This window comes from Folsomia candida, unplaced genomic scaffold (genome assembly GCF_002217175.1).
Source record: "Folsomia candida strain VU population unplaced genomic scaffold, ASM221717v1 Fcan01_Sc011, whole genome shotgun sequence".
In the NCBI taxonomy this organism is placed as follows: domain Eukaryota; kingdom Metazoa; phylum Arthropoda; class Collembola; order Entomobryomorpha; family Isotomidae; genus Folsomia; species Folsomia candida.
In genome coordinates, this window is record NW_019091203.1 from 2104781 (window position 1) to 2176869 (window position 72089).

Below are 72089 nucleotides of genomic sequence, written 5' to 3' on the forward strand. Positions count from 1 at the left end.
ATCGGTTTTCAATTTAACTGAAAACTGGTTTTACAATTTTCCAACAACCGGTTTTGTGAAAAACCGGTTTCACAATTTTCAGAAAAACTGGTTTTTATAAACTCCAACAACGGCTTTCGGTGTTTAATAAAATAAACTTTTTTAAGAGCTAATCTTTTCTGTTTCGAATTGTTGAGATCAGAATTAGTAGTGCTGTTATCCCGTATTAAGGTTACATTTTATTTTTATTTTTCATTCTTTGATTATTATATTTGTCAACTTTGTACAATTTGCAATAAAACCGATTTTTAAAATCGGTTTTAAGCCGGTTTGCGCAAAGAATCGAACACCGGTTTCCCACGATTTCCCAAACTTGAATTAATGGAAAACCGGTTTTACCCCAATATGAAAAATTCGAACAATCGGAAAACCGGTGTTTAAAAAACTTCAGATTTTAGACGCCCAATTTGCATGGGCTAGCAGATGATTTCTGGTTAATTGAACGGAATTTAGTTAGAGCTTAAACCTATTTAGTACCCAGGACGGGTTTTTGGCGAAACTTGGCCAATGCGTTACAGTTGCTTTGAAGAAACCCTCCTGTTTGGTTCACATTGCAATGTGAACCAAACAGGAGGGTTTCTACAATGCATTGTGAAATTCCGAATTCATGTGAGTAAGGAGTAATTTAATTGAAATCAAAGAATCTGCCCCTTCGCGTCAAAGATCCATCCTAAGTACTAAGCTTTAAATTCTTTGATTCGAGCGAAGACAATTGTATTTTGGAAAACATTTTAATTCTGTAGAATACTAGTCGCCCTGAAAAATTGTGGTCATTGTGCAAGACGAAGATAATTGTCGTTTCTCGAAGGACACTGATTTTCGCCACTATCTCTCCGCGACGTGTGTAAAATCTTTTGTGATTTTGAGGGATTCTCTTATGCAATTTAGTGCTAGATTTGAACACTTTCTCTCTGAAAATTTGGACATATCTAAATCTAATGCAATGTCAGACCCTGCATCTTGTTTCGACATTTACATATCTGAATCAATAAATTCTTCCTCACGCACTACGACCATAACATCTTACTTATATGTCATCTTATTGTGGTTAGCCATACGTACTCCTGTAAACGTTAAACTATGGATCTCCCTCGGTACCTTTTTTTCAAAGTTCCAGTACTGATCGTAAGGGACCCAGAGAGTGGAATTATCAATGAGCAATTATCAATATTAACTTAATGAGCTGCGTTACAAATTATAATTACAATCAGTGATAAAGAAATTAAAATGTGCCGAACATTTTTTTCATGTAAAACTTACTCCGCGGTTTGAAAGATGGATATATAGGGCTAGATGGCACTTAATTTTACGACACACTTTGAAGCAAGATATGTACATACAATGTCGTAATGACTAGATATTTTACACCATTTTTGAAAAGGCCGGACTCAATATGTGCTCCAGGCCGTCCCAATCCAAGGAACGCCTCTGACTTTGGCAACGTACATACATATTTATTTACATAAATAAGCCACCCTACATAATTTAGAATTTCCCTCCTGACGTTCTAAATTATGCAAGAAATCATTCATTAACAACGAAAATTAGAATTACGTTAAGGTTTCACATTTATTTGTATCGTCCCAAGTCTAACCCTATGTAAAATTGTTAGTTTATTGGAACTACACAATGTTATTGTATGTCGCATAATATTCGATCGCATTAGATTTTTTTTTGTTTTTAAACATGTGGCTTAAGTTAATACGGTAATATGGGATTCACGAATTTGTACTGCAAAAATATTAAGCTAATCATTACTACATACATACTTGTGTTAAGTTATGTATTCCAAATTAATTTAAATGCTGAAAAAATGCAACATTTAACACTAGACATGCTTCTAAGGTTTATTGAATTATTCACATAGAGAGCAGAGAAAACATATTGAGACACTTGGTTGTCTTAGTAGAAAAGTGGTCAAAAAGTGGTTATAGGAATCCGAAATTTGTATAGAATATGCTAAATATATCCCGCCACACGTGACAAAAATTTCATAAATTTTCCATGAACAATAAATTTCATATGCAACTTCAAAATGAGGAAGTCGAGAAACGATTTTTTTGTAAGTACCAAAATTTGAGTTACAAAGACTCGGAGAAGACCTGACCACATTTCAAGGAAGAAAGGTCTGGCCGTGCAAAAATTAAAACTCCAATAAAAAAAGTGTGAAGAATCCGAAAATGTCAACTTCAAAAAGCCACTATGAGAAAAAACCATCATATCGACCCCCCGAAAGTTAAAAGCGATTAAATTTATTTTTGGAAAATGTCGTTCCATGTCCGTGCATTGCATTGTTAGTACTTACAATGGAACCATTTTTCAAGCTACACCGGGATTGACTAACGAATTATATCAAAAAATCAAGCCAAAAATTAGGAATCACATGGCGCTTATCGTTCCGTTGAATGGCCCCTTTGAAGAAAATTATTAGGGGTCAAAGTTCGCACGAGCGCCTTGGTTTTCGCCCCGTGGAGGAAAAAGCAAGGGAAAATTTGCTCAAAAATTGAACTTAACCGCCAATATTTTTCTTCAAAGGGGCCATTCAACGGAAAGAGAAGTGTCACGTGACTTCTAATTTTTGGCTTGATTTTTTAACATAACTCGCTAGTCGATCCCGGTGTAGCTTGAAAAAAGGTTAAATTGTTAGTGAAGCGGTCATGCTGTTTTCACAACAGCATTAGGCAAACGCATTCCTTTCAGATTAGCGGCCCCTCCTCGTTGAATTGATAAGTATCAATGACATCGTTTGGCTGAAACTAAAGTTTTGAATTACCAATGGCGTTCCGCTGTCGATAAAGTTCGAACCGAACTTGATCTTCAGTACTGTGCTGGCCTTGACTTCTTTCATGATGGCAGATCGCCTGGTAGCATGACCCATGTGGATCATAGCTTTCTCATTTTCCTTCAAAACTTTGATCGATACATTGTTAACCCAGGAGGCTAAAGTGAAGACTAGAACGTTGTTGACAAACACGTTCATCCAAACTAGAATAAACATGAGGAAGGCGGGCTTGGGAATATCATTGTTCATCATGATGCAGACATATTGCAGGAGGACCTGCAATGTCGGCATGAATATCATAAACGATGGAAGTATCAAAAGCATAAGAAATCCATTGAATAATTTTTCGAGGATTTGAATGCTTCGGTAGATACAGGTACACGATTTGAACTGCGCGGCTTTCTCAGCGGCTCGAATATCTCTGAAAAACGAAATATACACATTTCTGGAGAAATATGTCTTTAAGGAACCAAATAAATTCGGTTTGATAAGCAGAATTATGCGAATTCACGTAGTGAATCGTCCCAATCAACTCATCTCATACCTTCTCAACACATCAAAGTAGTTCAGCAAGCATACAATTCCGGTGAGATAGACGTAGAGTATCTCGAACGACCCACCAATGAAGGCATGAATATTCATCCAAATGTCGAAGATAAGAATTAGATTTTGATATCCGAAAGACTTCGTCCATTTGACAGAAGAACAGTCTACCCACATCGAGAGGAGAAACGGTGGCGAGCAGGGGTCGAGCAAGATTAGTGCAAGTTTGGCAACTGGTACTGCAAAAATCGTATAGTACACTAACTGCAGCAAGAGCTTCATCAGTATGGTTTCCAGATTAACGTTCCAATCGGGTTTTCCTATGTATGTAAATAATATATATTTGGAGTGTTAACTCCAAACCCGCGGTTGAAATCATTTTAGAAACGATGGTAGAAAAGCTTATATGTTTGAAACTTTGGCCTCTTACAATGCGATGGTGTGAAGTGTAACCCACCGATTTGGTTGAAATTTTGAAATTATGTGGTCCATGTCAATACAATCAACGTTTCTTCAGGCAGTTTGCGCGATCGTCAGAATTTGGAAACATTTTTGAGGTCAAAGTTGAAAAACGGGAGATTTTTATCACGGGAAGAGAATGGAAGTTGAGTTTGCTTCCTCCGCGTGCGAAAAATCGCCCGTTTTTCAACTTTGACCTCAAAAATTTTGCTAAATTCTGACCATCGCACAAACTGCCTGAAGAAACGTTAGTTGTATTGACATGGACCACATAATTTCATAATTTCAACCAAATCGGAGGGTTACACTTCACACCATCGCATTGTCAGTACCATAATAATGGTTACATTTAAGATTGGTTGATTGATTGGTTAATTTATTGAAACTAATCTTCCCTCGAGCCATGACCCCATAGAAGATATAAACATTACAATTCATATTAAATTACAATTTGTAATTTAATATGAATGCTTTGTAATTTACAAAGCAGTTACATTTAAGAGAAACTGACACATACGAATAAATTTCTATGCTATGATTCGTCTCCAGTAATGCAATATCGATTTGCCTCATTTATTAAATAACGCTAATTCAACACAAAAATCCCTTAACATATTCTACATATTTACCTGCAACCACCTTCTTCTCAAATTCCATTGCCGAATTGATGACCTGTATCGGTGCCACATTCACATCATAGTTCCACCGACCGCATAAAACGACCGTGTACATGCAGAAGAAAACGAAACCTTGAAGCTTTCTGGCAACCGTTGAAGGACCGAAACAGAGGTGAATCAGCATGGCGATGCAGTACATTAGGTGTAGGACGATTTGTAGTCGAAATATCCAAATTCTTGTCTTGTCCTTGGTGATCACAAGTTTTCCAGATTTTTGGCTAAACTCATACGGAATGGATTTAAGTTTCTGTCCTATTTTGATATGTCGGAGTAGAAATGGAAGGAAATAAGTGGAATACATTTCAACGGACCTAAGTTGGGTTTGAGTCTGAAATGATTTTGAATTCAATGTGCCCGCAGAATTAACAGAATAACAATTTTATGTGAGTTGGGTTGCAACTTTAAGCATTCAACTGCATAAATTTATATCTTCAGTGAGACATATCTAATTCCGCATTCACAGGCATGTAATTTCACATTCCGCAAGTAAATTAGTTAGCAGCATATGGATATGTTCGATAATTAAAGTATGGTTTAATTTACGCACTAGATTTTAAAATCTATCAAACTTATGATTATTTTCGTGAAGCTTACACGAATGCCAGCATTATTTTGGATTAAAGGAGTTGTTATCCTGATTTATGTATAATACGCTCAAAAGATGGTTGACAATTAATCAAACATTTTCCACCATATATGTATGTATGTACGTATTTAGTTACCCTTTAAACAGTACAAAGAAATAATTTTAATTCTAGAAATACAAAATTAATTATTATATTTCAGCCCGGTTTGTTTGAATTATTGAGAGCTGTTAATATTTACAGGTTCATGCATATCCTTTAGCATGTTCAAGTATACCCGACCCGAAAAAACTCATTAGTAACCAAGACTATAATTACATGTTTCGAGGTTTCACATCTGCAACAATGCTTCGTCCCGAGATTAAGCTCATGTCCAGGAAATGTTTGTTTACCAGCCTTAATTTTATTAAGGAATGTTGGACCATGTTGGGCATGTTATCGTTGGACATGTTGGACCACCTTTCGGCACGAGGCATACATAATTTATACATAGCGCTTACCAAAAGACATTGTTGTTTTAAGACAAATACAAATTAATATTTAAGACAATATTTAGCATTTAATTCTCTTTTTCATTACAAATAAATTGTAAAACGAATTAATTGTTCTGATTGTTGTATCCAAAAGGTTTGTATTTTTGCCGAATGAATATTCATTCTTGAATGATTACGATGAATGTGGCCACGTGCGCTTAACTTGTTCTACCAATAGTTTGATTAAAATTGAGATATTATGTCGTTTTAGAATGATCCCCTAATCCATGAAAAATGTGAGCACAACTAAATCGAAAGTCATGATATTTACCGTATTTTATGTATGATGCCTGGAGATGAGGAATTACAAGGGACTAAAAATTCGTCCGCGAATATAATCCATACCGTTATAAATAAAATATGCCTACTTGATTAATGACCGGAACATGCAAGTATTTGCTTAAACTGATGAACAAATGCATGAGTATTTATCGCTCATAGCCACATGAAGGTGCACAAAGCTACTCATGTACAGTACAACAGACGTTTTACGTGTTTAGTTCACATGTACAAGTGACATGGACAATATGGCTCAGTTTTGTACCACAATAAATTTCTAATGCTAAATTCAGGGGCTAATTTAATCAACAATGAAGCTCGATTGAAATCCAATTTGAAAATGCAATAACCTTGGGTGAAATCAAGTTTAATATGCTTGATACAAGTTGAAAATATGTAAAACATGTAATCAAAACTCATATGTTATCCACATTAAATAAACACTTTGCTGAGCCGCAGTGTGTACATCTATATTATAAGCTGGAAATGTTTGTTGGCAACGGAAGTGAAAGTAATTTGTCCGCAACGGAAGTGAAAGTGAAGAAAGTGATTTGCATATCTACTGCGTTGGAAAGTCGATAACTCAGTTATTCAGGATTTGCTGGTTAGCTTATCAGGAAGGGAAGTTAACAAAAATTATTAAGTGCAGATATCGCTCTGGTGGGGGGAATGGGAGGATGTGCCCCCCTGAGACATGTTTATCGCTATGCTGGGGGGAATAGGAGGGTGTGCCCCCCTGGGATATAGTTATCGCTCTGCTGGGGGGAGTGGGGGGTGTGTGCCCCCCTGGGATATGGTTATCGCTCTGATGGGGGGAGTGGGGGGTGTGTGCCCCCCTGGGATATGGTTATCGCTCTGATGGGGGGTGGGTATGCCAGACATTATCATTTATATTTGCCTATTATCCCAATGCTAGGTGTGAAACGTTGGTGAAGTCACTTACCGAAGGGCCTTTAGTTCATTTGTTCCGGATATTTAAGGAACATTCTGTTCCGTTCAGGCCTATTCAGGCCCGTTCCGATACCAGTGACATAAATTTCGCTATGTGTGGATGACGGGAAGGAGAACGGATTCCGTTCCCTTCATGTGTAGACCATATTCATATCGGATTTAGAGATAGATTACTTAGGCTACACATAAGGGAATGGAATTCCCTTCCTCTTCCATTCCCCTTGGATATACTTCAGGCGCAGTAGGGAAATCTTCACATCAATGGAAGAGAAGGGGAATGGAGTTCCGTTCCCTTCGTGTGTGGACTATACGTTATCGTTATGCTGAAAAGAATATGGGATGCAAGATATTAGCTCAAGAGTTTGCCTATCGAAAATGGCTACACCCCCAGTGTTGGGTGTGATCTATTGGTGGGGTCAGGCACCTAAATGAAATCAGTCATTTCAATTTTTTTGAAGACTCCTGGTGGACCATATTACTATTGGATTGTTTAAATTGCAAGATATTTACTTAGCCGATACATAAGGGAATGGAATTCCCTTCCATTCCCCTTGGATACACTTCAGGGGAAGTAGTGAAATCTCAAACGAAAGGGAAGGGGAATGGATGCCGTTCCCTTCATGTGTGGATTATATGATGGGAGTGCCGAACATTAGCTGGGGAGTTTGCATATCGAAAGTGGCTGCACCCTCAGTTTCGGGTGTGATCTGTTTGTGGGGTCGCGCACCTAAATGGCCACTACCTCTGTCTGATCTTGCCGCGTTGGGATGTGGTTATCACTCTGTTGCACAGTGGTCTGGGTTGCTTGATTTGTTTGCCAAAACCTATAACTCTCGAACAATTGAATTTCTTCTAATTCTGTCTTCGGGAATCGAGATATGAAGTGCCACGGGATATAAGTTATGCAACTATAATTGAATGCCACACCCTTTGTGGGTGTGGTCAAAAGAATATAATTATTTTCTCGCGTTACCCCATCAAGTGGGGTATCGTTGGAAAGGTCTCATCAAGCTCTATGCAAGTCAGACTAACATTTAGACATTATCGTCACACCCACCGCCAGGGGGTGTGGTCAAAAAGTAAATTTAAAAGTTTTGTTTCGATACATTTGAGGATGTCTTTTTGGCAAATAACAATATTCTATAATTTTATTGAATATTTCTGCCCTCTGACTTCATTAACATAGAAAACTGGGCCAAAATTAAAAATTTCGTCGACCCTCCTCAGGGGGCCACCACGTCATAAAATTCCCCCTTTGGTAATAAATTTTTTCGAAGGGTTTGTTGTACCAAGTTCCCTTCCCCAAGGAATGGGCAAGGTATTTCGAAGCGATTGTGTTGTTTCGAACGCCCAAAAATTTCATACGTGGCAATAATTGGAGCACCTGAGATATTTTTTTTATTCGTTCTCCCTTAAAATAAATTCAAATTTCTATTGATATACGCGACGGTTGCAGCTGGTTGCAGCAGTTTTAGTAGGTGAGATGTGGGGGATTAATAAGGTATTTACAGTTCCTCGAAATACCACAGGACTAAACAGGATTTTCAACTTGAAGTTTTTCCCATTTAGCCCAATGCTATAAGGCAAATCTAGGCATATGCCACGCCATAACCGGTTGAACAATTCCAATGAAACTTTCCACAATTGAACATCTATGTCAAAGGTACCGAAGACGGTAGTTTGTTTTCGAATCGGTGAGAATAGGTTTTGGCCAAGAAATTTAATATTCCAGACCACTGTGTGTTGGGGGTGTGCGGGCTGGAGCCGCAGTGAAGTCGTCAAACGATGGTGAACGGGAAGGGTTCCGTTCCTCACCTCTTCACGTCGGATATACTTCAGACGAAGTAGTGGCATCTTTGTATGAAGGGAATGGAAAGGGAACGGATTCCCCTTCCCGCAATTTCGTATTTTGTCAAGACTCCTTTCCAGCTCTCACTGCAGCTTTACATAAGGAACATGCTCCCAACGAGACAAAAACACAGTAGCCGCGGAAGGGTGGGGACAGAGGGACGAGGGGAAATATCCCCTCGGTTATTCGAGGTTCCCATAGGCTGCCCATGTTATGCACATTCCATTCCCTTCATGTGTAGACTAGGTAGATTTAAGGAATGGAATCCGTTCCCTTTCTATTTCCTTCATGAGGGAATGAGGCCTCCGATGAGTTACTCAAATCTTATACTGGAACAGATTTTGAAATCTGAGCTCGAATATAATATCATACGCGCTTTGACATGCCACACACCAGCGACCGCGTGGACCAAGTCAAATGTCACATATGTCGAAAGCGTCAAACGTGTCTTTGTTAACACAATTTGAATCTGGTATAACAATATGATAATTTTCCATGGATCCATTCTTTGAGCACTGTTGAGATTTCATAAATATTTTAATTTTCTTACCATCCACTTCCATCATCAACTCAAACCATCAATTTCACGTTCTTTGCAAATTCCTTTGACTTCCGTTGGTGACAGAACTTGAGCTTATTATATAGATTAATGTATTTAATTGGTGGAGTTTTCCAAAATTCCACCCAATTTTCATGAAAATCAAATAAGCTCGCGCCCGCTGGAGACGGGCTTATACGCTAGTATCCAATACCTGCAATTAGTAATTAAAGATGGTACATTTATGCTTGCATAATTTTTAGACAGTGTTATATTGCATACTCAACCCATTTCTAGATATTAATAACCTCTGCAGACTTAGGCAAAAGTACAGGAATTCCATCCACAAGAAAATATGGTGTAGATAGGGAACTTCCGTACATTATGTCGTCTAACAGGCGGGTGGGTGGCTGTGAGTCGGTGCGTCGATTGAAGTCAAGTTGTGGGTAGGTGATCTATGCAAATTGGGTTTTCTATGCAAAATATATGGACGTTGCAATATGGGATGTCATGAGATGTTATGTGCATGTGCGTCATACATACATACATACATTTGTCTGTCCTAGATGTACATATGTACCAAAATGTTTGTTGTATTATACAAATTTTGGTGTGCATTATAATATAACAATCCAACCGCATCAGGCCCAATACGGTATATAAAGCGGCTAAGCAACATTCAATATACACAATCACAATTATCTGCCTGATCAGTAATTAAGTATGTAAAGATAACTCAATTCCGCCACAACTTCAACACCATAGGTACATACACAATTGACTTTATACTCTTTTGTTTTGAAGGTTACGTGGCATCACCAATATTTAAGCGAATTGTAGTTAATTGCGCAAGTATTTGACAATAAGATTGCCCTCTCTATATTAATGCGCGTTCAGTTCACGTCGAGCCGATGGAGGAATAATTTCTGTTGCATGAATTAGATTATTAAATTTCGTAGAATTAATTTACTGATGTGTTTGTTTAAAACCGCCAAAACTTTTGTTTCGCGTTGGCGGGCAACGTTACGTAATTAAAAAGCCGTGACAAAATGGAGTACTTGGACCTAAATCTTCGCCAAATTAATGTACCAGGTTTTAACGAGGTTTGCGACCGAGAGTTTGAAAATTGGATGAATAAATTGCTCAAATCAGATATTTCGGTGAGCATTTATAAAAATATCGGAGTATATTTATACATACCTGAAATGGTTTTCTTAACTTGTATGTACAGGAAGCCTCCAAAGAACAGTTCAGCATGTCTCAGTTTGTGGGTGATATTTCAAAAGTTGTGAATGTGGGTATTTATTTATTTGTTATTTTTTTTATTTTTTGGGGTTACAAATATTTGGGTCTTAATTAGAGCCCATAAACGGTAAACCTTAATAATTCATGTATGCACACTATCATAAAACCGTTTAGGGTTCCTTGCGGTCCTGGAAATTGATGAGCAACAAACATGGGTCAATGCGCCTCGCCGATTTTTTGGAGAGACACAATTTACCGGAAATTGCAGGTATGTACTTGTAAACGGAAAATAATTTGGTGTGAATATGCGGTGTAGAAAGATAGGCTACGTGAGGAGTACATTAAAACCGGTTTTACACCACGCTGAGTGCATGCACAAGCGACATGTTAGATGCACATTAAGTATACATTTTTTGATAATCATTAAAATCTCTATGGAGACTAAAAATCTATTCTTCATACACCGGTTTACATTACATGTAAACCTAAATTTGGGCAGTTTTTAATGTTTCGTAAAATATTTGTGTGGGAACGTCGATATATGTACCCAGAAGGTGGATACCTAAGTGGTTTTGGGTCGTTTATCTTAAAATGATTTGGATAGGGTATGCTAATACGGTAAAACTCGGAGTTTTTGGATGACGTAACGTACAGACATTCCCTCTATATTCTAATTGTAACTGATTCTTAAACGTATAAATCTACCAGAATACGTGAAAAAATGCACGATACAGGATGGAGATTGTGCGCACACCCTGGTGGAAAACCATCCACTGATGCCCTCAAAACCAAATCCATGCGCAGAAGAAGGTGTCACATTTCGATACTTAAGTTTTTGTACCTGCACAATTCGACTTGCTCGCATGTAATCCTAAAATTACGTATGTATTCTTGCAGAATCCAGGCAAGCCCGGAACCTCCATAATTTTAAGGACATCGTCAAGAATTTCATAGCAATGAATTCTTTTCCCATCATCGTAATTCTGTTACTGACACTACCCACCGGTTTTGTTACTGCATTTATGGCAGGGTATCATATGGCTCAATCCTCCACTGCTCCTCTTGCACTATTAACACTGCCAAACTACGAATTTTTTACAACTTTACCCATTCCGTCTAGCAGTCCAGCCACAGAAAGAGGTTATCCCATCGTATCTTCGTCGTATCCCTGCATCATAAAAGGCATACTTTCCTATGGCGGAGTACACCCTGACGTAAACCCTAAGCATTCCCACACCTTAGATTTCTCCCAAGATACCGCAAACTTTTGTGCACAAACAGATATTTTGGCAATCGTACGAATGGATGACGCCAAACATTCGAAGCATCCATCCATCGTTTTCCAATGCCCAGAAAACGTGGTTGGGCTAGAGGTCAGTGGTCAAATCCAGTGGAAATTTTTGCTTGACTTGGTGCGCAAATTTTGCAATTTGCGAAAAATATCTTTCGTTGGAAGCGATGTTTGCCAATCTAGCACTGAAGATATTGTAGATGGTGCGCTGGCGTACCCTATTACCCACTTAAGTTTTAAGGCTTTCACCGCATGCAGTAACTTATTTGACAAGGTGACCAAATATTTTATGTCACATGTCCTAAAAGTGATAACGTTTTCCTGCGTGCAATTCGAAAATAGTGGGATACAAAGTTTGCAAAACTTGATTGATACTTTTCCCACGGTTTCAACGGTGCAGTGTTCAAATAGCAATAATTGTATCGGTTTCAAAGCGAAGATTCCGAAACATACTATGCTGAGGATGAAGTATGAAAAATGCTAAGTACTCAGGCCATAGTGTTTACATGTTAAGCTACCCTTGCGCATATGATAATTGTAAGAACTTATGTAAAATAAATTTTGGTCAATAAAACTGTAAAGTTTTTAAAGTCTAGTCCTCGTCAGCGTTTAAAAATTATTTAAAAATTAATTTTAGTTCAGTTGTTGGACATTATTGGACATTATCATAGTTTTCCTAATTTACTTAATTTCCCTTCTTCTTCCCCATCAGAGGATCGCTAACGAACTTATTAGCAAATGGACTACCAGCTACTAACTATATACTTTCGGTTGGAACTTTAATTAAATAGTTTGACCAACAACTACATATGTTGTCGGTCAAAATTCTGGTCGTGAATAAATGGAAGATGTTTATGAGAGAAGGTGCACATGTATATTTTCCTTCTGAAATAAAATTTCATGTAGTTTTACTTTACTGATAATAAAAGCACAGTTTGAGTATTCTATATAATACGAAATTAATAAAATTTTGATTTCCTTTACGATTTGGACATACGCAGTAGCGGAACTATAAATTTGTGGCCGGTAAATTTGTCCAATCTGTTTATTTACATACACATCTAAAATCGAACACTATTCGATACACATGTATCAATAGAGATATTCAACATCTTTATGTTTTTATGACTTAGGATTGTGCAAGTTGTTATTGTTTTCATAGCGCTGTTTAATCAATGACGATATCTATTGTATCCACATACCCTTGTGTCACGCTTTTAAGTGATGTGTAAACAACTGGATCGAGATGAGTTATTCCATTTCGTTCGCATTGTTCATTGTGAGTTATAGCTGAAGTGGGTTGAACGAAGGTACACAACATTGTGCAGAGCCCAAGCCTATTCCCAATTTTTGACAAAAAGAAGTAGTTTGGTAACGAACCGGAGGACAAAAACTAATTTTCGCCTTAGCCAAGGACAAGTTAACTTCTGCTAACTCGAATCACCGAGGAAGTGTTATTATATTGTATTTTTTTAAATGTATAAATTCTATGGATAACTGCTAAATGCATAGTTTTTTCCTTGTAAATGATCGCAATGGAGCCTCCTCATTTCCCCATAAACCAACAAATATCATCGGCCATGGACATATTTTCACATTGCATTATAACGCTGATTCTTGAAAATCTGGACATCAATTTGATTCCAACGCATCCCATATTACTCGTGTTCGAACCAACCCAAAATTTCACCATCAAACATGATGAATCCTACATATATCCCGGATTTAAATTTGAACAGGTTGCCTTTGTGAGGAGAAAACATCCTGAAAGGTTTTGCTGGGCAAATATTTTCTCTGAAATTGGAAGGGTATTTTACTCTGGAACTTTCTTACATTCTCCCTTATTTCCAAGAATCTCTGGATCCATTGGGCCAGTGTATTTCGTTTGGATAGAAAATCAGAAACTAAGCATACAGGATGAGTTGGACACAATCTACAGGCGGATGTTACACACCGATCTTAAGAAAATGGGAAATCGAGAGTTCTGTCTTTTTGACGGTCATCAAAATATTTATCACTTTAATCGTTATCACCGACAGGACAAAAGTCTTAATCCTAACCCTATCCCACTCCATCTCATTCGCAGCTCTCTAAAGTACACTGAACTTATTTGTTCTAAAGAAAACTGGACCGATTGCATCGTCAGAATTGATAAAACTGCTGACCTCGTGGCGACCACGTTTAACAAATGCTTTTGGATTTTTGCCGACTGGATGGACGTGATTTGGGGTGAACTCGAATACGACGTTACGGTTCGTAAAATGCAAATGAAATACTTCTTCCAAAAGCCTCAGATAGACTGGCTATCTGTTGCAAATGAGTCACAGTCCCTTGATGACTTCATTGCATACGCAATTTTAGCCCATACTCTGCAAAATATTACAATCCCTCAAGAAATCGGGTACAATGAAAAACATTTTTACTTTGGATCCTCTTCTTTACGTAACATTGCAGGCAACCACCAAACTATACTGGTAGAGATGAAGTCGTGTAGTTTTATTTCCTGCTATGGAATTCAACACAAACTGTCGTATGAAGTGTTTACCAAACCATTTGATCTTTACACGTGGGCTGGTATTTTCTCGGTGGTAGTTATGTTTGTTGCAATGTGTAAGCTGGCGTCTTGGATGGCAAAGGACGAAGTGCAGGACTTCAAGGGAGCTCCAAAAGATTACGGGCGCCCAGAAGATATTGTGATCGTTTCGTTCTCTGTACTTTTGGAAATCTCACTTCCAGAATATATTCATAGGGTTATTCCAGCTAAAGTTATTCCCATTTTCTGGTTTTGGATTCTATGTTGCGGAGCAATTACGTCCATGTACAAAGATGTATTCACGGCTGAAGTAATACTACCTTATCGAAGAAACCCATCATGGTCTCATATCTATGATCTTGAAGAACTTGGATTTAAATTTCTTCTACCACTTAGCCAGGTTCCCCTCTACGAACAATGGTATTCCAACCCAACCCCTGTCGATTCGCTTGCGTCTGTCGACTTTTCTTCTGAGATCTTGCAGGCAGGAAAGTATGACGGGAATCTTACAAGGCTTCTAGGATATAAAAGGGTTGCTAGGGCCCTTTTAAAGAATGATCCTACCCTCTCATCCATATCATTTGCGATTAAACCAACCGTACCCCGTATCTGGCAAGAGTTACACTACAAGTGGCCAACTGATCTTTACTCGAATTTGTCAAAATGTCAAGAAAAATACGTGTATCTGGATGACACAGAAAATATAAAAGAAATACTGCCTTTCATAAACGACAATAGAGACGGAATAGTATTCATGAAAGGAGCCGACGATAAGTTTCTATCGACGTATGTTGGTTTTCAGGTGGATGGCACGCACAAGAAGAATTTTATATACGATCAGCTCAAGAAGTGGGTAACCTCTGGAATTTATGGCTGGTGGAAGGAATGGTTTAAGAAAACCAAGCCGAAAAAACTATTTCCTCATTATGCAAATTGGACTAAACCAGTTGTGCATGAGCTGGAGAGGAGAGACTTTATGTCGAAGTTTACTTCAGTGTGTGAAATTTGGGCGATTTGTTGTGTTATTAGTGCGTTCGTATTTTTAACAGAGATTCGAAGAAAACTTTATTTCGTAATGAATAATTGGATAAAGCGGATTTCATTACGTCGCCTATCATAGCTTTGAAGGACAAATGCCCAGGTATATTTTTTATGTCCACTATGATCAATGTTTTTGAGTGAAAAGTGGACAATATTTTTGCGCGTGAACAATAGACACGTGGGCCGTATTCGTTTGGATTTACATTGAAATTGGAGGCTATGGAGCCGATGCCACATAAAAAAGATAGTCGTACAAAGTCAAATTGGGATTAATGCACCATTTGTCTTTTCGTAAACTTACTCCTCTCGCACCCAGTGGCCGCAGAGGCACGGGTATGTCTGGGGACATTAGCCTTACAGAATATGGGAGAGATTTGATTGTATAACATGTGCAGATGAAAGGGAGATCAAGTAATCGTGGGGACATTTGTCCCTTGGACCCCACCCTCCCACGGCCACCTCTGCAACCAATTTTGCACGCAGACTTTTAAATTTACATATATGGTACCCAAATTTCTATGAAGTGTGCTATAAATGCATGTCTATGCTTTTAGCAACAAGATAAACATCTTTAAGAAATCCTTCAACGTAATTTACTTTTATTCATGTGAACGTCACATTCATGTGTTCGTCGATTAGACCGGTTTAAAAGTTATAACATATTACAAGTATTCTCGTATCAGACTTTTACATGCAACGATATGTATATAAGTATGTGCATGCAGGATACAAAAAGACTTTTTAATGACACATCGACAATAAGGACAGAATAAATAAAAACAAACGTGAAATATACAAAAACATTAGGACAGCGTAACTATGTTGTTGGACATTTTAATTCCTTGAGGTTTGCCAGGGTCAAGACCTCAAACTCTATGACATACAAACCTGTCCTTCAGTTACCAAATTCTTGTGGGCATCAGCAAAATTGTATATGTAGGGTCACTATAGTTTACTTTTCTTCTCTGCCTTGTACCATCCCAGAAAAATTGTTGGAAAGTCAACAATATCCGCAAAATTTCTTTTTTATCCCACCAGTTAAAAAATCGTGACCGCTGACCTGTGCGTGACCTTAAGATATACATATTATGCCGCCATAAATATACCTTATACATGTGACTCTACGGCATTTATAATAAGACGAATTATAGTTTATGTAATAATGGCGTGGTAATAAAATATACCACTCATAAACAAACTACCACAAATCCGGCAGAAAGTTATTATTACAACGTAGATCAATACCAGAACGGTGCATTCATGTTACCCTGCCAGATTTTTAAGAGTTCATGCATGTAAATATTCAGGATTTCTCATGGTCAGTACCAAACCATCCCGTACTCACATCCATGTTGTACAACATCATTACCCGGGCATCAGAGTAAATTATCGGTACTCCTTACTCGCAACCCTATACATACATACATGCCAACATAAAGGGGACGTTCATGTGTTACGTCATCAAAAAGCCCAATCGTCTCTACCCTCCCATATCCTACTCTTGTCAAGCTTATCAAGAGCAAAACCTAAACCACTTACTCATCCGTATGATTATGTTATTTATGCACGGTTACATACAACAGTACCCGGGTATCCGAGTGAAAGCTCACCAACTCGCATCTCCATCTCCTCGCTCAAAAACTGGGTAAGATTGATACCTTTGAAAAATCAGATGCTTTCCCTGATTTCCAGAAATATTTGCAGTCTCAATTTTATAAACGAAAAATTACAATCAATTTTAGCAAAAATATTCACCTTGACGGGCGCGCGTTCATGTTGAAGAGAAGGGAATTTCACTCACTGGGAGAAAGTTTTACCAGATTGGTGGCAAATTTTTAAAGAGAAGTGTAATTTTAAAGCCAAGCGAAAATACCATTTTTAATATCGAGAAATTATTACATACACACGTATCTACACAAGGTTTCTAACAATGTTTACCCAAATTTGCGGGAATTCTGACTACCTAATTGTAATGACACTCTTAAAAATAATGTCACCCTTTTGAAAAGTGCACAGACACGTAAGTGCTGTCTGAATTATAAATTAATTGTGCTATATTTACTAACAATGGAACTTTTTTTTAATTACGGAGGGACTATGCAGCGAGTTATGTAAATGAAGAACTACCCAACAATTAGGAATAACGTGACATTTTCCGTTAAATGCCGTATTTGAAAAAAATAGTGGCCTTCATGCAAAGATACTCTCATTTTTCCTCCGTAATAGCGGACGCGTGAGCGAACTGTGCTCCAAAATATTTTTCTTCGAAGGGACCATTCAAGTTAGATGTTCCTAATTTTGGGTAGATTTTTTCATATGTACATAGTCGGAAACACTCAAGTGTCAATGATGCAATACGCTGTAAATATTGTAATTTTCCGTTTATCAGTTTCTGGTTACCTTCATTGGAAAGCCAATGAAATTCTAATCCAGAAACAATGCTCAATCATCAAAATTAATATCTTATGTGAAAATTGCCAATTAAAAAAGAGACAAACAAGCCCTGCCAAAAGTACGCACTAGTTTTCATGAAAAAAATGCTCGGGAATACGAGTAATCATTTTTTATAAACCTTTCTTATTTCGGGGGATTTAGACCATGCGATTATCTTTAATTTAAGCCCTTAGTCGTTACTGAAAGGGATGTGGTCTGTTTGTTGTGGCCATATCCATGCGGTGTGTGAAAGTCACAAAAATGAGGAAAAAACCGCTTTTTGACAACTTTTGCATCATATTTTGGAACAACTACCGATTTAAAGGTCCAACCATTATTTTTGAGTAGTATATATATCCTGGATTCTACACCATGCAAGAGGCCAACTTCCGCATCATGGTTGGCTTTGGTTGCTGATTTCTGTAGAAAAGGGGAATTTTTCCCCTTTTTGGACTAACTTCCTCCATGCAAATCCAAGGATGACATTTTTAAGGATTTTATTTTTTGATAGGAAACTTACATATATGGAGCGCATAGACAATTTGATTACGGGTTGTAATATACGTTCAAAGTAAGAAAGATCTCAAGTGGAAAACTGTCTTCAGGAGATAACAAATTTCGCGTACCTCACAAGAAAAATTTTGGGGTTTTTAATCTTTCTCAATTTTGAGAAGTAGTAAGCGTATGATGGTTACCGCATTTCGAAACCCTGACGACAAGGTTATTTATGCTCTGCATAATGATTTTTTATTTTGACCCTCTGGTCTCTGGGGTCACTTTTAACAAATATATCGTGCATTTGCCAGGTTCTGGCTTTGAAAGCTTTTGGGGCAATTTAAGATTTTTTAGGTGGGTGTGGTTTACGTTTTGTTGTAGCCCAAGGTTCTACTCACATTTTAAGTATACACATGGCTACGTCAGACTTGAGTTTGAGGTATTTTAAATATTTTTCAATTGAAGAATTTTTGCTCATTCTCGAAGTGAGGAAAAAATCGCCGACATCCTCATTTCAAAGTTTTCTATTGGGGTCATTTTTTCGAATAATTTAAAATGGAAAAGTGATTCGGAATCGAAATCGCATTGGCTTTCCAATGTGCGTATCCATTTTTAATTCTAATGAGTACTTTTCGTGAAATCAGCCGTTGACACTTGAGTGTTTCTGACTATGTACATAACTTGCTGCATAATCTCGGTGTGTTTAAAAAAAAGAATATTCCATTGTGAATAAATCCTGCTTAAACTTTACTCTTTCTCAATTAAGCATTACTCGGGATTTAATATACATATTCATTTAATACAGAGTTCAGAGTTCATTGACACTTCATTAGGGCGATGTTTAAGAGTGCTCCGGTTTATTATTGTGGAGTCTATTCAAAAATATAAAAGGTTAGCAAGCTTTCTCCTGTTCAACCCTTCTGCATCAACTAAACAATAATAACGGTCAGCTTCCATTCCACACCGAGAACGGCCTGTCTTTAAGTATTAAAAAATATTAAACAACCGGAGCCATGTCGAGAAAGTCTGAAATTCACAAAGGCGAAAATGAAAATCAAAACTCACAAAAGGAAAGCTGTTTGGATCCCCACACTTACGCCCTGATTGCAGTTGCAGCTATTCCCGCCACCCTTCTTATTATCTTAATGGGCGTCAGTTGCGTCCTGATGAGTCTCGACACAGAACGAGAAAATGCAGTACCAGAAATTTATTCCTACAACCATGCCGACACGTGGAGGACGAAATACTGGACGAAATATGACGCCAATTCGCCACCCGAGAAGAAAAATAATAATTCGACCCGCATCAATATTTCGTTAACCCGGGTAACTCCAGCCTTCGGAGGGTGCGACTTTACCCTGAACTTTCTCCTCGTACAGGAATGGAAGGATGAAGGACTTGTCGTTAAGGATGATGCGAAAGGTATTTATTTCTGTGATAAATATATTTTTTGTTCGAAATATCCCCACAGCTTCCGGACAGGTCCATACTTTACTGCATTTTTAGAAGTGCTATAATCTTGCGTCGTTAATTAAATCAAACCAGCATAAATATGCGCACAGCTGAGAATAATTACACTCTTGATAATAATGTTATCTTATTTATTTACTTAATTCCCAGGTATCTAAGACTTTAAGACTACTTTTCCTTATCAATAGTATAACATTATTTTTAACTTCGTCGATTTTGCTTTGAAGTGATGTTAAATAATTTCAATGCACTCTAAATAAACAAGAGTTGTGTTAAATTGATAAAAGTTGGAAAAAGAGGATGATAACAATGGGTAATGATTAGGATGGTAAAATTGCAATTCAAGTGCCGTGGAGAATTTATATCGAAGATTATGTAAGTAATTTTTTTCTCAAAATTTTCGTGCCCTCTTTTTTACTCCTCCTTAAGTAAATTTAACACCTTTTATTTAGAGTTCACATTCTTGAGTAAACAATAATTAAGTACATATTTCAATTTATTCGCACACTTCTAGGTAGCTCTGTCATGAATATCAATTCAATCTTGGGAGATAACGGAGAGATGGGAATCTCAATTTGGAAACCATCCCTCACCACGGATCCAATCGGACGGGGGGCCAGTTTAGGAAGGGATGAAACCTGGCTTTGGAAAAACGGAAAGGTATGTATGTAGCTCATCTCTAAAAAATATTTCGCATTATGTACTTAATACGATACGTGCTAAAACATGTTTTTTTACAAACCCTGATAAGCCATTTAAAAATTTAGGAGTGGGAAAACTAAAATTCACATATTTTATGGCCCAATTCTTCTTAGGTCGAAATACATATTTAGTTTTCGGAGATATAAATGTATAAATCTATACATGATATTATCTTGTCCACAATTTACGCTATTGTTACGGTATTAAAAAGTAGAGGCTCTCTGAATTCAATACAAAGTAAAGTAAATATGTGTGTATGCATGTATTCTAAATTCAGAGAAAAGTTGTACATACATAGATAAATAACAGTTTAAGAATACCTTTTAATTTATTTACTTGCATACATTTATGCAATGCGATAGTGTAAAGTGCAACTGTCTGATTTGGTTGAAATTTTAAAATCACATTTGTCGTCCAAATCAATACAACCAGCGTTTCAGCGTTTCGTTCCGTTGGAGGCAGTTTCTGGGATGGTGTGGATTTGTCAAAATATTTGGGATCAGAGTTGAAAACTAGAGAATTTTTCCCTTCGAAGGGAACTGGAGTGAGGTTTGCTTCCTCCACCAGGTAAGAATCGACCCTTTTTCAACTTTGACCTTAAATATTTTGACAAATTCCAACCATCGCATAAACTACCTCCAGAAACGTTGTTTATATTGACTTGGACAACATGATTTTAAAATTTTAACCAAATTCGTGGATTGCACTTTACACCATCGCATTGTTAGGTTGCTAGTTGACTTAAGTCACGTATGTATGTTTACGCAATTAGCAATTCTAAAATAAGAATAGAGTTTGCGTAATAAAAAAGAAAGTTTACTTAGGCTTTCGTATACGTAGTTTACATACTTTATATGGAATTCGGAGCGCATAAGGTTACCATTATTTATAAGAGGGTACAATTAATAATGATTTAAATACCTTTAACTCACAAAGTTACAAGATTACAAATTTGTACATATCTATGTAGGTGTGCAGAACCCAACAAGTCCTCCTAATCCTACCCGCAAATCACTCCCCCAACGGAAACCATACCGACAAAAAAGAATACTCGTTCGAAATTTACGTTCAGGATTATTTCCATGACGTCGTCTCTCTCGAGGAAAGTGAAAATCCCGTCAATTTCAAAGTCGACGACGACAATTGTCACAAATACGCTATTTCATACACCACGCCGCCAGCCCCCAAAATGGTCATTATCCAGGACAATGACTACTTGTACACCGTCGCCTATGCGGTGGAGCGATGTGACTTTAAGGATCAGTTAGGCGATAGGGACTTTGTCGAAATAAAGAGCTGTTTAAGTTTCACCTTAAAGTTGGAGAGGATTTAATTTACATGACATCAAACGATTTATTTGTAAATATGTAAATATTATTAGCCGTACAAACAACTTTATGTAACCCTTTGAAGAGTACTTAAATGCAGTTTCCACTCTAAATTATGTCAACTGCATCAAATCCGTGTACAAAATGAGTGTTCAAAGCGAGTGTATACATAAAGCGAGTACAAAAAAATACCCATAAAATAATTAAATAGGTATGTACTTATTAACAATATTGTTTGTAGGAATTTAATGACATATTTATTAGAAAGTGTCTTTATTCTGTAATATTCATATTTATTTACAGGAAATAAATTACTGCTCTATTCATTCATCAGGTATTCATGTGTTAAAAACTTTTGCGAGCGAAAATTAGCTAAAATTTTACATTCTTAAAGTTGCACTACATAATCATTCATAATACCAATATATGATTTTTTTCCGCCATTGCAGAATTCCCTGAGTTTAGACCCCTGTGCTGCTTACGTTACGTTTTTATCAAAAGGAACTTATCCGGTGATAGAGTTTGCAGCAAAATAAATACCCAGGTTATAAGTAAATGTGCGTCTGGAAACTAATTTATCCCAAGATTAATGGAAGCTGGATTAGCGAAAGCCCAATTTATAAATTGCACAACTTGCACCATTTAAGCCCGGTGACATGACCACCATGCATTTTTTAGCTTCCCAGGTATTTATGATCAAACCTATAATTTTTTGTCGCATGCATTTGTGAATTTGATGTAATTTCAAAGCTCATTATGCATAAATAAGTATGTATATTTATTTATGTATCTGCAACAATTTAATTCGTCCAGTTATGAAATATACATGCATGCATAAATTATAAGGAAAGAAGAAAAGTGTAGATTTTATCAGTTTTTTAATAATGCTTGTTCATCTACAGCATTGCTGCGCTAGTGTCTGCCTGATTCATACCTAACCAGTTAGCACTTATACATATCCATGTATGCATTCGTATGTTTGTACCCGGGTATTTGACTGAATTCTCCGGGTTAGTGGTTGATGGTCGACAAACGAGTTGTCGACACCTCATTGGTCGACAAACAACATATCGCCAAAACAACTAGTCGCCAATCTCATCTTGTCGACAGAAGACTGGTCGGCACAGTAGATCGGTCGACATGGCATATTGGTTGCCAATCTCAACTGGTCGACAATAAACTAGTCGACGCCAATTAAAAGTTTGAAGAAATACTTGCAAGGGAAGTTGTATATGCAAACACTTGATTTTCGCAATAATTATCCAGTAAAAAATATTACACGTTTTAATCCAAACGAATTAGCTTTACAAGCAGACTTAGCAAGCAGGTATCGTTTTCCACGACGAGAGGTAATTAAACGTGAGGAGAATGATTGGTCGAATGATGAGGATGGCTTAGATGGCGCCCGAGCAGAATAAGGCAACAAAATAATTTGTGTTAAAGCTTCCTGAAATTCAGGCTCGTCACCTCGTTTTGTGCCACGTGCAGATTTTCGCTGGCATTTGCAATTCGTCCCAATCATGTTATAGCCTACTCCAGTTAAAAAAAATCAGAAAATTCCATCCTTACCATTATCACAGAGTTTATCAAAAACGTGACGATGGCTTTCTGCTGACTTGTCGGGGGAAAGGCGTAGGCCAGAGGAATTACGTCTTCATCAGGTGTAATCCTGGGTATCGTCATCAGTTGCCCGTAATGTTTAAGGTTCCATCCACTGCCCAAATATTCCATGAGGATAGTTCCTTATTTTATGGGTTAATTATGTCGTAATTTATTTCCCACGTCAATTGGATACATCAATTTCACCTTGTTGACCACTTTTAAAGGGGGCAACTGCTCATTCAAAGCTTCTTCCTTTAGTCTTGCGTGAGGCTATTCAAGCTTAATTCTGTACGCTATGTACATATTAATTCCCTGTAAACTAATATTCAATGTCGACCAATACGTACATATTTTGTCGACCAATTAAAATTGGCGACCAATATGCCATGTCGACCGATCTACTGTGCCGATCAGTCTTCTGTCGACAAGATGGGATTGGCGACTAGTTGGTTTGGCGACATGTTGTTTGTCGACCAATGAGGTGTCGACAACTCGTTTGTCGACGATCAATCCGGAACCCGAATTCTCCGTGTTGCTGACTCACCAGCCTACACGTGTATACTCGCATTTCTATAGGATTGCTCAAAAACTGGGTGAAATATTGATTACTTTGTAAGTAAATAACTCGGAGAAACCAGATGTTCTCCCCGATTCCTGGAAACATTTCCGCTTTCATCTTCATTCCCGACTCAATTTTAATCAACAAAAATAGAGAAAATTTTAATTTTCGTGATGATTTACACCGCTACGGGTGGATATCCTAGTTTAACTTATCATGTCACATCCGGTAGATGGGGATATACAAGAATTTCTCTCACTGGGGATCGAAGAGGAAACGAAATTTGTGGCAAATTAAAGATAACCCGGCCAATCCGGGATCAAATCCCGGAAAGTGACGAGTGGGATCATTATGGTAAATAATAAATAAGTACACTCTAAGAAATTCAGTATTACAATAATACCGAGCCGTTCTCATTATTGACTCTGCAAATCAGCTATGTATTGATAAGTGATATGGCGTAGTAAAACATAGTTCCGGATTAAAGTTTTACCGTATCTACGTATGTACACTAGACTTTTATGGATCGGTATAATTTTAATACCAAATAGTAGAAAGTTTGCATATCGTCGGACTAATTCTAAAACCACGTAAGTGCAGTCTCATCTTAATTCTAAAACCACGTAAGTGCACTCGCTTCGTAATTCTAAAACCACCTAAGTGCAGTCAAAATTTAATTCTAAAACCACGTAAGTGCATAACAGAGACCAGGAAAATAACCTGACTACAATTCCAAAATAGTTAATTTTCATAAGTTTATAGTGTGATCTTGTAAAAGTAATGAACTGCATACTATTTTGGAATTGCAGTCAGGTTATTTTCAATGTTTTTGTTATGCACTTACGTGGTTTTAGAATTAAACATTGACTGCACTTAGGTGGTTTTAGAATTACGAAGCGAGTGCACTTACGTGGTTTTAGAATTAAGATGAGACCGCAGTTAGGTGGTTTTAGAATTAGTCCGACGATATGTAATACCGAGAAATCATTAAACAAGATTTCTCTAACAGTGCACATAAATATTTACAGGATTTCTGATCATGTCTGATTCATAAATCCTCGGGCATCTCGCATTTTCATCCATGTATGTGCATACGTACAATATTGCTACCCGGGTATCAGAGTGTATTCCCAGAACTGGTGACCCACATCAGCTAATACATAAGTATGTACATACATACATTAGTCTAACATGGAATTGCTCAGAAACTTGGTCAGACATACATAGGTTCATTGATTACTACGTAACTCGGAGAATCCAGATGTTCTACTTCATTCCCGAAAAATATTTCCATTTTTGGAATACAAATTTTGAAAATACGATTAATTTTCACGATAATGTTCGCCGTTACGGCGAGAGGTTCTGGTGGGTCATGTTCAAGTTCGACATTTCGTAGGAAAAGGGAATTTATACCAATTGTTCTAACTGGGGAGCGAAGAGGGAATGAAATTGTTGGAAAATTAAAGATCAATCGGCCACCCGGGGAGGATGCAATTTCGGATAGTGACCAGTGGCAGCATTACGGTAAATAAGTGCCCTGTTAGAAATCTTGTATTAAAATGATACCAAGGGGTGGTCATAGATATGTACATAACTTTACCGAGGTGGTATTGATAGTACTTAACCAGGGTTCGGAAAAACCCAGGGTTTTAATCAAAAATTATAAAACCCATGGGTTTTAATGGGTTTTACCATGTTAATTGGGTTTTATTTGGGTTTTAATGGGTTTTAATGGGTTTTATTTGGTTTAAATGGGGTTTAATGGGTTTTATTAGTTTTAAGTAATAACTTATCAAAAATAATTCGGAATTTGTATCTATTCGGAAATTATTTTTGTTTAATAACACTTGAAATCTGTGATGCTAAAGGATGGAGTCAATTATTGATTTGTTCCGAATTTTCATACATTAGAATAGTAATGAAGTAAACTGCTTTAGAATGAATTGAGATAACGTCTTCTAACGTATAGGAGATGTATTTAACTTTTAAAATGTAGTTTTAAGGTAAAACTCAATTAAAACCCAATAAAACCCATTAAAACCCAAATAAAACCCACTTAACATGGTAAAACCCAGTGGGTTCTATTCATTTACAACCCATTAAAACCCATTAAAACCCAATAAAACCCAACCCATTAAAACCCAGGTCGGAATACCCTGCTTAACACGGTGTATGTACAGAGTGGTTACAACGGAAAATTTTCCAATGAGAAACATTCGGAAATTTCCATTAGTTACGGATTTAGGATCGAGATTTTTATCAATTTTAATCAAAATTTATGGAAAACTGATGACAAAATTCTCAAAATAATGAATTTCAGAGGTAAAATATCCGTAACTAATGGAAATTTACTAATTTTTCCTATTGAAAAATTCTCCATTGCAACCTGACATTTTAACCACCCTGAATTACATAATAGCTTGGCATGAAAGTTTAACCAAAGCATATTTTTACCGTCCCGTATCATTTTAGTACCAAGCGGTTGCAATTTTAATAACGAGGCATCGAAATGTTGCTGTGTCTGCGATATGTGACAATGTGTACCTAATTTATTTATTGCTAGTTATGTAGCCCTACAGGCACTCTTAAAAATAATGTAACCCTTTTAAAAAGTAAATTCACTCTCAATTCTAAATTGAATAAACCGTCCTAAATCCAGAGTAAACTTTACTCTTGATCAAGTTGACGTTACTCTGGGTTTAGTTAGTTAAATAATTCAGACTGCATTTATTTTCAAAAGTCTATAAATATTTTTTATTTTATGTATTGTATTTATTTACAGCACTCGTAATAGAGTTCCATGGACAAACCACAACCATGGACTCGTCTGGAAGAAAGTGTCAAATCCCTTTGGCGCAACTTGCACCGGAAGAAAATTCAGAATTTATTTGCCACTCAAGATTGTTTGCATTACTCTCTGGAGCAGAAAGCGGTAAAATTTGGTTACAATGTGCAAAAAGAATATGTACACGCTTAGAAAAGGGGTTACTATCATAACCAAGAAGTAAATGTATGTGACTCTACCGCGTGGTTATAAATTTGTCATCGATTGGTTACAATTGTCACCGACTAATTATAAAGTTTGACTAACTTGGTATTAAATTGTCACGAGAGCTAATAAATTTATAACCAGTTGGCGACAAATTCCTAATCATGGCGGTAGAGTCACATACGCTTATTTTTTGGTTATAATCGTAACCCCATTTCTAAGAGTGTACTCATTATTATCCACCAGTTTCTCAGAATGGAACTGCACCATCGTATGCTCCCAGATTTCTTAAAATTAAAATTTCTTAAAATCCATCACAAATTTAATTAATATGAGATTTGAATATGAAATTTGCTGAATTTTGGGCTCCTTAAAATGAAAATAGCTTTGCCAAACGTACACATGTACGCATTAAAAGATTATGTTTTGCAAATTCCACATTAATTAAATTTGTAATCTAATTACATACATACTTACACTAACAATGGAGGTCTCCCAACGTATGCTCACAGATTTGGACCAAACTAGCGTCAATGGATCACAAATATAGTTAGTATGAAATTTGCACATGGAACTATCTGCCAATGCTCAACTTTAGCGGAGATATTTGCATCCAAACCGGGAAAGCGAAAAATCTGTCAGCCTTGAGGATGCATTCTCTCTTATTTTTATGCAAATATCTCCGATAAACTTGAACATTTGCAGATTGTGTTATTTGCAAATTTCATATTAATTATATTTGTGATCCATTGACGCTAGTTTGGCCCAAATCTGTAAGCATAAGTTGGAAGACATCCATTATTAGTTTCCCCAAAATCAGAGAGCATAATTATCCATCCATTACCAATCTGATTATTATTTTTACATAATTATTCAAATTGTGCGCACAGGTCTAAAGAAAGGTGAAGGTCCGTTCGTTCCCACAAAGTTACGAAATCCACCCTCATTCCCGTTCAAAATTCGGCTCCCCGAAAATCACGAACTTCAACTCCCCGCCACCATTCTATATCACGTCGATTTCTTTCTCGTACTTTATCTCCGGACGGAACAACACGGATATAAAATAATTACTGCAAGAAGTCTACCACGATTTCGAGGACATAATTTGATATCTTTTCAAAACACGTGGGAATCCCTCAGATGGACAAAAACGACCAAAAATGTCACAATTGAGGTCACCTCACCCCACAAATTTTACACATTTTGGCCCAAACGACCCATCCTTGTCAAGTTGACGGTCACATTTACCCAAGAAAATTGCAGTGGTACAGAAATCCCGGTGCTGTTTGAGGTCTCTGTCGTACAAAGGATTTTTTCCCGACGGATCAAAGTCCGGGAGACAGTGATCGACGCAAAATCGGAGGAAAACCCGGTAAACAGTTTAAAACTGACGTACCGTGCGCACTTGAATGAGCCAAAGTACAGGATTGGGGACGACGATAAAATGCTGGTTGCATCATTTAACCAAAATCCTGGGGAGGAGGAGGGATTGAAAATTCGGCACTATTTGAAGGTAATAATCAATTAGGGGGTCGTTCGTATACACACCTGTAATTCAGCTACACGTTTAGAAATCTGATATAATCAGTCATATATTGATTGATACGCTTGATATTAAAATTATATGTACAGATCCCTAAAAATTTGCTGCCGATACGGTAAAACTTTAATACCGAGTCTTTACATCATGGGATTTCTTACAGTATGTATATTATAGTTGGTTTGATAGATTCATACATACACCCTTATAAATAGGGTTACGATTATAACCAAAAGTAGACGTATGTAACTCTACCGCCGTGGTTATGAATTTGTCACCCAGTGGTTACAATTGTCACCGACTAATTATGAAGTTTCACCGACTTGGTATTAAATTGTCACCAGAGCTAATAAATTTATAACCAGTTGGTGACAAATTCATAACTACGGTGGTAGAGTTACATACGGTTACTTTTTGGTTATTATGGTAACCCCATTTCTAAGAGTGTACATATGCGTATGAGTACACTTGATATTACTGAAGTACTGGATTTCTATGAATATATCTCCATATTTTGAAATTCATATCCTTAACGTGAATCTACTGGGTCATGTGTGTAGTAAAAAAAGTTAAATTTTCTTAACGCATTTTATAAACGTCCCTCAGACTAAACTTATTTAAAGAATCTTTTAATATTGACAGTTCAACGTTGTCTTCCCCTTGGATTCTTCTTACCCAAGAAATTTAGGAGGAGAAGAGGAAATATTCTGCGCGACAGGGACCCTTGACATTGAGCACGATACCAGTAGAACCGGTACCCAGGGGGACCAGAGACCAGGCCTTTTTGCCAGGATGAGGTCACAATCCGTGTCATCTCTCTTTCCACCGTCGTACTCTCGGGTCCCGTCTCGTCGGGGGTCCCTCATCTCGATGGAAACATGTCAGTTAATTAAATGTTTTTAAGGAACCTTCATAAAATAAGAGGGGTACACTCTAAATAATTTGGAGACAAATTGTCACCCGCGGAGGTACTGTGTACATACATGCATATATAGTTCCCAATTTTTAGACTATGTTTACGGAAATGATTTGTCACCCAAGGAAAAGTCTTGTAACAAAAGGTCCTGGGTTACAAAAAATTAGCATATTTATCTGACAATAAGATTTTTCGGGCACGACAGAATTTAGTTAGTGCCGACGTAAGGTGTGTTTGGTACACGAGTTTTTCACTTATATATTTCTTTTGGGTGAGAAAACGTCTACTTAATCATTACCCAAAAATGGAGCACTATTAATTGTTGTTCTTTCGGGGGTGACGATTGGTCTCCAAATTATTTTAGAGTGTATATATAGCTTCCGTTTAAAATGTTGGACTGCCTCCCTCCCCCCTTAGGGATAAAAATTCGGATTATCTATATTTCTTTATCTATGCACGTTCCCCTAAGCAAAGTTTGACAAGCAAATTTATCTAGGACTTTAAATATGTAAATATTCCTTTGGTTTCAGTGCCTCCGCATTACGACGATATACTTGAGCTAGAAGAAAAGCTGAAAACTCTGAATGACCGAAATTTATCTTAAATTTGTGCTTAAATTTGTGTATGTATCTTAAAAAAGTAAATGTTTCGTATTTCTATATGGGTAGATTCAGTGTGCATAAACTTTTTTATGGTCCGTGGTTTCTCCTAAAGGGGTGATGCCAGGATGAAAATTTGTATTCAAAAATTAAAAGTTGGGCAATTGGATACAATTTTGCTGCGGATTTGAGTGGTTGTCATGGCAAAAGTGCATGCAATTCCCCAACCTTTAATTTTTGAATACAAATTTTCATCATGGCATCACTCCCATAGGAGAAACTACGGACAACACAAAAGTCTGAGGTAGGGTGTACACATTATTTGCAGTTTTTTTATTTCTGTGCCAAACAAAATATTTTAGTTCCGCATAAATATCTCCCTGACTTTGGCCAACGTGTAATTGAATCCGAATAAATACTCATTGAATTCAAATGTATTTCTTTACGAGAATAACAATTAGTCTCCTACCATACTTACATATGTTCTCCGATTTTGATCAAACTAAAGTGTGAATCGATTACAAGGTTAATTAGTTTGAAATAAATATGCGAATGACCTTGCCTCCCAGTGGTTACGTTCGCCAAGGATATTTGCATCCGAGGAAGATAAATTAGCCAGTAAATGTAGAAAATGCAAAATTGATTAACTTTGGCTAGCTTGAACCAACCAGGGCTGCCAAATCCGGATACTTCGAATTCAAAAAATTTGGATTTTTTGGATTTCGCATATTTCGAATATTACATGCTAACTGTATCCGGAAGTATCCGGGTATCTACTCATAGAGCAAAAATAAGCTTAAACAAATCATGAATTTGTTGCTGATTTACATGATTTTAACTAGTCTCATTTAAAAACCTTTATTATACCATTTAAACTTCGGGCCACGCTTTACTAATTTTATAAACACAGCTACATACCTATGACCATCGAGTAAACGCCGTTAAGGGGCCGTGCATAAATTACGTGACGCAAAAATCGCGATTTTCTAGACCTAACTCTACAAAAGGGTAACACATGAATATAGACTTGTATCATTGGAGCCTTAGACCCTTCTTCCCACATCTTCCGTGACAATTTACTTATTGATAGTCCCTAAATAATTACATATTTATTATGTATCCAATGTTGTAGGATAGTCCTTAGCCTGATGGACCGAATAGATACTTATGTATGTACATACTTATCATTCATTAATTGTATCGAACAATAATTTCTATAGAATTCTAACTCGCCAGAAGAAGACCTGAAACCGTTTGTCTCACACAAAATTCTTGCACTACCAGCGGAGTCAAAGTTTCCACAAAATTATTACCAAACTCCAGTCTCAACGGCATTAACGACTATTGCAACCTATTCTCAATTTTATTGCCACACCTCCCCTTACATTTCGCGATCCATTTCACGCTCAAATCATTTATGCGCGCAGGCGCTGAGAACAGCAATATCGAGAAGACCAATACCAAAATGTAAGTCCAGAGAAACAGGTATGCCTCGAAGTGAGATGCCTGCCCGGAATGTAACAATTGCATGGCTGTGCCGCATACTAAAATTTGAAAACCAGGCACTACAAGTACTGTGGTGAGAAAGATGCGCGATTTTATGCAAGAATTTAGCAGTTTCTCGAAAATTTTCAATTTACGATAAGCTCCCATCCATTCCAAGAATTTAACGTTTGACTTAAATTGCTCATCTTGAAAGCGATATAAATGCCACCCCTTCTAACAAAACGGTTCCTATGTAATAAGCCATTGCAGTAACTAGTTGTTGAAATGCTATAAATTCCACGGTAGCTAAGGATAATTGGTTTATGAATACAGTAGTTTGAGATTTTCGGTTAAAAACGTCTCCTTCTGAGCAGATCAGTGAAGTGAGTAGGGTGGGCTGGCAAGGACTCAGGAATGAGAGGGCTGATACGGTTGCTGAAATTATTAAGCTTGTAATTTCCACGCACCAGCGTAAGAATCGGATGCACAATTGGAGTTTTGAGGGTTTAGTGAGGCCTGAAATGAATCAGTATTTGGTAAGTATGTAAGGTAGTCGCCATATAGATAAAAAATTGCGAAATACTGACGATATCCTGTTTTTAGGCCTTTTAAGATGGCCTTATAGATTTACTAAGATGTCTGTCTGTCCGTCCGTCTGTGCGCACGATAGCTCTCTTTAAACACAAGCTATCGACTTGAAATTTTGCACACTTCATCTTCGGGTCAAAAGTAAGGATGAGTTCGGAGATGGGCATGATCGGCCAAGTAGTTGGCCAGTGGGGGTCTTTTCCACCCAAATGTGTTGCCATTAACTACCAAGATGGTATTAATGCCATCTTAAAAGGCCCCGCAAAGTTGCATGGAGTAGGTTTTCTTCGTATCCTTAGTATCGTAAAATGCTTTGTGAGATAAAAAAAACGAAGGTCGGTACAAAGGATAAGCATATGTAGTAACTTGACTTTATAAGAAAAAATCTCTTAGCCGTGGGAACTCATTTTTCCACACCAAGATATAAAGAAAACTCTAAACGTGTTGCAAAAAAACTAGCAAGAATTTAAATGTATCGAGTAAAAATATGTAGATATGTACGACCATACCAAATTCATTGTTGGGATGACGATTCAGAAAATTGGCAAGCTGTACAGTAATTTGGTCGACTGGAAGGTCACACCTTATTAGAAATCCGGCCGAGTAAAGCATCGCCCCCGTGGCAGCCTCTGCCTGATCAATTAAACTGGATGAGTAGACAAAGGTTGCGAAAAGGCGACAAAGCGATATTAAAAAGTTTACAAACAAGGTCAAAATGACGATTTTTTGTGACTGTGTTCCTATTACGACTACCTTTTCCTGTTTGGCATCTCATTGTATGGGTAAACATCGGTAGTAACAGGCACGCTTAAGGTTACGTTTGATGAGATAGATATCTTTGGGAAACATTTTGAAATAAGATGCTTCTGAAGGCAGGAATATATCAGGAATGTAGATTCGTGAGCTAATAAATATCTGCTGGCTGCTGAAAATGATGATTGAAGGCGGATGAAAATATCGGTAGTGGGATACGTGTACTTAAATAACTTAAACTCTGTCGTGTCTCTGTTAATAAATAATTTAAGACTCGTGTTTGCCCACCATTATTGGGAAAATACTAGCGATTAAGTCCGTCTGAAACTGAGGTGATGACTGATTTAACTTTATGTTAAACATAAATTAAAACAAGGGGTTTACATATTAAAGTAAGTGTTCCTATTTAGCTACATACCTGGATGGGACTGAAATTTATTTGTCTCATATTTCAAGTAACGGTTTGTAGTTCTCCATGTCTTTGGAAAATATAAGTGTAGAAGTGAAAACGCGGAAGTACACGTGTGCAGAAAACCGGTCACCGTTTAATTATTGATGTATTGATATTCTAGACTATAAACGAGCCGTTGGATTAAATCCTTGTTTACATTCCAGGTCCGGATGTGGGATGGTTTCAATGTTGTTAGAAAATATTTTTATTTGTGTTCGAATGTTGGAGTTAAAATTCCATAAATATCTCCTTTGTATATGCCAACATAAAGCAGAGCAAATCAGTGAACATTGTCCTGGTGGAATTATCTAGAAATGGGTGGAAGTAGGATTTATTTATTTACACTACCCTTCCCAGCTAATTCTAATCAGGGTAAGGAAACCCTGTGGGTTTTGGTATTGGAAACCTATACCCAGGGGTTTTACCAGGGTTTTGCGTATAGTCAGGGTAGTCGGGGTTATGTGGATGAACTGGGTAAGTGGGACATGTGTTATTAGTGAAAACAATCTGCTTGCTCAGCAATTTCGAATCAAACTTGGTTATTAATTCCATTTTATTAACTTACTAAACTGTAGAATTGTTAGTCCTGCCTAAGCCGTATTATCATGCTTTATAAAATTTGAAAGGCTAATGCTGTTTTTCAGTGTGCAATTCGACAATATTGACTTACCATTTATAACTAAAATCTTTTCAGCCGAACAGGGGTAATTTGAATCAAACATGAGTATGATTTCAGTATAAAAGCGGTGACATGGGATAAAAAGGTGATGTTGACGAGGTTTTCTTTGCGAGGTCAGGATTGTGAGTAACTAAATGTTTATTATTCGATAATGGTCTCATTGATATTTCTTTAGACAAGGAATTTTAATAATTTGTATGCATTGCTCAACACTGACGACTATTTGCGTCGTAAATATTTAGGTTCTCGACCCTCCCACGCTTTCTGGTAGTTGATCCTTCGCAATGTGAGAGAATAAGATGGGGCCCCACTGCTCCTTGTTGGTGCCGAGAATCTGTAACGCCTTATACGTCTCGGGAGATAGAATTGGCTGAACAAGGGTGAGGATCACGGAAAAGATTGAAGGGGCTGAAAAAATGTAAATTTACTTATTCCAACATGTCCACATTTATAATTTATTTATGTACACTCTTAAAAATAATGGTACCCTTTGGAAAATTAAAAACATATTAAGCGATCAAAATTTCCCGAAAACCGATCACGTGCTTTGTGCATGGCCTATCATCTATCCTAAACCTGGAGCAAACCTTGCTCTCAAGTCCACATTACTCTGGATTTAGTATAGTTTTCTTAATTTAGAGCGTATTTACTTTTCAAAAGGTTAACATTATTTTTAAGAGTGTAATTTGACAACATTGACTAACCATTTATCACGAAAATCTTTTCAGTCGAGCCGGGATAATGTGACTCAAACATGAGCATGATTCCCGTATAAAAGCGAAGACATGGGATGCAGAGGTGCTGTTGACGAGAGAGCTTGTCCAAATTGCTGATAAAATTCCACTGGGTTCCATTCGACTTTCCGGATTTATTATACTCAATAGATTTCACATGAACCTCGTCAAATCCTTTAATGAAATGGCGGATGGCGAGGTCTAGCTTGCCTTGCAAAGCGGCCCTTCGGAGATCCCAGTCCCCGATGGAAAAGACGAAAACTTGGAAAAGATTTTTGGAAAAATTTGTTTTTAAAATATTCTTGGGTTTCTTGATGATAGGAAATATATATAGTTTCTGGTTAAAATTTCCGATTAAGGTTTCCTAGGGTATGCCCTAAGAATTTGGGCAAATTAGTGTCAATCGAGCGCCAATTTACATAATTCTTACGAAATTAAAAACAGGCAAGATTACCCAATGGTATTGTTTGGCGGATATAAATGTTTGTATCCTTTGAGCAGAAAAGCGACCTTAAGGTGACAGTTTCCAAAATATGCTACGATTTTTTCCTTTTTAAATGCAAATATCTTTGCCGAACATGACCATTGGAAGATAGTGTCTTTTGCAAATTTCATACCAGTTATGTATTTAAAAATCGTTGATCGATTGAGACTAATTTTGGGCAAAGTTTGTCACCACAACTTTGGAAACCTCCATTTTAAGTGAGAAATAGAGCGTCCATATATTACGTCATGATTTTAAAGGGTGGGTGGTTTAGATCTTCCTATCTTTCCCATGTTAAAATTTCCTACCCCTAAATGTTTACGTGGGGTAGGTGGGTGATATAATCGAGAATTTTTGATGACGTAATATATGTATGGATGGCCCCAAACGCTGAAAATTTCTGTACCTGGTTGTCCATTTCTATCGACTCCATCTGTATTAATGGGATACTCTTTCGCAACACTTGACCAGTCTTCAGTATGGATTTCATCCATGTTATTGTCCTTCCACCACTTCACCGTCTATTGGGAAGCAAGTTTTATATTCTTACTAAACTCCATTTCACGTTACATGAGTTCACCACGTGGAGTAGATTAGCCGAATTATTTTATTATTTGATACCACTTATCCTTATTTTGGGGTTTAAATTATCCAATTTCGTATGATTTTTACGCCAAAATAAAAATAACTCGTCTCAAATAATAAAATAAACCGTCGCAAACGCGCATACGGAAGTAGCTTCAGACGTACTTCACCCCAAACGGTCCCACCACAACTCGGGAACACTTAATTTCACTCTATTTCACCTATAGATTAATTTTTTGTAAAAATCTCATTTTGTCCCGACCACACCCCCTGGCGACGAGGGGGTGTGGAACAACTCGGGAACACTTAATTTCACTCTATTTCATCTATAGATTAATTTTTTATAAAAATCTCAAAAAATTTACGCAACCAATCTGAACTCATTGTGGAATCAGGCATCTCTCTAGAATGCTGTTTGCAAGATCTTGAAATATCCGAAGAAAAGAAAGACTCTGTACGAAGCGGACTCTCAAGAATATTGTCTTCATACAAAAATCGACCCGACAACAATATTAAATCATACCAATGGATCCCTCCAAAAATTAGATCAATTAAACAAGACAAGAATATCATTATTTGTCCTGCAGACAAGGGGAATGCAACAGTTATAATGAACAAAGATGATTACAACAACAAAATCATGGATACGCTGACTGATCCATCGTATGAAATGATTCGAGAAAATCCAACCACAAGACTAGAAAAAGAAATTCAAATCAAATTGAAGTCCCTGTACAAAACCAAAAGAATATCCAAAAGCGTTTACAATTCCATTTTCCCAAGAAATTCAAAAGCCCCAATATTCTATGGACTACCCAAAATTCACAAAACTGGCACTCCACTACGACCTATATGCGACTTCCGGAACTCCCCTTCTTACAAGATTGCTTCCCATCTTAGCAAAATCTTAAAATCTTTCAAATCAATTTTCCCAGCAAATCAGAAACCACAAACTCCAACCCCATCAAAAAATGGTCTCATTTGATGTAGCTTCCCTCTTTACCAAAGTACCCATTCCGGAAACTATAACATACATTGAAAAACTACTACGAGAAACATCAAATTGGAAATCTTATACAAGTTTGACAGCAAAGGACATCTTAGACTTACTACAACTTTGTATCAAATCCAATTATTTTCAATATAAAGACATGTTTTTCCAACAAACCAGCGGTACACCAATGGGCTCTCCAATCAGTCCCGTTTTCGCCGAACTATACATGCAGTACTTTGAATCTCAAGTTGTACAAGACCACCCAAAAATTGACCTTTACCGACGTTTCGTGGATGATTCTTTCTGCATTATGAACTATGACGCAACACTAGATTTACAAAAAGAATTCAATCAATTCAACAAACATATCCAATTTACTTATGAAGAAGAAGAAAATGGACAAATATCTTTTTTAGACGTGACGCTAATTAGAGACGAAGAAAATCAACTCAGGAGAAAGGTGTTTAGGAAAGCTACTCACACCGGACGTTACTTAAATTATTCATCATACCATCATCCATCGCACAAGATCTCCGTGATTGACGCATTACTATATCGTGCTTTTATAATTTCTGATCCCGAATATCTTGAGGAAGAAATTCAGCATGTCAGAACCCACCTATTAAGCAACAACTTCCCAAACACCCTCATACAATCTCGGATACAACGGATGCGTTCCAGAAGAGGAGATGCAAATGAAGACGATAAACCACGCATCATTCTACCATACATGAGTCCCGTTACTCATCACCTGACAAATTTTCTCAGAAGAAAATTAAATTGCGACTTTGGCTACATTCCTGGAAGAAAAATAGGGAACAAAATCTGCTCCCACAAGCAAAAAGAGGTACCCCCTAAAATTGGAATATATAAAATTTCATGTGACTGCGGTTCCTCATACATTGGAGAGACATCACGTCCCATGGAGGAAAGGATAAAAGAACACGAACGAGATTTAACAAAGAAGAATACTAAATCTGCGATTGCAACACACATAATTGAGAATAATAATCACAGGATCCAAACAGAGTCAGCAACTCTTATTCATAGGGAGGAGCGATATTTCCACCGGAAATTCAAGGAGGGATTGCTGATCAGGAACACAATTAATAAAATAAATCGAGATTTAGGTATGGAAATAAACCCAATCTGGACATCGCTACTCCTGTCCCTAGCGCCAACGCTTATACGCCCAACTACTAGCCCGGTTACCCAGCGACCTCACTGATGTCAACAACTTCATCTAATTTTGAAAATATTATCTTCCATGAAATTTAAAAATTTTTTCCTGTACACTTTTACACCTGAAGAAGGGGGCAGTTGAACCCTGAAAGCTCGTGAATAAACCACTTCAAAAAATGTCATCCATACGATCTGTTAATTCTACCCTAAATAAAAATCTCATTTTGCCCCAACCACACCCCTGGCGCCTAGGGGGTGTGGCACAACTCCGGAACACATAATTTTACTCTATTTCACCTATAGATTAAATTGCACTAAAAATCTCATTTTGCCCCAACCACACCCGCTGGCGCCGAAGGGGTGCGGCAAAATCGGGGAAACACTCAATTTCACTTAATTTCATTTAATTTCACTCAATTTCACTTAATTTTACCCATAGAATAAATTGCACTAAAAATCTCATTTTGCCCCAACCACACCCCCTGGGGCCGAGGGGGTGTGGCACAATCGGGGAAGCACTTAAGTTCACTTAATTTCACTTAATTTCATTTAATTTCACTCAATTTCACCTAATTTTACCCATAGATTAAATTGCACTAAAAATCTCATTTTGCCCCAACCACACCCCCTGGCGCCGAGGGGGTCTGGCACAACTCCGGAACACATAATTTTACTCTATTTCACCTATAGATTAAATTGCACTAAAAATCTCATTTTGCCCCGACCACACCCCCTGTCGCCAAAGGGGGTGTGGTCCGGTTGCCCCCAAAAGTTGATAGGATCCTCCCCCTGGGGTCCTATGTATGATGGCGAAAACCGATTTCGATTATCTCGATCCGTTCTCCTGATATCCTGCTGACAGACAGACGGACATACAGACAGACAGACAGAAAGACAGACAGACAGACAAAGTCTTCACATAAAGTAGCTGAAGCTACTTAATAAAATAATTCGGCTCATTCGCCTAATGTACTCCATGTGATGAACTCAAGTACTGTGAAACGGAGTTTAGCAAAGTTCTAAATAAAATAATATACTAGAAATATTGCACAAATATTTTGGAAATATATTCTAAAATTCGAAATATGGACAATCTTCTGTGTAATTTCTACAAAACTTTTAAATTGCACGGGACGATTGCTAACTTACCTGGAGCAGCATATCCTTCGCTCCTGGCACGTCCCATCGTCGTGCTAACATTGAAAATAGTTTGGCTTAAATAAGCATTCAAGTTCGGTCAAAAATATGGACAAACGTCTTCAAATTTTTCGAAAATATGAAAATCTGTGAATATAACAGACAACTTCGCAGCTTTTTCTGCCCCAATTTGTTTGAACGAATAGTAAAATGATCTTTAGTTAGTATCCTAACCCCTCAGATATCGCACCAAATTCAATTCCTCCTTCATTCGATGTATCGGGAAGTTGATGCTGGAAATGGCTTGCTTCAACTGAAATGAAAAAAAATATTGTTAAGGTTATGTAAATACGAACGCGGAAGGAGTACGTCTGTATTAACCAATCAAAGTCTGAGTAATATTTGAATTTCCTGCTGGATTTACAATATTTACTACAATCAGCATACATAATTGCTCAATCTCACTAATACGAAATATATACACTAAATAATCTTGAAGAAGTCTTATTTGCCTGATCCAGGTAGGATACATAATATTGACTGCTTGAAAAACTGATTAATCAAGAACTGATTAATCTGAAATTTTAAAATTTTGAAACTGTAATTTTCTATAAATATGTAATGCTACATATGTAGAACCTGCGCTCTAATAAATTGTATCACCCGATAAATTAATCACCGACACGTGACGTTACCAGATGCTTATCTTACGTCACAATTTAGTCACCGCATACATATAAAAAATCTGTGCTACTCGCAGAGGCAACCCACTACCACCATGGCAAATGCTATCTACGATGACTGTAGTAACATCTATCATCGGATTTCTTAGAATGTATTCAAGTCAATAGATCAAATTAATTGCACATCCTTACCTGTTCCAATTTTTGTTTCTCTACTTGTGTCAAACTTAAATTTTCCAGGCAAACTGTTGCTCCTACTATTGCCAAAATTATAGCAGCACCGGCCACCAGGTTCGAGACACATTTCCCACCACGCATTTTAGAATTATCAAATAAATATGTAACAACTACATGAATTAAATTTTCTGAAATTTGATATTTCTACCGTACCCAGCTAAAAGTTGGGGCATGTGGTAGATCTGACACTAACCTAACGTAATAAGGTTGATCTCCACCTTGAGGAAAATTATTTTAATTAGGCATTCAACCTTATAAATATTGGAGTAGCGTGTGCATGCAGGGTGATTTAAATGTCACGCTACAATGGAAAATTTGTCAGAGGGAAAACCCCTAAATCTCCATTATTTACAAGATTGTGGACTGAGATTTTTATAATTATTACCAAAACTGAGGACAAAATTTTTCTAATGTTGATTTTAGAGACAAAATTTCGGTAATTAATGAAAATTTAGGAATTTTTCCAATCAAAAAGTTTTCCATTGTAGCGTGACATTTTAACCACCCTGTACGAAATGGAAGAAAAACTGGTTAGGGTATGAATGCATTTGTCAGTTTTAGGTACTTTTGTACTTTAAGGTACTTTGGATATTTGTACGAATGCTAAGGTTAAAGAATAACATATGGCCCAGATTCTTTGTTTTGACACGCGAAAACTTTCAGTGTTATGTACATAAATACTCTAAATAAAAGTTGTACTAAATTTACCCAAGGTTGAGTAAAATAAGAGGATTGTTCAACAATTGGGTAAAATTTATCCAACCGTGAAGTAAAATTTGTCAGGCCGTTAGGCAAATTTTACCGAATTGTTGGATCACTCTTTTTTAACTCAACTCTGGGTTAATTCAGCACAACTTTTATTTAGAGTGGGGAAACAAATAAACATCCTGATTGATTAAGTACCTGTGCACATCTTGTGGATAAGGAAACTATTTAATTTTATTACTTTGACCCATGAATTATAAGTTTAATAAAGCATTTTTGTATGTGTAACATGCAAAAATGTTGGTTAAAATATGTACGTACCTATGTATCATAATTTCACGTCATTTTCCTGCAAAATTTTCCTCGTCGTAGTTTAATGTGTACATACCTGACACCCTAATTGTCCAGTATTATTCCTATTGCATGTATGTATTTACATATGTATACTTTTATGGACAAGGTAAAATACCCATCAGCTCAGATCGAGATAAAGGCGTGCATTTCTCATTTTTTTATTATGCAGTATGTTATTATTATAATATTTGGAGACCGATATCTGAATTCTGGATGGGGAAAATTGTTGTTAAGGAGAATCTTCGTCGTGTAAATAGGTATAAAAATAGTGTATTTTTTAAAATTTTATTTTCGGAAAAAATATATTGCTTAATTATTATTTTATCCAAATTTTTAAAATGTACATATATAACTTATTAGCTTGTCATATGTATATCAACCGATCTTTATGATTAGACATATATTTTTTGGATCTGTTTTGCACCATAATAATTGAAAGTCTGTATCCCGTTTAATGAAGAAAAAAGCACTCAATTATCTGGCCCCTTATTTGAAGTTAATTACCATTTTACCTTTCCCAAATTGATACCGATCATTTCCATCGTACACCCAATGTTGTCCCCACAAGTAGGCGTCGACAACTTCGAAAAATTCGAGTAATTCGTCATCTTGTCCAAAAATCAAGAGCAGCCCATCCTTAAGGTGCCCATACTCCAGGAGAAGCTGATCATGGTCGGCACACGTGGCCGTTACTGCGGTTTGGAGATCCATCCCCATTCGCGAGACGCGATAGTACACTTCGCTCGCGACTTGTTCATCACTTCCGGAAAAATCTCGTCTCAATCCAAGTAAATCGTTCCCCATGTACATACCTGTTCAAAAATTTAATTTTCATTCAAAATCAGTCATCCCGATTCAGTCATTTTCGTTCAAATTCATTTCACTTCACTTCATGCGACTCCACTTCTTAGTATTAAGCATAGAATGAAACATGAAAGGAGTGCGAAATCCTTTATGTAATTCACAGTCATTAATTTCAAATGACAAAATCCTTTAGTCCTTGTCGTTTAAATGACAATAAATTCATTAACTATGATTCGCATCATAATCAGCCAAATTAATGAAAGTGTTAAATACATGCTTTTATGAATGATTTTTTCGATTTCCATAAACATGACGTGATTTCGTATTCCGTCGTTGTGCAAATATTTCCCGCAGGTGAATGCAACGACATCTATCATCCACAAGGCGAGCAGATTGTACCCACGAAACGTTTTGAGTGATTCGAGGCCATAGCTAAAAAATATTATTTTTCAATATTAGGTATTTCCTTGATATTTCTGTATGTAAGGGAGTTTGCGCGAGAGTATTTTTTAAATTTAGGATTATAATTTTGATTCTAAACCGATTTAGATTGCGGGAAATTAATTTTATGTGATTGTGAATATAATCTCGATTGATGAGTGAAAATATTTACAATCAAGCTTACTATTACACTAATGTAAAAGTATGCTAGCGCAATTTCCCTATTAAAGAGGTTGAGCAGGAGTAATTTTTCGTAATTATGTTTACACATAACTTTGTTTTAAGGTGAACAAATTAACAACATAAATTACCATGCTACTGAGAAAAAACCTTTATCGCAATCTCCCTATTAGAGAGGTTGAGCAGGAATAGTTTTTTGCCAGAGTGGTTATAATTTAGTTCTTGATGACCAAATTTACAATCAAAACTACATCACTCAGGCGCAACCTCTCTATTATATGCATAACTAACTTTTTCTCAAACTTGGTCGTCATGTACCACTCGTTGCCATCGAATCCTTGCCGATTTGCGCGAATTACGCTTTTAATCTCCTTCAAATATGTCTCCGCCCCAATCAGGTCGACGCCCGTTTGAGCAATATCTTCCATCAGGTTGAACAAACTGTCGAGCTCGTCTGGATTCCAGATTGGCGAGGTCAGTGGTCGTGTCTGTTCTGGTTTCCCGCCGGCCTGCATAATGTCGATCAGGTGGGTGTGAACGGCCCGCATTCCCGCCATTTCGTCCCCCGAGAGGGGCACGTCCTTGTACCTCATTTCGATCGGTTCGTCGTACAGCCACGTCCAAACCATCCACTTCCCGATGAACCAGGTTTCCTTCGAGTCCGGAGATTTGTAGGGCATGCAGTGAATCGCAATTCGGGCGGAGGTATCCACCGCCCCCCAAAGTTCTTGGTGAAAGGTTTTCCTCCATTGTTTGTGTGTATTGTTGACAAACCTGTTCAAAAAATTTAGTTTTCATTCAAAAGTGAATCTCGATTTTTGACTGAATTTATTCATTCACATTCACTCATTTTGTTTTAAACTCAATTCGTTCGACTTCATGTCTTACCCCATGTACAAATTAAGCATTTGGCGAAAAATGAAAGGAATGAGAAATCCTAACATTCACAGTCATTGATTTCGATTTAAAGTCTTTTCATTTCGCTTCATCCTACTTCATTTCTTACTTCGCCCCATGTGTTTAGCATGAGGTAAAGTATGAAACGAGTGAGAAACCCTTTCATTCATAATGATTCATCTGAAATGACGGATTCTTTAAACTCATTTTCATTCAAATCACAGGAAATTCATTCGAATTTAGTACCACATTCTGTCAAATGAATTAAAGTGAACAGGTAACAAACCAGTCGACCAAGGCTTTCGTCAAAGTGTCGACATCTTCCGGAGTAGCGGTACTTTTGTATTTCGGGTTTAGCTTGTGATACTGGCCACTAACGACGATTGGAATTTTCGAATTCAAATCATAGATGTCTCGAACCGTGAAGGTAACCTTGTCTGGCGTAGTTTGGTTGGAACTGCAAAATTTTATTTTTTATTTACACCTGTGCAAAAAATGTTTCTCTTCATTCAAATAAAAAATTGAGAAAAACTATTCATTCATTATTAAATATTTATTTGAAAAAAATATGTTAAGATTTAGTCATAAGTTTTAATTCATTTTATCCAAAATTCGCTCTGCATTTCTTAATATGCCCTATCGGGTAAAAATTAAAACATGAATAAAATTGTTCATTCGTATTTATCATTCGTTCTTAACGAGTATGAAGTGAATAAACATCTGTATTTATTCAATGTTCACTCATTCAAAAATTAAAAAAAAATTACGCTCGTGAATAAATTCATGAATTTATAGAATAAAAAAATGAACAATTTCTTAATTTTCTTTTTAATGAATGAATTCGAACAGGTATGTATTTTTATATGTGCATATATACATGTTCAAAATAATTAAGTATGACTTTACCCCATATCTTTGTAGGAGAAGTGGTCAAGTTACTGCGTGGATAGAGGACTTGTAGGGACGACACGTTGTCAGAAATGCCTTTGTTCGACGGGTATTGAGGGATTTCTTATATAAGGGAATTTTTTTAGCATTTACATATTAATAAAACATTAATAACTTGATATATTCTTATTCTATAGACCGTTTTAAGATTTTTAACTAAGGTACAGAGATCCATCATAAATTTTAACAGCACTCGCTACATGAATTCAGATTTGAGCAGGTTGTCAGGAACACATAAATTAAATGTCTGGCAATGGAGGTATCCCAACGTATGCTCACATATCTAGGCCAAACTAGCGCAAATGGATCACAATATAATTAACTAGCGAATAAGCCCGTCTCCCGCCGGGCGAGCGAGAATTATAAGCTGGAAATGTCTGTCGGCAACGGAAGTGAAAGCAAATGATCCATAACGGAAGTGAAAGTATGGAATGGCGAGACAAAACATTAAATGCCTGAAGCTAATCTTAGGATGGTTGTCAGGTGGTGATTATCTGGGTGTGGTTATCTCGACTTCCGTTGCGGAGACTTTCCTTCCGTTCCAGACAGACATTATATGGATGTGAAATTTGCAAAAGGCATTATCCGCCAGATTTGGCGGAGATATATGAGTCCAACGAGACGGAAACCTGAGAGATTTCGCACTTTGGGGCCATCCATATATTACGTCATTACAAATTCTCGATTTGAGCACCCACCTACCCAACGTATACATTAAGAGATAGGAAATTTTAACACAGGGAAGATGGGAAGACGTAAACCACCCACCCACTAAAATAATGACAGATATAATTCTAAGACATATGGACGTTCCCTTTCCAAATTCACTGCGCGTTTTCTCCTCTTCGGATGCGAATACCTCCACGAAACGTGCCCACTGACAGATATTAATTATATTTGCGATCGATTGGGATCTAATCTTGAACATACGTTGGGAGACCTCCACTGTGAGATTGGATAGGTCAGTAATAATGCGATCGTATAATATTGAATCGGTATTATTATTATCGATCATATCGATAATAAATGTATATCGATAATACTTATTTTTATGCATGTATATGTACCTATGTGCCTAGCCATAATAAACTTGGGTAATAATTCACCTCATCTAATCCCTAACAATGCGTAGGCATGAAGTGTGATTCAATGATTAAATAAATTTGAATTGTTCACGCAGAGAAGTAAGCCCATTTTTTACGTTTTGTCGAAAGTGTCAGTAAAAATCAGGGTTTATCTAAATATTCAACTTTTCGAAATTTAGCCCGACGTCAAAAATAAAAACCCCGTGTGTCAGAATTAATATACATATCTCCTTGCAATTACGTGTACAACTACATTTCCAAAAATGTTCCTAGCAATTTCAGAATTTTAAAAAGTGCAAAAGACTTCTTTATTAATTAAAAGTTTTTGAAAAATACTTTTTTTTAAATTAAGCAAATGTAGTTATGCAATTATGAGCAAAAATGTGCAAGATTGAGTTAAAATTCGAAAACTTGTTGCGCTTTAAAGAAATTGATTGAGGGTGAAAATTTAATAAAAATTCTGCCACAAGCGAAAAAAAGGCCCGCATGCTAGAAAACCAACAAAATAAGCGTTTATTTCTGAAATACTTGCAAAAATTTCGTTTTCATTCAAAGGTCAGTCATCCCATTTTCTAACCGAAGGTTTGCAGTCATACGTATTCTGTCATTTTCCTCAAATTCATTTCATTTCACTTCATCTGACTTCATTTCTTACTTCGTACCATGAATATATTAAGCATAGGGTGAAAATGAAAGGAGTTACGCATCTTTTCATTCACAGTCATTCATCCGAAATGACTGAAACCTTCGACCATTTTCATGCAAATGGCGGGAATTAATTTTCATTTACTATCTTAGACAATGATTATTTATATGTCGAAGAATTAAAGATAACAGGTAAGATTTCTCAAGGCCAAAATGTATAAAATTAGTGGGGTCAAAATCGTAGTTGACCACGTTGCACGCCTTCATTGTTAATACTGGGATGACTCGATTTATTGCCCGAGTTTATTGTTATGAGGTATAAACAGGTATAAAATATATGTTCTCCTTATTGCCCACGTATTTGCAGACACGCGATTTATGCATGCTTTCCAGACGGTCTACTCAAATATAAATTTTACCACAATAGGCATAATAAAACTAGGAATAGTTGCTTAGCCCGAGTCAACGTTGACCATTGATCATTGACACATAATTAAGCGCGATGGGAAATTATAGAGATCTAGGGTGTCACCATGAATTTCGTCGTTCCATGTATTTCTTCGTTTTACCCGCACGGGTACAGGAAATAGGGCTGTGGGTAGCGGGTCAATAATGTATTAATTGACCCGCATGTAGAAATACTTAAATCCCGCATTTCAGATTTATTTCTTATTTGGAGTAACGTAAGTGTGGACAAATATAGGGGAGAAACTTTCCAGGTATTGATATCGATATTTTTATCGATAACCGGTCCAGTATCTTACCGATGGACTAAAAACGCTCCCCATATCCTTACTCGACCAAGTCCTACCGATAAATATATCCAGTGATAATAATCTGACTTACAGTTTTCTAGGACCGAATTTAACATGGTTCTCATCCTTCTTTCTAGCTGAGGGGGATAGTAATGCCAATACGAGAAGGTAACATTTTCACTCCCTGCCGCAACCCCAGATCCGACTCCAGGTAAGTCCGGATTCATGTAGAGCACTACCCCAAATCAGTTCATACATGCGTCCGCTTAGAAAGAGGGACCGATAAAGAAGTTTCATAAGGTCAGATTCCGTCCAATTTGATGTGATATGTGGATTATAAGTACTTAAAATTAACAAACCATTCAAACCAAAGTCCAGGTTTTATTTTTACAATTCTTCCTCCTTCCAAACCTAGCTTAACGTACAATAAATTGTGGCTTGATAAATAAATACATTCCGTTGCACTTTATTGCCTCAATATTGGCAATAATATTTACTTGCTAACTCATAAAGCATGTCATATTGGTCTGGCAAAATATTTATTACGTCTCATTTTAAAAGATGCGTCATGTCTGCAAGATTAATTATTATTCCTCGTTGCTGGCAATTACGATCGAAAAAATTTGACGGGCACAAGCCTCCTAGACAATAAGTGGAGCTGCGCGACCAACCTAATTATTTCGAAACTCTAACCTCAACGGACGGAAGGACGCATATATTTTTCTTGCTAGCTTGGTTGGCTTGTTCCCCATGTGGAATAAGAATTCCGGATTTTCAATCGTGATTTTGCTTGCCATATAGATTTTACCGGCTCCAGATAGAGAGGCAACATTTACCAGTCCAGCTCCTACAACAACCGTTCCGCATAACATCACCTGGACTATCGTCATTTCATTGTGGATCGTTAACAGCGCCGTGCTCGACACGATGTACAGTAGCGGGACAAACACGGCAACGGTTGGCTGCATCCAGTCCCGGCATGAAGCATTCAACACATGTTCTAATACCCCTGCATTTCTAAAGTTTTCGATGGATAGGTTGTTTATCTTGTCAGACAACAGAATAATTCCAGGCAAGAGGAGACATGTTACGCGACCTAAAGCAGCAAAGCATGCATGGAATGAGAGGACAAGTTCGACAAGAAGAATTGGAATTTGTATTTTCCAAGAGATGAATTCGTTTCGGCATTGCGTCATAGTAAATACTAATGAGCCAAGGAACGGAGCTTTGCAGGGGAAAATGTACGAAATGACGAAGATTGCCACTGGAACGGTGATATAAGTGCATTGCACAAGTTGTAATGTGACACGGACCACAAGTCCCCATTGGTGGGAAATATGAACTCCTGTAATGAAAGGCAAGTGTTTAGAGCACAAAACATATGTACATTATTTTAAGAACATTTTTGGGGAACAGAACAAATTCAGATGGATTGTGTGATTACCCTTATTCTTTGGTACAGCTAATATCGAGTTTAATATTCCCACTTGTTCAGAGCAATTTTCGGGGTCAAAATTTACAAAGAACGTGCTCATGAAACCCATTGTAATCATGACAGCTTCCATGGTATCTGCGGGACTGCCATCCATTCTAGAGAATGTGCTACAAACTTGTAGGATTAGGTGCGATGCTTGGAGATATATCAGTCTTCTGGCAACAGCCTGTCCCCGAGAAGATTTTCTCACAAGACATCCCGACGTTTTGTGCAGGGTGGATGACAGATTGCAAAAAATGTCGCCAAGCTTATAATGGCGGTTTAGAAAAGTGTGTATCACTAATTTGAATTCGGTCATTATATTGTTGTGTTGTGTTTTGAATGCACTCTGCAAGATCAGACTGGCAGCATTTTGGAACAACTTCACGTAATATGCTAAGAATTTTGTGACGTGAGTAGTTTAAAATACAACTCAAGGAATAAGTATTTATTATTTCTTACCTATCTTAACTTAATTAAGCAGATTGGATCAACATACTTTAAAATCCATGTCAAATTCTGACAGTATTATTGGAAATTAATCGATCTAATTATAAACTAGTATTGCCAATTCGTCCTCATACTTATTTATGCGCAATGTCCACTAATTATTGTCATACAAGTTTTAGTCGACATGGCCCGTTTTCCATTACTTTAGTTGACAGCTAAATTGAGCTAAATAATAAAGCAACACATCCAGACCTCGTAATAATCCGTCAGTGGGGGTCCACAGCCTCTAAATATACATAAGTCTTAGGTACATATTCGTGTCCAAACGTATTGAAGGAAATGTAAATTATGAAGTTACTCATATACACGTCACAACTAAATTTGATGGTATCTGTTTTGTTCAAATGTGTTTAAGCAACAAATACATTTCACTTCATCGTACGTAAATTTGAGTACGTAAATAAGTACGTAAATTTGAAAATCTTGCGGTTGAAGTATGCTTTGTCCCTTATGGAGTTACCGTCTGGGTTTGGAATATCTATCTTATTGTATTTAGACTGCATTTCAGAGGTCAACGCCACCCATCTCACGCCGCTGCGCCACCATACGCCGATTTTATGCGCATTTTATGCGCCGCCACCGGCAATAAAAATAATACCATATTCCTTCAACATCGAGGCGCCGCGCTGAAAAATCACCAACATTGGCGACTCCTCCGCCGCCAATTTGTTCGGCGTTGACCTCTGCTGCATTTGCCACAGAGTTGGATATTTATGTAGAGGGATTAGACTAAAGTTACAAACCGTTTGACGTTTGCACTATCCCCAGGTTTCAAAAGACGAATTGGGTTGGGCATTCTTCGTATATTGTATTTATTGCTTTTGAGCTTAGAAAACAATTCAGTAATTTTCCTTAAACTTTAAACTTGAAAATTTTAGCTTTGATTGCATTAAATTTTCCGGCACGAAATATTTTTCACGCTTTACAAGGTATGTCTACACGAATTGTATCTCGCAAATTTTAGGTACATCCCATAAACTGTCGCTTATCGAACAAGACGTAGCAGCACTTCAAGAAGAAAGTACATGCCAGACGAAAATCAACCTAAAGGTCGATCGTCCACTGTAAATAATTTTGAGGCAAATCGTCACCCGCGAAGGAACAACATATAGTGCTCTATTTTTAGGGCGTGATTCAGGAGGCGTTTTGTCACCAGCGCCCTGGTGACTTATCTACCCCTGCAGGGGTAGATGAGTCAAAAACCTATGTTAAAAGCACACGTGACGTCGCCATTAAAAAAAATTATTTGACTATATGATTTTTTTGCATTGAATGTATTAAATTTTTTAAACGACAACGTTAAGTGTGCTTGGTACATGGGTTTTTGACTTACCTCCCCCTGATGACAAAACGTCTCCTAAATCAAGAACACTATAGTTCCTTCGTCGGGTACTGATTTGCGTCCAAATTATTTAGAGTGTAATACTCTTACGATTACAAGAAGGTGCAATTCAAAAAACATTCCAGCTCAACTTGCATCATAGCCACTCACAAAATCTTGAAAAACAGTAAAAATATTCAGCACTATATATGTAACTCAGCCACGTCAATTCGAGGTAGACGCAACTAAATTGTTGCTTGGTGAAAAATCCGTCCTGCGTAATAGGCTTAATTCAGAAAGACAGTTTGGGATACATGTACATATCAATGATTCATAGACTATGAACAACTGGAATTGTTAACTTGTATATATAAAGTATGTATGAAGTACACTGAATTACGTCAACCTTGTCCTGAATTTGTCTCAAATGTCGCTACACGAAGCAATTATATGTTTCAATCTAGTTACGAATGCAGATTTACATAAATAGATTTAGCATGTATCGTTACAAATTTCAAACAAGGTATGAGCAATGTTTGGAGTCAGGAATTTATAATTCTCTTGACCTACACAGTTCCTGTTATGTTGATCCAATCTCTTAAATTATGTGAAGCACAGGTAGAAAATTGTCCTTGTGATGTATTTTCAGCTGTTCACGTCACGTAAACTTGCTACGTTTGATTTTTTTCGTGTTCCTGCTGCGTTTTTCTGAAGGATTGGTTCATCGAAAAGTTTTTTTAACAGGGTTTACCTATATAAAAATGAAAGGGTTTTTTATCGTGAGAAAACAGTGATAATTTTAAGCGTGATTTTTAAACATAATGAAATTATTACACACACTCTCAATAGTTTTTTGATGATATTGTTACCGGCAGAGATACTATGTAATTCAACCGCTTGGGCAATAATTTATGTATCCTGGAAGGATTACATATATTCAAATGCTTGACCCTCAATGTTAACGCTCAAGTAATAAAAATTTTACTGAAACCGAACGCAAATTCTTACCCTCAGAAGACAATTTGTTACGATATTGTAACCACGAGGTAGAATTGCCATTATTTATGGTATTCTCATTTTAGAATGAACATTATTAAAATAAACAACTCAGAACTATCCAACCACGTTATTTGTTGTTGTAGTATATGGTTGTTACCTCAATGAATTTGAGAGTTGTTCTTTAGCTTCGTCCTGTGCAACCGACCCTTGCCCAGGGTATCATTACTCCCCATAGTGTATGTTCAATATATTAATGCTTGAACATATTAACTTGAAACTATTAATTATTGTTAATATAATAATAAACTTAAAACAATTAATTATTGACAATAGAAAATTATCAGCCCCTCCATTAAAATAACCAATCTAGAGTAAATCCTATAGAGGGTGGATCACTTGGTATTTTTACGTGTAAATGGTCAAAAATGATTTTTCAAATCTCAAACTTTGGTATAATATGTTAAATACGATGGCCGTGGCGAATCAGTGGCGAAGGTAGACCGTAATCAATTATCCACTTCGCACTCGGTGTTTTTCGTCGCGCCCGCCATTAATGCTTTTCAGGAAGACTTTACAACTTCATTTCTCATTTTCAGCCACCTGGACCAAAATTTTGTTAAAGTATCGACTGTTTCCCAAAGCTGGGAGTATTCCTTCTTACACAAAGCCGACTTTTTTTTATTGAGCGAAGATGAGGGATGCATGTGGGGTTTCCATTTTTCGATGTCAAACCGAATTTTTTTTCGATTTCTTCCTTTATATTTGTTGGATTGTGGATTGATCCAAGGTCGGTCCAAGAAAATAGATTTTATATTTTATAATACTCCATGATGAGAGGAATCCGACGGGCTGTCACACATTTCCGAAAACAAACCTGTGACTTCTCACAGCCCATGTGAACTGAGGGGTCCGAAACATGCCCAAATTTACCAAACGCCAGCCAAACCTGTAATTTTTTGAGAAATTTCGAAAAACATTTTAATTTCTGTTCGGTTTTCAGATGAGAGATATATTTCCCATAAGAAAATTGCCCTCCTGGAGTTTCTGCCACGTTTTTAAGGACGCAGGACTCGTCGTGAATGACCAACCTTTCTGGTAGACCTTTGTTGTAAAGCTTCGGAGGTCGTGCGATGACCATTTTTTCCTCAGTTCCCATGTTTTGTTGGAGATTTCTTTGCATACCATTTGACCCCCATTTTATAGGCCTTAATATGATACAAGTGGTTTGTATCAATCCTTGACTTCATGGCCGCATCAGGCACCGATGTGGATGGATAATTTTCAAAAAAAGATTCAATCGTTTTTAAGTTTTTAGGGATCGATATGATGGTTTTTTTCAAATTGTGGTTATTTGAAGTTTACATTTTCGGGTTCTCCATACTTGTTTATGTATGTTTTAATTTTTACACGGCCACACCCCTTTCAGTAAAAATGTAATCAGGCCTTCTTGTAGTCTTTCTTGCTCAGATTTTGGTACTTACAAGTAAATCGTTTCTCGACTTACTCGTTTTGAAATGGTATATGAAATTTTTCTTTCGAGGAAAACTTATGAAATTTTAGGGACACGTAGCCAGATATATTTACCTTGTTCCACAATAATTTCAGATTTAAAAACTTGTTTTTGACTACGTAGCTGTACTAACTACCAAGTGATCCACCTTCTATAGGATTTAGTCTAGCTGGACAAAATAACGCGAAACAAGTTTAACTCTTTGGGAACACTCATCCGGAAATTACTATTAGTTGACATTGGGATGACTCTTATCTTATACCTGACAGCTTTCTCGACAATATTTCACTCGTCATACCTAAGACCTCAGAAGGTTCTTTTTGTAGACTTCTGAACGAATATTGTCCAGCTTTGGTACATTCAAACTAATCTCGTTGGACCAATATCCATGTCTCATATCTGAATCTCAACTTTCTAACCCCACCACGATTTCTACTTGCGACCCTCCGCTTATTACTGTCAACCATGTACCACCAGATTATCAATCTGGAGTTATGAGCGATGAGCCTACTGATAATTCAGAAGCAACAGCACTGCTGCTAGGTGTTCCAGAAGGTCAACGATCAAAAGCGAAACGTGTAACTATTTTTTTTATCGAAAAATCGTGAATTTAACTGGACAGATGGACTGCATCCCCCAGCTCTCCATCTTCGAATAAAACTACAAAATAAAGCGCAAACACCGTCTACTCTTCTTTTACTCATCTCACCATCATCATCGTCCGATGATAATGAAGTTGACTCCGAGGAAGAACAATCTCCGCATATAATTCTTGACCGGGTTGATCAACCCTTCAGTAAGCTTATGACCTCTCCTTCAATTCGATCCATCATTCACCGTAGTAATTCCAAAGAAAGCTCATCGACCTCCGCTAGCGAGGGTGGTGAGCTGCTCTCCTCAATTCTGGAGACGACTATTCAAACATAGAGGTTCTCCAAGTTGGTAAAAGCTTTCGTTGGAATCATGACTCTATCTCGGGTGATTAAGTTATCAACGTTAAAGTCATCTGATGAACGAAACTTAATCGCATAGTCAGCATCTTGAACTTAAATCGGAATTGCTTAAGGAGCATACTGTTAACTTGGACATAATTAAGTTTACCCGGAATAGGTCTCCGGTAATCTTTATTCATAGGGAACAAGTCGTAAATTTAGGGACCAATTTGACATAAAAGCCTTCAATCTGTAATATTTTTGGTTGATTGATAATAGTCACACATGCATAATTTTAAATAACGTAAATAAGTATTTATTACTGCTCTTTTTTGGTGAAGGTAATAATAATTATTCAAAGCTATTACACGTTATTGATGTATTTATTTGTAATCTAATTGTTGAAGGAACTAGTAACTGGTCACATAATAAACCTCTATTCCCACGGTAATGGTGACGGAGAATAATAATTATTATTAAAATATTGATTTAATTACTCATTATTATTGAAGGTAACAAAACTTGTTGCTGAAAAAAATACTTAATAAATGTGGAAACTAATTCAACTCCCACAGAGACAGATCGCTTTCATACTCTGACATATTAGCAATGAATCGAGGAATTCGTTTGCGAAATACCATGACATTCAAAATTTCATGACCTGAACGAACCAATCGCAAGTTAGCTAATTCTATGTGTTGAAGACATGCCAAACAGTACAAATTGCATCTATGACTACTCACTTGATTCAGGACAGGCAAAGTGAGCATATTCAATATTCTCGCGTTTAGTTTTTCTTTCCACATCCTTGAGCTGGATGTATTGCCTTGTACCGTTTAGTAATTGACATGCGGGAGATCCGACGTTATACTATTCGTGTCAGTGTTGGAATAGTTGGAATTATCATATACGTGGTCCAGGTCAGCTCCCTGGACGTTTCATCTGTTCGCACAACGGGGGTACATAGCATTGTTTATTTTTTTATGTAATTACAAATTATTTTTCACAGGTATAGGGATTACGTGTTACGTGCTAAGATATTTTTTACTTTACTTACTGAATAATTTGCACATGCCTGCTTTAGTGGCCTTTATGAACAGGGTTCGGAAAACCCAGGGGTTTTTGTAGAAAAACCCAACCCCGGGGGTTTTTCCGGGGTTTTTGGGGTTTTTGTGGGTTTTTGGGTTTTTGTGGGTTTTTGTGGGTTTTTGTAGATTTTGGGGCAGGTTGAACCAGAATTCCTAAAATTATTTATTAGAGATAAACTAATTTAATATACAATTTTAACATGCAATTTTAACCGTAATCATTGATTTGCACTAATTACATCGAAAATTCATGTTTGACATGTAAACTTGGAAATATGCAACGATATTTAGAAATTCAAGTCGCAAATGAAAATTCTCAAAATTTCTAGATGAAGCAGAAAAGTTAATTAGCATTGATATCCGTTGTAGTTTAAAGGATTTTGTTTCAATCTGCCTCAAAATCCTACAAAAACCCCGGAAAAACCCACAAAAACCCACAAAAACCCGCAAAAACCCCATTAAGCATTAGGGTTTATCCGGAAATTTGATACCCCAAAAACCCACAAAAACCCCAAAAACCCCAACCCACAAAAACCCGGGGTAGCGAACCCTGTTTATGAAGGCTGGTTCGGTACCCTCCAGTGAAACGCATTTTTATCCGTGTTCTGATTTACACGCGCGGCTAACGGATGGTCGACATTCTAGAATTTACAGACTTGCAGTACCAATCTGAATGATGATTAGGATCCCCACAATACTCTTCATATTATGCATAATAACTAAATTATAATACCGCTTCACTCAAATTTAATGGATGCCTCTCCAGATCGTAAGGATTTTGCCTCTTTCTGAGATATACCCCAATAGAATTGATTAAACCGCTTCCGCCAACTAATATTTAAATGATAATCATTCATGTACTACTTCAGCTCACATATGTATATTCTCTTTCGTACTTACATAAGTACAATCCGACTTTCTCGGATTTTGTTTCCGGTCCTGGAGTCACTCCTGGTGATGTGGATGTGGTGGGTTCTGGAGGAGGACACTTCTCATTTGGTGGGACAACAGAAATTGTGTCTTTAGGTAATGGTGGTAAGGTGCACTTTATATTTATAGACGTATGTAGTTATGAAATAACAGTCGGCTCGGGTGCATTGCTCACACCATTCATTTGTATAACAAGCAAACGCAACGCCGCATGTAAAAAATCCAAACGGTGTGGTCGAATTTGAAAAATATGGAACCATATATTTCGCCGATCGACCTTTGCTGAGCTTTCCGAAACAATCGCCATTTTGAAAATCAGAAAAAGGTAAACTAATACGAGTTTTAGCTACCAATGTTATTAAGCATGACGGGGTCACCCAATAAGCATTTCAACAAGAAATGTCTTTAATTTTGATTCCTTTACCATAGATAAACACATTTGGATTTCACAAAGACCAAAAATGTTCAATTTCATGGGCTATCCACAAAGATGATCAGGTTTGAAATGTTGCATGCTTTTTAAATGAGTGGAGAAAGTTAACTAGGGAGGGGCCACGTGATACTACTAAGTCTGCCACCTTAAATGTGTGTCGCTGTATGTATGTGGTTATCCTGGGGTAGTTATCTGTGGCTGGTTATCTTGGGGAGTTATCTGTGGCTGGTTATCTTGGGGTAGTTATCTGTGGGTGGTTATCTTGGGGGTATTTATCTGTGGCAGGTTATCTGAAGGCGTTATCCCAAAATGGTTATCAAATCATATTGTAAGAATTGACTAGCAAGATTACTTGAAATGCAATAGCAGGTCATCTTACAAATCCTTTAATAAACGGAAACAAGGCATTCAAAGCGTGAAATTATTGCCCTGCGAAGACGGGCTTATTAGTTAGTTCGGAAATCCGACTAAATTTGCAAAAAATAAATAAAATCATCTTAACTTGGAACTCCTGGACAAATTCGGTAATTCGGAATTTTTCCAGTGGTTGGGTCTTTTTGGTATTGCTGACCCCTAATGACATTGCAAATAATCCAGTTAGAAATAACACGTTCAATAATTATGTGGATCAAAACAAGTCTAATATTAATGAGATTATTTTAGGTTTACCAATTTTAAATAATACTTCTTACAACCATCCACACAGTTATAACCAGCTGGACAATTCATTTGATTGTATGTTACCTAATAATAATATTTTATCATCTAATTTAAATATACATAGATTCTTTAGCAGATGTACGAACTCCTGTTGATATATTTCCATTACCAGATTTAGCTAATGATTTTGAGTTAAATTATGGCCTTCCCCATTTACATCGTATACTAGTGAATAATTATGTACAAAATAACTATCATATATAGCCGACCAACTCTAGAACCACACTACAACTAGACCAACACCATTATCCCCAATCCACCACACAAGTAGACCCAATCCCGAATCCACCACATGTCCCAACCACCATAAAGGACCAAGTACGCATCCACAGCTTCTCAAAATCCTTAAATCACTCACCCTTTCCATCCCGTCCTCTATCCAAACACCCATACCTCCTAGAATACATGACATTCCTGATATTTTTAAGAAAAAAGTGCATAAGAACAGTAGTCAACTGATGAACTATTCAAATAATTCAGTGCAGTGCGATGAAAGCGAACTCTGAACTGTAAACCAGAACTCCCCGTGAACTATAAAATTCCTAGAATAATAGATAAACACATACCACCAAATCCCGTGAACAAACCTAAAAATAGTCCAAGTGATATCCTTCAATGTATTAAAATAAAAAAACCGAAAGTAGAGGCGCATCTTCCTCTGTAATTTAAAGCAAAACTCACAAAATGTTTATTACTCCAGACAAAAGAATGCGATCTACGGAATGGAAGTAAAAAATCACATTGAAAGTGAAAAAATAAAAATAAAAAATCATAAAGAAAGCGAAAAAACCGATAGTAGCGATAAAAATACATCTTCAAATACTAACAAACATAACATGAAAAAATATTTTCGCGAGAAAGAAAGCCGTAACTTCTATCATTTCATCTGATGAACAGGAAGATGGGAAGCAATAAGGACGTTACTCTCGAAATGGCATCCCAGGAATATTTACTTCCCAGTTTCCAAGAAAATAATCCGATTGATGGGACATCAATCTGGAGCAGCGGAGGACGTATGTTACATGTGTATAATAAAACAAAATATAAAATGAATCACGATAATCCACAAGTTAAATGCATTTCCTCCCTTCCCTTGTCTTTACTCTCAACCTTTGGATTTAATACAGGCCTTTTTAACACAACCCTTTTTCGGACACTCTCCGATCCTTATCATGTCCGTTTTTCCTTCACTTTCCCCGATCCGAGGAAACGGACTGGTCAATTTCACACCCACGATTGGAAGGATGAGGAGCGACAAAACTCCAATAATACATTAAGGGAACTGTGTCCTACAATGCTAAATTTTAAAGAAGCTCTTGTCCCTTATTTTAGTTGAGGTAGGTTAGCTTTTTGAGGTGTATAAAGAATATTGAAGACAAAATGACATCTCCCATTTCAGCAATTTTCTTTCTAAAAATACATAATGAGAGAAAAAGAGAAAAAAGGAGTCAGTCGTTGCGGGGACTCGATAACCTCCTTCTCTAAATCACCACAACAATTTATCCACATTAGAATCACACGCAATCTCATGAAATCTCATTTTACGTCCATACCTTCAAGTTTATTAGATTTTAGATTTTACTCCGATGTCCAAGTTATTGTTCATCTACGGAACTTTCTCTGAACAAATTGAATTAACGACTATCTGTTCTTAAAGTGCCGACTTTCACCGTCTTCTGTGTTGTTATTTACATTAATCATCTTTTGTTGAAATCCTTTTGCAGTATAATACCACCGCTCATTAACAATAAAGAGCATGGTTTAGTCACATTTTGCTTAAGCTGGTGAAGAGCCTTGGTCGAGTAAACAATGTTTACTAAACATGCATGTATATATTCATAAAAATAGGGTCTTTTTTAAAATTTTATTTTCGGAAAAAATATAGTGCTTAATTATAACTTTACTAAAAGTTTGGAAATGAATATCTGCATGTATAATTTAATAGCTTGTCATAAATATATCAACAATCTTTATGATTAAACATATTTTTTGGAATTTTTTTGCGCCATGATAATTGAAAATCTGTATCCCGTTTAATAAAGCAACAAGCACTAAATTACCCGGCCCCTTATTTGAAGTTAATTTCCATTTTACCCTTCCCAAACTGATACCGATCATTCCCATCGTACACCCAGTGCTGTCCCCACAAGTATGCGTCGACTACTTCGAAAAATTCGAGTAATTCCTCATCCTGCCCAAAAATCAAGAGCAGCCCATTCTTAAGATGCCCATACTCCTGGAGAAGCTGATCATGGTCGGCACACGTGGCCGTCACCGCGGTCTGGAGATCCATCCCCATTCGCGAGACACGATAGTACACTTCGCTCGCGACTTCATCATTACTCCCAGAAAAATCTCGTCTCAATCCGAATAAATCGTTCCCCATGTACATACCTGTTCAACAACTTTAGTTTTCATTCAATATTTATCCATATTTATGATTTTTTATTCACATTCAGTCATCTTAGTTCGAATTCATTTCATTTCATCGAACTTAATTTCTTCCTTCACCCCATGAATTTAGTAGGGAAAGGGTTAAAAATGAAAGTACTTCCATTTTCCTTACAATGGAACCTCTTTTCAAGCTACACCGGGATTGTCAATTGAGTTGTACCAAAAAATCAAGCCAAGAATTGGGAATCACGTGGCGCTTATCATTCCGTTGAATGATCCTACAGAAGAAAAATATTGGCGGCAAAGTTGAATTTTTTAGCAAATTTTCTCTCCTTTTGCCACCACGAGCCGAAAACCAAGGCGCTCGTGGGAACTTTGACCCCTAATATTTTTGTTCAAAGGGGCCACTCAACGGAATGATTAGTGCCTTGTGATTCCCAATTCTAATTTTTGGCTCGATTGTTTGATATAACTCATTTGACAATCCCGGTGTAGCTTGTAAAAAGATTCCATTATTAGTGAAAAATTCCTTCATTCACGATTCTTCATTCGAAATGATGAACTTATTCAGCCATTTTAATTGAAATGAAAGGAAATTGATTCATTATCATTCACACCATAATGAGTGAAATGAATGTAAGTGAACTGGTATGCCCATTTACATACATACTTTTCTGAATGATTTTTTCAATTTCCATAAACATGACGTGATTTCGGATTTCCTCGTTGTGCAAATACTTTCGGCAGGTGAATGCCACGACATCTATCATCCACAAGGCGAGGAGATTGTATCCCCGAAAAGTTTTGATTGATTGAATCCCATAGCTAGAAGAACATATTATTCTTTATGGTCAGGTACTCACAAGTGTGTAAATATGTCAGAGAGATTGCGCAAGAATAGTCTAAATTGGGTTTGTACATAATTTTGATTGATGTACAAATTGCCGTCACAATTAAAAATAATTGTACTGATAAAAATGTATCCTAGGAAAATCTCCCTATTATGAGGTTGAGCAGGAGTAATTTTTTATGATTATGTTTATAACTTTGGTTCTACATAAATGAACCAATTTTCAATCAAAATTACAATAAAAAACCTACAGTGCAGACTCCATATAGCCCGAGTCAGGGACATAGTCCCTGACTCAATAAGTCAGAGCCCGCTTCTAAATTTTTTTCCGAATTGACCGACATAATATCACCAACTTCCGTGTTGTGGATGGTTAAAAGTCTGTTAGATAGTTTCTATTATTTGGTACCAAATTTTTGAATTATTTACAAATCATGTGCGTTGACCACTATGACCAGTGGGCTTCTTTAACATCCTGAAGTTCTAGGCTGTATGCATGTGCTATCCAGCAGTGGTTTTCACTTTTTCAGCCTCCATATCAAAATTCAGCTCGATATAACGATTTTGAAAAATCAGTATGGGTCACCCCATAGGGTCACTCTGGTTGCCCTTTGCTCACTTTTAACTTCATAGTCTTTAATTAGAAGCCATTAAGCATCATTGTGACGGATTTCATCTTTTTAAAGCAATTTCTAAAAATCGGTATGGGTCACCCCATAGGGTCACTTAAGATGAAAATTTTTCCAACTTGAAGACATTTTTATCTAGTAGAAGCCATTAGCAACCTCTGTACCAAATTTCAGCTCTGTACAATAATTTTGAAATTTTGGTGCATAATACCCCACCCACTCCGATGACCCCCACCGGTCAACCACTGGACCGATTTCGCCCATCTTCGAACTCGTTTCCTAATTTTGTCCAATATGCATATGGTAAAAATTTCAAGTCAATCGGTTCAGCCGTTTTGGCTCTATCGTGCCGCACAGACAGACGGACAGACAGACGGACGGACATGACGGTTCCATAAGCCCTGACTCGGGCTAAAAAGTATTCTAGCGCAATCTCCTAGGGAAATTGAACAGGAGTAATTTTTCTAATTGTGCCTATAATTTTGTTTCTGTGTAAACTCACTTGAAATCAGAACAAGAATCACACCGTGAAAAAATTAGTCACGCGCAAACTCACTATTAAATAACTAACTTTTCCTCAAACTTGGTCGTCATGTACCACTCGTTGCCATCGAAGCCTTGTCGATTGGCACGAACCACGCTTTTGATCTCGTTCCCATAAGTCTCTCGCCCAAGCAGGTCGACCCCCGTTTGAGCAATGTCTTCCATCAGGTTGAACAAACTGTCGAGTTCTTCCGGATTCCAGATTGGTGAGGTCAGGGGCAGAGGCTGTTCCGGTTTCCCTCCGGCCTGCATAATGTCGATAAGGTGAGTGTGAACGGCCCGCATTCCGGCCATTTCGTCTCCCGAGAGAGGCACGTCCTTGTACCGCATTTCAATCGGTTCGTCGTACAGCCAGGTCCAAACCATCCACTTCCCGATGAACCAGGTTTCCTTGGAGTCCGGAGATTTGTAGGGCATACAGTGAATCGCAATTCGGGCGGAGGTATCCACCGCACCCCAAAGTTCTTGGTGAAAGGTTTTCCTCCATTGTTTATGCGTATTGGTGACAAACCTGTGTAAAAAAAATTAGTTTCCATTCAAAAGTGAGTCATGACGATTTCTGTATGAATTTTGTCGTTCTCCAGTCATTGTCTTTCGAACTTGTTTCATTTAAGGTGGCATTGTATGGGGGTTTTGAGTTTGAATTGCTATATCTAACTTTTCCCATCTTCCATACTTATATTCAAATGAGGAATTTAGAAACATCATCTTGGGTTTTTAATAATATGAAAATTTTTTAATTAACCTAAAAATCGATAATTTTTACGTTTACGAGTGTAAAATTTTGATGATTTTTTTGTTTTTTTTTTAATAAAAAAATATTTGCGTTTTACTTATAAATCGTCATCTATTTGATTTGTAGTTTCTCATGGAAGAAAAAAATTAAAATTTTACATACACTCGTAAATAACTTTGCAAACCTAGAAATTATTGATTTTTAGGTGCATTAACATCTTTATATTCTAACAAACCCACGGAGATGAATAGGTTTCAGAATAATCATTTGAATATTTGCAAGAAGGGAAAAGTGAGACACCAAAATTCAAGCTCAAAACCCAAATAAAATGGACCCAAAATCCATGTATAAGGGCACGTTAAATTCATTTCTAAATTCGCCCCATGTATTAAGCATAAGGTAAGGAATTAAAGGAGTGAGAAATCTTTCATTCACAGTAATTCGTCTGAAACGAGGGAGTCTTTCAATCATTTTCATTAAAATAACAGAAATTTCATTCCCATTCAGTCTAATATTCAGTCAAATGAATGAAGGTAAACAGGTATGATATAGTGACAAACCAGTCGACCAAGGCTTTCGTCAAGGTGTCGACATCTTCTGGAGTCGCGGTACTTTTGTATTTCGGGTTTAGCTTGTGATACTGGCCACTAACGACGATTGGAACTGTTGAATTCAGGTCGTAGATATCGCGAACCATGAAGGTCACTTTGTCTGAGGTGGTGTTGTTGGAACTGTAAAATATACACAATTTCTTATTTACAAATGTATCTGTAAAAACAATTCCAGTCATTCAAGTAAAAAATTGAGAAAAATTACTCATTCATTCAATATACCGTAAAAACTCAAATAGTAGCCTTTGTTCAAATAGTAGCCCTGCCCAAATAGTAGCCTTATTCGAATTATAGACGCTCGTCAATTTCCAATGTACATACATATATACAGCCAGACATCTCCTAGCCAGCTCATTTAAGTAATTAAATCACAATTCCATTTAATATCACTTCTACAACATCGAATTGAACACGAAATTCAGCTCATCAGAGAAATTATTTAAATTAAGAGCAGGATTAACATATAGAATTGTCGTCTAATACGAATCTAAGGGAGAATTTGATGCTGTTATTAAAATTTAATTTTAGTTTGATTCTGGAAACAAAATTACAATAGCTGTTTGCCAATAGTAGCCGTGGATTTTTTCATAATTTTATAAATAGTGACCGTGCCCAAATAGTAGCCTTGCTCAAATAGTAGCCGGGTCCCAGCCACCGATTTTTAAAATAGTAGCTCCTGGCTAGTATTTGAGTTTTTACGGTATTCAACAATTGAAAAAAAAATTGTTAAAATTAATTGATCAGTTTTAATTCATATTGTCCAAAATTCCGTATATTTAGCTTTGTCAATGTATCCCATATTTTGAAGACTGAAAAATGAATGAAATTGTTCATTCGTATTTATTTATCATTCATTCTTAATGGATATGAAATGTTATTTAGTCAATGTTCAGTAATTCAAAAATTAAGAAAAAAATTGTCTCGTGATTCATGAATTTGTTTGTAAAATGACAAATGCAATTTCTGTATTCTCTTTAAAAAATGAATTTAAACAGGAGCGTATATACACAGATTATCTAAAACATGGAAAATAATTAGGTTTTACTTTACCCCATATCTCTGTAGGAGAAGTGCTCAAGTTACTAGTACTGCGTTGATGGAGGAATTGTATGCTGGGACACGTTGTCAGAAATGCCTATCTTTGACTGGTATTGATGGACTTGTTATATATGGAAATTTTTGAAGTTATGAATCAATAACTTGGTATATTACAATTCTAACGACCCTCTTATAATGTTTAACCAAATTGCATTTAAACATTGAGATCCATCATAAATTTTATCAGCACTCACTATGTACATAAATTCAGATTTTGAGAAGTTTGTCGGTAAAACATCAATTAAATCTCTGACAATGGAAGTCTTCCAACGCAGAGGTCGACGCCGCCGAAAGTTTGTCGGCGTCAATCTCTGCTTCCAACGTATGTGTGTTCATAGATTTAGGCCAAACTAAATACTGTGAGTCCTTCACATACATAATTAATGCATTGTCCGCCAGATTTAGCGGAGATATTTGGGTCCAACGAGGCGAAAAGCTGACAAATATTGCGCTTTGGGGCCATCCATATATTACGTCATCAAAAACTATGGATTTCAGAACCCACCTATTCAACCTATCCATTATGGGATAGGAGATTTTAGCATAATGATGAAGATATGAAGACCTAAGCCACCCACCCGCTAAAATGATGACATAATGTATGGATGTTCCCTTTCCAAATTTTCTGCGCGTTTTCTCCTATTCGGATGCGAATATCTCCACCAAACGAGTCCATTGACAGATAATGAATTTCGCAAATTTCATATGTATTAATTGAACTTGCGATCGATTGGGCCTAATCTTGAACATACGTTGGGAGACCTCCATTGTGACTCACAATGGAGGCCTATTCATGCTATTACTGGCCTATTGATTTGTGAGCATGAATAGGCCAGTAAAAATGCGACCTTATACTATTATTATCGATCACATCGATAATATATATTTTTATGTATGACTGTGTACTTAATCATAATAAATTTGGGCAACAGATCGCCTCATCTAATCATTAACAATGCGCATGCATTAAGTGCATTAGGTGCATGGACCGAGTTAAGATTAACCATGGACTGAGAAATAATTAAATGTGCTGGGAAATTCTAGCGATCATGTGGGCGACCACAAAATTTCTTCCTACCCTATACATATTTCAACCTCGTATTCGGTCTGGTTCCGTCTGACGTGACGTGATATGTGGAACAAAAGTTCTTCAAATTATGGAAAGTACCATTCAAGTCGAGGTTCAGTTTTTATTTTTACAATTCTTCCTCCTTCCAAACCCAGCAACACGTGCAGTCAATCGTGGCAATACATATCGCATGATTAATCAATATATTTTATTACACGTTATTGCGTCAATATTACCAAAATTATTTATGTGCTAATCAATAAATCATGTCATACCGGCATCGCAAAGTATTTATTACGTATTATTTTATAGGATGCGTCATATCCGCAACATAAATCACGTAATGTAATTTACATCAGTACATCTTACGTATTATTTCTAGTTGGTGGCAATTACGATCGAGAAAATTTGACGTGCACAAGCCTCCTGTACAATTAGTGGAGTTGCACGGCCGACATAATTATTTCGAAACTCTAACCTCAACGGCCTGAAGGACGTATAGATTTTTCTGACCAGCTTTGTTGGCTTGTTTCCCATGCGGAACAAGAATTGCGGATCTTGAATCGTGATTTTGCTAGCCATATACATCTTGCCGGCTCCAGATAGAGAAGCTACATTTACTAGTGCAGCTCCCACAGAAACCGTTGCGCACAGCATTACCTGAACCATCGTCATTTCACCGTGGATCGTTAACAGCGTCGTGCTAGCCATGATGTAAAGTATTGGGACAAAGACGGCAATAGTTGGTAATAGCCAGTTCCTACATGAAGCGTTCACCACGCGCTCCAATACTTGTGCATGTCTAAAGTTTTCGATTGAAAGCTTGTTTATCCTGTTGGACAATAGAAAGATGCCAGGCAACAAAAGACACGTTATGCGACCCAGTGAAGTAAAGCAGGCGTGGAATCCGAGAGCAAGTTCACCAAGAAGAATTGGAATTTGTATTTTCCAAGAGATGAATCCGTTTCGACATTGCGCTGTAGTGAACACCAACGAGCTAAGGAAGGGAGCTTTGCAGGGGAACATGTAGGAGATGGCGACCATCGCTACTGGAACGGTGATATAGATACATTCCACAAGCTGCAGTGTGACACGAGTTACATGTCCCCATCGTTCGGTAACATGGATTCCTGTGATGAAAAGCAAGTGTTTAGAACACAGAACGAACATCATTATAACAATAATTCTAGACGCAGGACAAATTCAGATGGGTTGTGTGATTACCCTTATTCTTTGGTACAGCTAATATCGAGTTCAATATTGCTACTTGCTCAGCACAATTCTCGGGGTCAAAATTTGCAAAGAAGGTGCTCATGAAACCCATCGTTATCATCACGGCTTCCATGGTTTCGTCCACACTGCCATCCATTCTAGAGAGTGTGCTATAGACTTGTAGGATTAGGTGAGACAATTGAATATATATCAATCGTCTGGCAACTGCCTGTCGCCTAGAGGATTTTCTAATAAGACATCCCGACGTTTTGTCCTGGGTGGATGACAGATTGCAAAAAATGTCGCCAAGTTTATAGTGACGGTTGAGAAAAGTGTGAATTACTAATTTTAATTCGATCATTATAATGCTGCGTTGTATTTAGTTTGCACTATGTAAAGTTAGACTGGCAATATTTTCGAAGAACTTCACGTAATATAAGAAGAATGTTGGGTGACGTGGGAAGTTGAAAATACAAGTGAAGGAATATTTACTATATCTTACCCATCTTAACATAATTAGGTAGATTGCATCGACATATTTGGCTTTAAAATCCATGTCAAATTCTGACAAAATTATTGGAAATTAATCGATTTAATTACAACTTACTACATACATATTGTCAATTCGTCCTCATACTTACAATGCGATGGTGTAAAGTGTAACCCTCAGAATTGGTTGAAAATTTGAAATTATATGGTCCAAGTCAGTAAAACCAACACTTCTTGAGGAAGCTTGTGCGATGGCTAAAATGTTTTAAAATATTTGAGGCCAAATTTCAAAAATGAGCGATTTTTACCAGGCGGAGGAAGCAAACTCAACTTCCATTCTCTTCCCCTGCTAAAAACTACACATTTACCAAATTTGATCTCAAATATCTTGGCAAATTCTAACCATCGAATAAGCTGGCTCAAGAAACATGTGTTGTATTGTCTCTGACCACACAATTTCAAAATTTCAACCAAATTGGAGGGTTATACTTCACGCCATCGCATTGTTAGTTATGCGTAATTTCCACCAAGTTAACATCGTCCAGAAATGGTACACAGATAATAACACGACACTTACATAATTATACCAAAACCAAATACCAGATTTTCCACAAGTTTAGGGACCCCATTCCAGACACTCACCACTATTCGTTGATTGTGGTCACGAAATTGAACAAGCTTCCCATATTAAATATTTAGGGGGAGAAGTTAATTAAACACTTAGTTTCATACAACACTTTGAATCTAATTGAGCGTATTTCCGGTAATTTTGGCTATTTGTACGGGTTAAAGCGTTATCTAAGAGATAATGTAATGACAATAATGATAATTACTCACATTCATTCAAAAGATGACCACTGGATATACATTTGGGCCGCTTTCACTACGCCACATCTCAGCATAATACAACACAAAGTCGATAATTACCTTCTAAATTATTACGTACCAATAATTCCGAGAAAATTGTGTACACGTAAATATCAAAATTATAAGGACCTTAGACATAAGATAAACATAGTAGATTTACGGTCAAAGTGTAACTTGCTAAGTATAGCGGAGAGGAGAGACTATTTTATTCTTAAGTATGCTTACAAGAACCTCTCACATCTCAAAACCGGATCGTTAATTAGGCGCACGCTTCCTGTTAATTATCCCCATAACGAAAACGACTTTCTCCGAAAAAAACGTAAATTATCGTTCTACCAAGCTATGGAACTCGCCATCACGTAACTGGGAAGCTAACGTAAGTTATCCCAAATTTATCCGGTTGTGTGGTGAATTGATAATTTCCGGGCGTAGATAGGACGTAGATATTTGTTATTAGTATTAGATATTAAAAATTTGATACTTATATGCTTATTAAGAGAATTAGCCTATAGTGTCATGAATTGCCCGCCGGTTTGTATTTAACTGATATTTATTAGCACACAAGTAAAGGCCAAGGAAACTAAACTACACTAAACGTAAATATTGAAAATCTCAAGAAAACCTTAAATTTAAATTAAGTATGATGGTTATAAAATGTTACTATGTGAAATCTACATAATTCGATAAAATAAATGTCATCAAAATTAATAATAAAAATGTACATATGTATTTAGAAGCAAAATCCGGATTCAAATACAGATTTGGATCTCGACGAATACGGGTAATCCGGATTTGAAAATTCGAAACGGATCTGACAGCCCTTGGACATGGCTGTGCTTCAATTGGTGTTGTTGCTGGCTACATTTAGAACATGGACATATAAGTAAATAAATGATAAATAATACCATATACCAGTACAAGCAACGATGATAATAATGACACAAGGCATATTTGTCAAGTCAAATCAAAGTACCGGTTTTGTGTTTTATTGTTCCTTCCAAACGTACAATCATTTGTGGCAATCATATCGCATAATAAATAAATGAATTCTACTACACTATATTCCATCAATATTAGCCATAGTATTTTTGTGCTAACCCATAAACCATGTCATACCGGCATTGCAAAGTATCTATTACGTATTACAAATATTTTATAGCATGCGTCATATCCGCAACATAAATCACGTAATGTAATTTACATCAGTACATATTACCTGTTACTACTAGTTGCTGGCAATTACGATAGAAAAAATTTGACATGCACAAGCCTCCTGTACCACAAGTGGAATTGCGCGACCAACATAATTATTTCCAAACTCTAACCTCAACGGCCTGATAGATTTATACTTTTTTCTGGCCAGCTTGGTAGGCTTGTTTCCTATACGGAACAAGAGTTGCGGATCTTGAATCATGATTTTGCTGGATATATATATTTTAGCGGCTCCGGACAGAGATGTGACATTTACTATTCCCGCCCCAACAGTAACCGTTGCAGATAACATTACCTGAACTATCGTCATTTCACTGTGGATCGTTAACAGCGTCGTGCTAGCCATGATGTAAAGTATTGGGACAAAGACGGCAATAGTTGGTAATAGCCAGTTCCTACATGAAGCGTTCACCACGCGCTCCAATACTTGTGCATGTCTAAAGTTTTCGATTGAAAGCTTGTTTATCCTGTTGGATATTAAAAACATTCCAGGCAACAGAAGACACGTTATGCGACCCAGTGAAGTAAAGCAAGCGTGGAATCCGAGAGCAAGTTCAGCTAGAAGAATTGGAATTTGTATTTTCCTAGAGATGAATTCGTTTCGACATTGCGTCGTAGTGAGCACCAATGAGCTGAGGAAGGGAGCTTTGCAAGGGAACATGTAGGAGATGACGACCATCGCTACTGGAACGGTGATATAAATACATTCCACAATTTGCAGTGTGACATGAGTTACGCGTACCCAACGTTTGGTAATATGAATTCCTATAATTAGAGAATACTGTTTATACAGGACACAAATTGTATACCTTTTTTTAAATATGAGCAAGCACCACTAAAGTTTGTTAGAAATTCTGATGGACTTTAATATTACCTTTCTCGTTTGTAGCAGTTAAAATTGAGTTCAATATTCCCATTTGTTCAGATGAATTTTCAGGATCAAAATTTACAAAGAACGTACTCATGAAACCCATCTTTATCATCACGGCTTCCATGGTTTCTGCCGCACTACCATCCACTGCAGAGAATGTGCTATAAATTTGTAAGATTAGGTGAGATAATTGGAGATATATCAATCTTCTGGCTATAGCCTGTCGCGGAGGAGATTTTCTAATAAGACATCCAGACGTTCTGTCCAGGGTGGACGACAGATTGCAAAAACTGTCACCGAGCCGATGGTGGCGTTTTAGAAAGGTTTGCAATACGAATTTTAGTTCGATCATTATTTGAACTTGTGGATGGTAATTGTTTTCAATGGCCTGTCGCATTAGACTACGAATATTTTCAAGGAGTGTAGTGTAGTATATATGCAATTACGGTTTTGGTAGTTACACACACCGCTAAAAATTAGGTATACTCATGCGAGTATTAATTTCTCGCTATTAAAATTATAACGGCCCGTAAAAATTTTCTACGGAGATGCTACACCGAGTAGCTGCTACACGGAAATAGTCACGAGTCCCATGTTTATAGAGTTATATATGACCGCCGCCCGGCATCCTATTGAAATTTGACTTCTAAGAGTGTGCATGTATTTACCTATACATCAATCAGTATTGGCTCTTAATGTTAAGTTAATGTATGAATAGTTTGAATATTTGAATTAACCAATATAATCAGTCTGATTTGGCAATAATTTGACATGTTTGAAAGTGCGAAGTATGCCAAACAAATAATTGTGTGCAAGGTGGACTGTTGACAATATGCATAATTCAATGAATGGTTTCAACCCTTGCGCGACATGTATACTGCGATTGTAAATATTGTCAAATTATGACCAAATTGCAGTAATTAAACCTAACCAATTCTCAATTCAGTTGGCCAAACAGTAGTCATGTTTATTCTTAATTACCATCGCTTAATTTTTGACCGGCATGATTGGGGCTGACAAATCCTGGTAGTTCTAATTCGAAAACTCCGGATTTCTTGGAACTACAATACTTCGAAATCCTGATATAATTAGATAGATATCCGGATGTTGTTAATGTAAAGACTCATATCCATTTACTTTGCAAGGAAACAAATCCCGGAGAAAAGCCGAATTAAAAAAAATTGTTAGGAATTTTGTTTGATGCTCTTCCTCGCAGATAGTTCCTATATCATGTCTGACATCAAATCGGACTTTTTAAATTTTCACATTTCTTTCTTTACATAATCTGAAAACACACACAGAAATTTCCTTCATAATCAGAAAATTTAAAAACTAAGGTCAATCGTTTCAGAAAATATTGCAGATCTCAAAAACGCTAAGATTGCAATTAAGTATGATGCTTAATGTAACTATGTATCTGACATCTACCTGATTAGTTCAAATATATATTTACATATCACAGAAATTAATAATAATAACCGTTAATTAACATTCGGATTTGGGCCCTGACGAAAGCGGATAATCAGGATTTGAAAATTCCGAACGGGTTTTACAGCTACGAGGGAATGGCTGGGGTTCAGTTGCTTTTGTCGTTGGCTACATTTGATAAAATATGTATGAGGAAATTGTTAATTTATTTCATTGATCTTGTGGAAAAGTTAGTAAGAATTATGCGACTAAATATATTATGTACTTAGATAAGTTAATCTCTTTACTCAATCTCTTTTTATTATTATGCACTTGTTGTATACTAACTTTATTGACGAATCAAGTGAATACATACATACCTCTGGCATTTATTCATGACACTTCATGTATTCATAAAACCAAGCAACCATTGAGCTACATTTGCAAGTAAATGTGTGTTTAAATGTATGTAAAACACAAAGAATGCGAAATACTCAATGAGTCTGTTTGTTTAGGGAACTCGCCCTGTTATCATATTTTGTAAAATTTGAAAACCCCGACTACCCCGACTATCCGTAGGTATTGCTCAAATTTGCTAACCCAAAACCCACCAAAACCCGCAATACCCTTATACCCCAAAAACCCGGGGTAGCATACCCTGATTACTACCCATCCGGTGGAAAACTACTACCACATCAATGCAATTTGGAAAAATGTGTGCAACTCTATCAGATTGTTAACAGCATATTAGCCGTCAGAGCCATTTTTAAATTGTTCTAAAACTTTATAGTGTCAAACATGATTCGAATCATGCTATTATTCATCATCAAATCATAAACTCTGAATGAGAATGAAATCAGAATTTGTACACTATCTTTAGTAAAACAAAGTTTACATATATTCATCGATTCTGAGGGGATAAGCAACCGCGCAGATTTGGTGTCACGCCAGCCAACACACCAACTACTACATAATATTGTATGCAATATGTCAACTATATAGTCTTGTCAAACTATATGGTTTGACAAACACAAAAATGGCATGGTGCGTGCGACTTAACGATGAATAAATTGCTTCATGCTTGCTTACACGAGGGTTTTCAGTGTAAATATTGGTATCTCAATTCTCCGGGTAGTTTGGACATCTTAATTTGATGTAAAATTTCGCATCCCTCAACTCGGAATACTTCCACCCCGACAAATCATGTTTCTTTTCCTTGATTTTATTAACAAATTCGCTCCTTTTCAATCCTCCACCAGTATTTTCCGTGATGTCCACCGTGCTCCCCTCCTCCCTCGCCAATCTCAAGGCCATTTCAACGTCCCTCTTCTCCTGGGCTTCTTCCGACTGGTAATTATTAGGGGCTTGGCGGGTGGTCAAATTCGCTGAAGCTAATTTTTC

The 72089-nt window shown here is 37.0% G+C and overlaps 4 protein-coding genes across 6 annotated transcripts; 3 read left to right on the forward strand and 1 right to left on the reverse strand.

Moving 5' to 3' along the window:
* The first annotated feature begins 10152 nt into the window (after positions 1-10152).
* On the forward strand, positions 10153-12435 carry LOC110855156. The gene is made up of 5 exons (XM_022103576.2): positions 10153-10394; positions 10466-10528; positions 10654-10747; positions 11188-11289; positions 11377-12435. The coding sequence occupies exons 1-5, from the start codon at positions 10284-10286 to the stop codon at positions 12252-12254; spliced, it is 1248 nt and encodes a 415-aa protein (XP_021959268.1). The 5' UTR covers positions 10153-10283; the 3' UTR covers positions 12255-12435.
* Positions 12436-17007: 4572 nt separating this feature from the next.
* LOC118437097 lies at positions 17008-22098 on the forward strand. Of its 2 annotated transcripts, XM_035855889.1 has the most exons (4): positions 17008-17364; positions 19078-19694; positions 20257-20402; positions 21415-22098. In XM_035855889.1, exons 2-4 carry the CDS (start codon positions 19286-19288, stop codon positions 21775-21777), a joined length of 918 nt encoding a protein of 305 aa, XP_035711782.1. In that variant the 5' UTR covers positions 17008-17364; positions 19078-19285; the 3' UTR covers positions 21778-22098. The 2 variants fall into 2 exon arrangements, with proteins under 2 accessions (XP_035711782.1, XP_035711783.1); XM_035855890.1 differs by lacking the exon at positions 17008-17364 and having other exon boundaries at positions 18971-19694.
* Positions 22099-24020: 1922 nt separating this feature from the next.
* Positions 24021-30414, forward strand: LOC118437069. Of its 2 annotated transcripts, none has more exons than XM_035855845.1 (5): positions 24021-24287; positions 26716-26865; positions 27813-28435; positions 29105-29342; positions 29909-30414. In XM_035855845.1, the coding sequence occupies exons 1-5, from the start codon at positions 24107-24109 to the stop codon at positions 29980-29982; spliced, it is 1266 nt and encodes a 421-aa protein (XP_035711738.1). In that variant the 5' UTR covers positions 24021-24106; the 3' UTR covers positions 29983-30414. The 2 variants fall into 2 exon arrangements, with proteins under 2 accessions (XP_035711738.1, XP_035711737.1); XM_035855844.1 differs by lacking the exon at positions 24021-24287 and adding an exon at positions 25142-25457.
* Positions 30415-34047: 3633 nt separating this feature from the next.
* Positions 34048-40173, reverse strand: LOC110854983 (SEC14-like protein 2). The gene is made up of 6 exons (XM_022103410.2): positions 39925-40173; positions 39284-39362; positions 39062-39105; positions 35558-35672; positions 34638-34928; positions 34048-34341 (listed from the first exon to the last, which is right to left on the reverse strand). Exons 1-6 carry the CDS (start codon positions 40048-40050, stop codon positions 34172-34174), a joined length of 825 nt encoding a protein of 274 aa, XP_021959102.1. The 5' UTR covers positions 40051-40173; the 3' UTR covers positions 34048-34171.
* Positions 40174-72089: the final 31916 nt, after the last annotated feature.

Coding starts and splice junctions, on each gene's coding strand:
- LOC110855156 (XM_022103576.2), top strand. CDS start 10,284: ATGGAGTACTTGGACCTAAATCTTCGCCAAATTAATGTACCAGGTTTT. Junction 10,529..10,653: donor ATATTTCAAAAGTTGTGAAT/GTGGGTATTTAT, acceptor AAAACCGTTTAG/GGTTCCTTGCGGTCCTGGAA. Junction 11,290..11,376: donor AAATCCATGCGCAGAAGAAG/GTGTCACATTTC, acceptor GTATTCTTGCAG/AATCCAGGCAAGCCCGGAAC.
- LOC118437097 (XM_035855889.1), top strand. CDS start 19,286: ATGTCGAGAAAGTCTGAAATTCACAAAGGCGAAAATGAAAATCAAAAC. Junction 19,695..20,256: donor CGTTAAGGATGATGCGAAAG/GTATTTATTTCT, acceptor GCACACTTCTAG/GTAGCTCTGTCATGAATATC. Junction 20,403..21,414: donor GGCTTTGGAAAAACGGAAAG/GTATGTATGTAG, acceptor ATATCTATGTAG/GTGTGCAGAACCCAACAAGT.
- LOC118437069 (XM_035855844.1), top strand. CDS start 25,271: ATGTTCGCCGTTACGGCGAGAGGTTCTGGTGGGTCATGTTCAAGTTCG. Junction 26,866..27,812: donor ACTCTCTGGAGCAGAAAGCG/GTAAAATTTGGT, acceptor TTGTGCGCACAG/GTCTAAAGAAAGGTGAAGGT. Junction 29,343..29,908: donor CCTCATCTCGATGGAAACAT/GTCAGTTAATTA, acceptor CTTTGGTTTCAG/TGCCTCCGCATTACGACGAT.
- LOC110854983 (XM_022103410.2), bottom strand. CDS start 40,050: ATGCGTGGTGGGAAATGTGTCTCGAACCTGGTGGCCGGTGCTGCTATA. Junction 39,363..39,924: donor AGAAACAAAAATTGGAACAG/GTAAGGATGTGC, acceptor TTTTCATTTCAG/TTGAAGCAAGCCATTTCCAG. Junction 34,342..34,637: donor AAAGATTTTCGTGATAAATG/GTTAGTCAATGT, acceptor ACATTTTTTCAG/CCCCTTCAATCTTTTCCGTG.